This window comes from Gossypium hirsutum, chromosome D04, assembly GCF_007990345.1.
Source record: "Gossypium hirsutum isolate 1008001.06 chromosome D04, Gossypium_hirsutum_v2.1, whole genome shotgun sequence".
Lineage (NCBI taxonomy): Eukaryota > Viridiplantae > Streptophyta > Magnoliopsida > Malvales > Malvaceae > Gossypium > Gossypium hirsutum.
The window spans coordinates 38659774-38731862 of NC_053440.1; the positions used below are offsets into that span (position 1 = coordinate 38659774).

Genomic DNA, 72089 nt, shown 5'->3' on the forward strand with positions numbered 1-72089 from the left:
ATATTTCATGTATATGGTTATGGTTCCTGTTGTTGTTGCATTTGTTTTTATTTCACCGAATATATGTTTTGAGAGAAATTGGAGTCCCTGAATCGAATATCCTTATGTTGCTTAACCGTCATCCTCGAATATTTTTGTAGAATCCGGTTCAACTTAAGGAGATTGTGGAGGAAGTCAAAGGAATGAGAATTAATTAGAAGTGAGTTAGCATAGGCTGCAGCATTAGTATTTTGTAGGATGTGCCATGTTGCCCTTGAAGACCAAAGGAATTACTTTTTGCACGTTCATGTCCCGTTGTCTTGTTTCAGTTCATTAAACAGAGAAACATAGTAAAACTGTTAGCATACATGCTGATTTTTTGCATGGAGTTTTAATTTTTTTTAGAAATTATTTTATTTTTTGGGCTTTTAGCTATTTATTTTCTATTTGGTAAAGTAAATAAGAATTTGTGCTTAACAAGTATTTTTTTTAATTTTAGCTACTTGAATCATTATAATTTGGGTAAGTGTTAAAACAATTGTTGTTATTGTTAATTCTAGAAAGATTTGATATTGAATTGCATAAGCAATTGCTGTTATTGTTCTTGGATTTGTTTAAACAAATATTTTTGTCTCACAATTTATGCCAACAAGTATATACAACAAGCCTAATAACAAAAGCTTTTGGTGTGATTTTCTATTTGGTGAGTTAAAATGAATTTTATAAAGGAAGGTAGCTCAAGTTCAAAAATACTTCTTTTGGACAAAATAAACTATGTCTATTGGAAGATTGAGATGTGAACATTCATCAAGTCTATTGATAAAAGAGCTTGAAAATCATCTATTTAACTAGACGAGAGCCTCCTAAAACAACAAGCTTATATGGGTCACATATTGTAAAATCAAAAGCACAATGTATCACTAAAGAAGATAAGATTGTAAACTTGACATTCATACGAAATTATAGGATTCTTGCACTAGTGATTACTTAGATGGGGTGTTAGATATAATACAATGAATAAATTGTAAGGTGATTAAAATTGAAGGAATAAATTAGAAATATTTTATTAAAAATAAAAATAATTAAATGTGTATATTCATATACAACGCATTAATTAAAAATATTTTTAAAAAATTAAAATTAAAAATATTATTTTAATAATATTACATATAATCAAGTAAACAACTTGATTAAAAAAAATACAATATATTAAAATTAGATCATTAGATATAATCAAGTAAAAAACTTGATTACAAAACAAATATTCATTGTTATTATGATTGATTAAAAAACAACTTGATTAAAAAACAAGTATTTGGTAACATTGTTGATTAAAATTGAAGGAATAAATTATATATTATTATTAAATTATATTTAATAATAATTATTTTAAATTATACAAATTCATATAAGAAAATTTATTAGTTATAATTATTTTAAATTTTATTAAAACATATATTTTAATTAAAATATATTTAATATTAATTATTTCAAATTATATTTTATAGTATCATATATTATGATTTTAGTAAATTCATATAAGAATATTGATTATTAAGAATTTTATTAAATTATATATTTTAATTAAAATATATTTAATAATAATTATGTTAAATTATCTTTTATATATCATATATTATGATTTGAGTAAATTCATATAAGAATATTAATTATTAAGAATTTATTAAATTATATATTTTAATTATAATATATTTAATAATAATTATGTTAAATTATATTTTATAGTATCATATATTATGCTTTGAGTAAATTCATATAAGAATATTGATTATTAAGAATTTTATTAAATTATATATTTTAATTATAATATATTTAATAATAATTATGTTTAAATATGATTAAATTATTTATTATTGATATTAATAATCTTATTAAAATTTAAATAACAATAACAATAATCATTTACCCAAACAAATTTATGCTAAGGGTATTCTAGTCATTTTAGTTTTTTCTATTATGCTATTACACATCTATTCCATTCAACTAAACACAAGAATACTATTACGCCTCTATTTCATTACATTCAACTAACAATTGATTTGCTATTACGCCTCTATTCCATTACACTTCTATTCCATTACGCTTCTATTCTAATAGAGCGAACCAAACGTGCTGTGAATGAATGGGTCCATCAGAAGAGAGCTTCCCAAATACCAATTGTTAAGTCAAATGTTTAGCTTTTTATTATGTCATATAACACTGGTCAATTGGGCTCCCATTAGCAACTAACCCAGAATTCAACTACATTCTTTATAAGGGGTATGTTCTTGACTTCAGCTCCAGCTTTGCAAACTGCAAGGGACACTGCCAGGATGGCGTTTGCACCGAGCTAAGGAAATCAACAGAAAGAAACGTAAGACAATCATCAAATGAAGACGTTAATAAGCCTCTAAAACAAAAGTTTTTTGAAAGACAATAAAAAAGCAATCGGCTAGGTTACCGTTTGTTTGCACCAACCCCACTCATTTTGAGTTCCATCAAGTTGTTGAACCATGAAATTGTCAATAGCAGTCTGCTCAGTTGAGTCCTATAGAAGAACAAAGAAACAGAGAACTTTCAACACTAAGGCCCCATTTACTCATGCATGATTCTATTTATAAGTGAAATAGAATTTATATTATATACTAATAAGTTTTATGGAAGACAAAGAAAATAACAATCAACTGGAGTTATGAAGCCAAGTTAAACGTCAATTTAAACAATCATCAGTTCACGAAACATTATAAACACGAAATCAAGTTAGGGACAAACCTTGCCAATCAATGCAGGTCCGATGATTGTGTTGACATTAGCAACAGCCTACGTATGACAGGAACAAATTGTTAATAAAATAAATTGTTGAAAAAATTGACTGGAATGTAAAAGTAAATTGGCAATGTAATTCACCTTCGATACACCTTTACCAAGGTAATCGGAACCTCCATCTCTCAATTCAAGAGCCTCGTAAATTCCTAATGAAATTAAGTAAATGACATTATGGAGTTGAAAAAAAATCCCTCGCAGTGGACAGAATAAATATCCCAGAAATAAATTAGAAACGTACCTGTGGATGCACCGCTTGGAACTGCGGCTCTAACCTTTTTACCGTTCGATGTTTCCACATCAACCTATCGTTAATTAATAAAAAAATCCCGTTAAAATATATTTAAAAATTCGAAGGATTTATCATTTGAAATGCTCCTGTGGATACTTGACAAATCAATATATATAACACAAAAAACTTTTATAAACTTGAGATTTCAAATAGCATTAATTTTATGCAAACAGGAAAAGTGATTAGAAAAACTTAAGTAGTCGATCGACTCGACTCGTGAAGCCGTAAAATCAAAAAGCAAAAAGATCGAAGAAGATTTCATCGGGAAATGAGTGACATTCATGCTTATACATATACGTATACTGATCGGTGACAAAAAAAAAATAAAAAACTCATAGAAAAAGCAGGAAAATAAAGAGAGAAGATAGGATGAAGAGCCGAACCTCAACCGTTGGATTTCCGCGGCTGTCGAAGATCTGCCTAGCTTTGACGGAGGCGATGGTAACAGCCATGTTTTCCTGGAGAGCTAAAGGGCGAAGAAATGAAATAACGAGAGTGTTCTTTTAAGCCAACACTTAAAAAGAGTGAGGTGTTTGTGTTTATAAATTACATTTTAAAGTTCAGAAGTAGAATTTAAAATAGAAAAGTAATTTGCTCAAATTAAGTATAAATTAAAATTTCATTTTCTATTGATAAAAAATTAATTATATTATCTATAGAAAAATTTTCTCTAGAAATATCATTGGTAGAAAATCATAAATTTGTGTGATAAAAATTTTACACCACCAAGAAAAGAACAGATTAAATAACTTGAAACAAGTCATTGGTTGTTTAAAATTTTAGAAAATAATTTTAGTGAATAACCATTAAAATTATGACAAAATAGCTCTAGATATTGTGAAATTAAATTAGAAAATCCTAATAAAATTATTAGAGTTAAACCAATGATCTATACTAAATAAGATATAGATGAATTTGATATACAAATTAGAGAATTATTAGAAAAATGATTAATATCTAATATCTAATATCACATAATTTTCATTTTTTAATTTTTGATATTCATGAAGAAATTTTTTAGAGAATTCTTCTAAATATCTAATATCACATAATTTGATTTTTGAGAATTTATAACTAGATATACTATCCTGATCTTTTTTTTATGAAAATAGCCACAAAATTCTGTTTTTAGAATAAAAGTTAATCCTTTTAAAAGATCTTTGGGAGCTCCTATCTGGTTGATTAACTGCCCTTTTTTTTCTTTTCTTTTATCAGATTCTTCCCATCTTCTTAGAAATTGTAAAATATCTCATTGAAATGTTCCAACAAAATAGTTTAAAAAAATTTCTTTTGACCACATATTGTTGTTGTTTACAACAATAGTCATAGATTGTGCCTAGTCATCTATGGTTTTTTCATAGTCTGCTATAGGAATATTAGTTAAATCTAAATATATTCCTCCTTAAGCAACATTTCTTTTATTTAAATAATCTATTCTGTATGGAACTGGTTAAGTAGATGATTCTCTTACAGCATGTTTGGTTAGGGGGAATAGGTATGCATTCCCCCCAATTCTACGGGCCCACCACCAAACGGACATTTGGTTGACTGTAATAACATTACAACCTGATTCAGTTCCGCCCCTATTACCCCCATTGGCTGTAATAGCCATTCCCCTCATTCAGCGTCGATTAGGGATTCCATTCTCGTTTCTTATTTTCTATTCCATTTTCTGCCCTCATCAACTTCATCTTCTCAGACGTTTCCCTTCCATATTGCAAGGTAATTTTTTTCCCTTCCATCGATTTCTGCTTTTTCTTCTCGTACATTTCTTTTCTTCTCTTTACGTTTCTTTTCATTTCTCCATTTTATCAAGAACGAAAAATGCTCACACTCTTTTCATGTTTTTCTTTTATTTTATTTTTTGTAAAATCGATTTCGTTTTTCTTTCTGCTATATTTTAATTATTTGTTTATTATTAATCAAAGATTTGCCATTTGCTTTAGCTTTTAGATGTTTGTGAGAAGTAAATAAGAAAGTAAAGGGAAAAATGAATAAGAGCCTAACGAAGAAGCTTGGGGTTATTTCTTTTTGTACAAGAGTTAATACTTAGGGATAATAAACTGACGAAAATACCAGATGTGGGTATATTCAAGAAGCTCTTAGTTTTTGATGTTTCTTTCAATGAAATCACTTCATTACAAGGATTGTCGAAGGCCTCCAGCACAATCAAGGAACTCTATTCCAAAAATGAAGTTACTAATATGGAGGAGATTGACCACTTGCATGAGTTGCAAATCCTTGAACTTGGTTCTAACAGACTACGGGTTAGTTATTAAAATGTTTGCATAATCTTTGTATTAATAACGTTATAAGCATCTATTGTATGTAGCAGGTAGGTGGAAATTTTCTGTTTCATGGCATAAGCTTTTTGTCAATTTTTGTTGCAATATTGAAGTAGGGGGTAAGATTGGTCAGTTATTAGTAATTTCTTGAGCATGGTCTAATTTGTGAATTGCTTTCACTGATCTTGGTATCTTAGGTTGTCGAAACCATTTTTTTGATAAAACGGGGTCGACTTGGGTTTTGAAAAAAGAAAACGAATATGGGAGTCGCCACAAATCTTTTTTGATGAGGTGTGATCGGGTCACCTAGTAAAACGATTTTTTTTAATAAACGATTTGGATTTATTAAAACAATGCTTTTGGTCTACGAAATTCAAAAAAAAAAGGTTCGGGAGTCGGTTATGTACAAGGAAGGATTAGCACCCTCGTAACGCCCAAAAATTGGTACCTAGTTGATTAATTAGTATCTTAATGTCGAGAATCGAAAATTTTGAAGAGATTTAAAATACGATCCTTTGTAAAAACTTATATAAAACAAGTTACCCATTAAGACTCTCTCATTTAGGAGAGAGAAAATGTCACACCCAATAAGTTAGGGCGTGATATTTCACCTCCTCAAAAATGAGCTTGTCCAAAAGACTCGTGCAATAAAATTTAAAAGGATATTCAATTGTTTAAGTCAGATGAAGAAATCGCAGCCCAATACATTAGGGCACAATTTCTCAATATTCTAAACATTGAATATTGCGGGAAAATTACTAAAAAAAGCCCTATTTTTTTAAAATTTACCGAAATGGGCCCGGTATTTTATTATTTACCGGAATGGGCTATTTTCCCCGAAATCGCGTCCACGTCAGCGCGATGTCAGGGGACGTGTCAGAACATCGTGTCCACATTAGCGCGCTTTGTTTACGTGGACACAAATCACGCCTACGAGGACGCGATTTGCTACGTGGATGAACAGTTTATATTTTTTAGCTTGGAAAATTTTGAAAGGCCATAACTTTTCGCTCGGTTGTCCGATTGAGACGATTTTTTTTATTTCGAATAACTTTTCGAGATCTACATACTGACAAACAGCCAAAGGTGGTTTGCTGCAGTTTTCGTTGAAAAAGTTCATTTTTTGCCCCTGAATTTCGATTTTTTCGGTTTAAAATTGAATTTTGAAACATTCAAATCATTATTTTCCTTATTTATTTGAAATAAACACTGGATTTTTTTACAGAATTGTTGTATTATTTTTTCTGATTTGACACGTGTATGGAATAGGTCCGATAAATCGTTAGAACGTAAGTAATATAATTAAGATAGTAACAGTATTTCTATAATATGTTAATTAATTAGTTTAGCTTGGTTGGTTAAGATGCTTGCTCTTTTCCCTTAGTACCTTGGTTCAAATCTGGTTGGTAACAATTTTGAATCTTTTTTGTACTTGTTGCTATTGATGTAATATTGAAGAGTTAATTGATTAAAAAAATAAATACAAGTACAAAAAGATTCAAAATTTATTTTTTCAAAATACCAAAAAAGCCCTATATTTTTAAAATTTATCGAAATGGGCACGGTATTTTATTTTTTTGACCGTTGGGTACTGTTCACGTGCGGGCCGAAATCGCGTCCACGTCAGCACGAGATGCTGACATGGAAGGAAATCGCGCTCCCAAGGACGTGATTTCCTTCCACGTCAGCATCTCGCGCTGACGTGGACGCGATTTCCTGACGCGTACCCTGACATCACGCTGACGTGGACGCGATTTCCTGAAAAAAGAACCATTCCGGTAAATAATTAAAAAATGGGCCCATTTCGGTAATTTTTGAAAAAAAGGGGCTTTTATTGGTAAATTGCCCGAATATTGCCTTTATTATTTTTTAGAAAAATCTTCATCTCGAGAAATCAACATGTCACATCCAATGCGTTAGGACACAACCTATTGAATTCCCGATAATGAGCTTTTTATTTATGTTTTGATTAAAGAGCATTCTCGATTATTTAGATTCAACGAAAGAGTTGGAACCCAATACGTTAGGGCTCAATCCTCTCGAAGATTCCAAATACCTAGTATTGCCCTTATTTTTCAAAATTTTCTCTTTATACGAATTTAGGTAAAAATTATATAATGGAGTAACAATTGTGATAATGTAAATATAAATAGCATGATCAAGAACAACAACAACAATAATAATAATAATAATGAAAAGATAAATAAAAACAAATCAATCATGTATACACAATATCAAGTAAATAAACAAATAAAACCGAAGCATTTAAAGAATATAATAATGATAATAATGGTCATGTGGATAAATAAATAAATAAACATCAAGTAAAGCAATAATAATGACAAAGAAAATAGATAAAAATTATAAAATATAAAAATATATATATGTACATATAAGAAAAATATATATGTATGTGAATTATAAAAAATAAAAAAATATAAATATACATATTTTAATATGTGTATATATATAAGTATGTATATAAAATTATGAAACATAGAAAAAGTATGTGTATATATATTTTTATAAAAATTAAAAAATGTGTACGTATATGTATATATTATAAAACGTATGTATGTATACATGCATATATATATAATTTGAAATTTAAAGGCATAAAAAAATAAATAACAATGATATAAGATTAATGATGTCACATAATAGTATTAATAATATTAAAATAATTAATTTAATAATAAAAAAAATAAAATAACAAATAGAGGATTAAATAGCATCAATAATCGAAGACTGGTGAATTTAAAATAAAGAGTATAAAATAAAAAATATATAAGGTAAAATAAAATGTAAACAAATTTGAAAATAATGAATTTAAAAATGAATAACAAGGGAAAAAGAGATTTGAAATTAACAATATACAAATCAATAAATAAATTATACACAGATCAACAAAATAAGAACAAACCACAGAAAATAAGAACGCAAGAGAGAGAAATTTGAGTGAATACTCTTAAGAATTATTATTACTCCCAAATCTAGTGTTTTACAATGAAGAGAGAGACCTCTATTTATAGTTGAGCCTTCCCAAATCCAACGGTACCGATTAATTACATCAACGGCTAAGATTAAAGGATATCTACAAATTAAATCTCTAATATTACAAAATCATATCTTCTAAGATTGCATATCATATCTTCTAAGATTGCATATCATATCTAAGATTGCATATCCTTGAAGATTATGTTTCCATATGTGTCAAGCTTGTAGATAGACCTTCGACCTTTTCAAGTAATGGGCCATTCTGATCGGGCCAAATGATATAATTTTGGACTAGACTTGGACTCTGTTTTATTATTTTGGGTTTTTTTTGTAAGCCCGGGCTAAATTGGTCTATTACATAGGTGATGGAAAATTTGCAAAATTTTACAAAGTTACAAGAACTGTGGCTAGGAAGAAACCGAATTAAAGTGATCAACCTTTGTGGGCTTAGCTGCATCAAGAAGATTAGCTTGCAAAGTAACCGGTTAACATCTATGATAGGGTTGGAGGTATAACACCTTAAAAAATGTTGGTTCTCGTAAAAAAATTTATGTCATAATATTTGGATGAGGTTTTTCTTTGGATTTTTTGTTTTCAAGGAATGCAATGCCCTAGAAGAAATATACTTGAGCCACAATGGTATTGCAAAAATGGAAGGCCTATCAAAATTGGTCAACCTCCGAGTATTAGATGTTTCATCAAATAAGCTAACATCAGTCGATGATATTCAAAACTTAACAAGGTAATTTTCATTTCTCTCTACGTGTAGGGATCTTATCCTATCATAAGTTGTTGAATAATTTTATATATAGGTTGGAAGACTTGTGGCTCAATGACAACCGAATAGAATCACTTGAGGACATAGCTGAGGGTGTTTCTGGTTCAAGAGAAAAGCTTACTACTATCTACCATGAAAATAATCCATATGTATGGTTTGCAACTTGCAGTATTTAGAGACTATAGTTTTTGTTGGTTTTTGCGATTGCAGCATCCTTACGATCCCAATGTTTTGTTATGGCTAATTGGTTGATTATCTTGATATTTTTGGTTCTCTATCTGGTTTAATTTCGTAGTTGGAACATGATTAATTCTTACTCTGTATGCTACGGAGCTCCTTTTTCTTGTTGTGTTTTCCTGATTTCATATATGTAATCTTTTCTCAATTATGTTTCCAATTTAATATTTGAATGAAGACTATAATTATTGATAGAGTATGTCTTTGGTGCATGTTGTTTTGTGGCATCCATCTAAAGTAGTTTTCTACCTTCCTGGGCAGAGTTTAGTTAAGTCTATATCATCACCCTCCCCTTGGCATATTGCATTCATTTTAGCTATAGAGTTATTTGCACAATTGGTGATTATTGTTTGACATTTCTCAATCTTCTATACTGGCCTAGTAGTCATTCTTCTCTCCTAACCTTTCTCATATGTGATCAACTGTACTGTTTTATTGCAAGCGCAGTCTCCTAACTACAATGCTACCCTGAAACAAATTTTCCCCAATATTCAGCAAATCGATTCTGAGGTATTTGCTTAGAAATTTTGATAGGATCTGGACTATTGTAGTTGAATGTTCATAAATTTGCAATCGTGCATGTAGTATGCTAACGGTAACATCTCCAGCCACTTATTGTCTGGAGCTTGTGAGTTTGCATATGTTGCTAGGGAAAACAGGGTTCTGAAGTGATCCATAATTCTTTGAAGGGGATTAACCATGATATGTTTATTTATTAAATGCAGTGTTGTTAATCATTATTTTGAACATTCTTAATCTCTTGAATTGTTGACCTCTTTTCAACTTTTTAATAATATTTCAAGCTCTCTTGTAAACAATAATGTATGGCTTTCTAGGTTGTGGGTCAGTCCAGAAATTCACATAAGATGCATGGTCATTTGTTAAAGAAGAAATGCAAATCCAAATTTTCATTTATAAATGTTGTACTAACCACATTTTACTCATCATTTCAGTAATGGCTTCCATTTAAGGCACTGTAACAATGTACTAAAATTACTTGTAATTCCAACAATTCATGATGCTCGTAAATGGGTTCATGGTTATATTGCATCTTAAAATTACTGGCCTAGACATTGTCAGCAATGCCAGGAGATATAATCAATATCACACATTGCTCTAGCTCTAAGCAGCACAAAGATGCAAGATGAAGTTCTAGAGAAGTTCATAAACCCCACATTAAATCTCCGCACCTTTTTTAAGTAAGGGCCAGTTCTTTAATGCTTTTGAAAAGTACTGTGAAAAAGTGCTTTTGAGAAATACTTTTGAAAAATTTGAGTGTTTCGTATTGCTGTTAAAAAGTGCTTTTGAAGAATAAAATGTTCATTTTAGACATGATATTATAAAGTAAGAAATATATATGTAAATAATGTTCAAATTAGTTAATATTATGATATTTTAGCAAAAATATAAAAAAATATTTTATTATAACTTATTGTTAATATTTTAATACATAATATTAATTTTAAATATTTCTAAGTAATTAATATTAATTATTTATTAAATTTAATTAGAGTATATAAACTATATTTAAATATTTAAATATAATAATTAAATATTTGTAATTAGATATTAACACAATTGTATTATTTTAAAAATTATTTTTTATTTTTAATTAATGCTTTTAACACATTTGTATTATTTTATTTTAAAATGTATTTGAATATATAACTCATATTAAATATTAACATAACATAGAAAACATAAACCTAACAAATTAAAATATTACATATATTTGGAATAAGGTTTTAAAAAGGGATAATATTTATATACCAAATATAAATACTAAAAATTTTACAATAGTATTTACAATTTAGAGTGAATTGTAAATATCTGAGATTGAGGCAATTATCTCCGTAAAAAATGATCTAGAACTAGGTGCCTCTAGTTCTTCAAACCTTTTGGCATAGAATTGTACTTATATTTTAGAAAGAATACTGAAAGCAAATAGTAAATATATACACCTTCACCTATCAAGATCTATATAAATTTTTGGTGCAAATCTCAGTAAATTCGACAAAAGAAACTAAAAACGGTAAAACACTTGCAATTTGGCATGAGAATCACACAAAGCTGATTGTCGCAAATTAATGAGGCGAATTGAGCCCTTTGAACTACTATATGCTAGCATATTACAGTGGGTAGGGTGAAACTCTGCTGATGTTATAACCTCTGCAATGATAGACATTACAATAACCATTACTTTTGCAAATATATTGAACAGCACCGAACTTGCATATGCTTTAACAAGTGAAAGCAGCAGGCTAAAGTACCAAAATAGAATAGGCTTACCAGTTAGGTCCTCCATGTTTGCAGGCTTTACATTGACAATATTGAAACTTTGATTGCTAATTTCCAAGTTCCAAAGATTTATACGTAGATCATCGGCTGATATAAAAGTTTCTCCATCACTAGGAATTATAAGAGAGACAGAGATAGAGAGACCATCAGTATATCTTCGCTCAAGCTAATATGAAATGCAAAACACTAAAATTGGAAGTGTTTTCAAACATTCACAAACATGCTTGTCACTATTTACTAGTGACATACAAACTGTATACAAGCCAAAAGCTTAAACATCACCATACAGACTTCAAAACAAATTACATAAATAAGAATAACAATAGTGCAAGGACGTGGCGAGCAGACAATTAAACTTCAAGACACGTACTAGATAACTCTGTGATAAGTTTAATACTTCTAGATCCAAATATTCCATGAACTAAACAATCTAATGTTTCAAGGGTTGCATGGGACGAAGCATGCCCGGTTGATATAGGCCATTAACCATGTTCTCACTCAAATGTGAGCTTAAAAAAGAGATGAATATCCATAGCATTTATGTCCTATGGTTCAGAAGTTCTCCAGTTTTCTCAAGATTATGAATCAGCCTTCATTTCTAAAGCATGAATATTCATCTTCATTTCTAAAGATGAATATCCATAGCATTTACTTGTGTACCAATACAAGCTTGCAGCTTGTTCATATCCATACTTAATAATAACAATAATAGTTAAAAAACATATGCTTTCTGGTTATTTAGCATGAAAATCCTAAAAAACAGAGACAAAACTATATGAGTTGCAGAATATTTGACCTGTTCCTTCTTATGCCTTCTTTAACAACCATTGTCCAACTCGACAAGCTCACCATCCTTGAGCTTTTTTCCAATGAATTTGAAGGCCCCATCCTGAAAGACATAGGCCAGCTTTCCAAGTTGGAACAACTGCCGCTTCACATCAACAACTTCACTGGTTATCTGCCACCATCTCTCATGAGCTGCACCAATCTTGTCACTTTGAACTTGCGGGTTAACCATCTAGAAGGAGACCTCTCAGCCTTCAATTTCTCCACCCTACAACACCTTAACACTGTTGATCTTGGCAACAATAACTTTACAAGTACCTTGCCTTTAAGTCTTTATTCTTGCAAGTCATTAACTGCTGTAAGATTGGCTAGTAACCAGCTAGAGGGACAGATATCACCGGCCATACTTACTCTGCGATCTTTATCATTCCTTTCAATTTCTACTAATAAACTAACCAATGTTACCGGGGCAATAAGGATTTTGAAGGAAGTCAAGAACCTTACTACTTTCATCCTCACTAAGAACTTCATGAATGAAGCAATACCCAATGATGAAAATATATATACCTTTGAAAGACTCGGTTTATATATATACTTTTGAAAAACATAAGACCTTTAGCATAATCCTAAATACTCTAACGGGATTTTTCATCATATAAACTATCAAAGTTATGTTACTTGCTAACTTCCAGAGAAACAAAGAAATGGGTAATTTTCTTTTTGACAGAAAGCCCATTTCTGTAATAGAAAAATGGAGTTGAAAAATAAGTTTTAACAACTTCAGTGGTATAGGAAATGATCTTTTTCTTTTGTTAATTTATCAAACATGTGGAATGCAAAATGGAAAGTAAACAAAAAACATTACAAAAAGAAAATGGAACTCCAAAAACACTTAGGAAATTAGATAGCCAAACCACAAACACCAAACAATTAGAACTTAGAAATTTCTTCAAACACCATGCAAACCACACCTAAATCGAGCAAAACATGTTCAAAGGTCCTCCAAGATTTATGTTGACTTTATTTTTCATAAGAAACCCATGTTTTCTCTTCCTCGATGGATTAATCATTGCTTCATTAATTCAAATAAAAAATCAAAAGTCATCTCCAATTTCAATCAAAACATGAACCAAATTTCACACGAAACCAACAAGATAAAAGAGACAATACATAGATATACAAAAAATTTATATCGATCCAAAAAAAAAACACCAGCAAGATTACCATAACGAAGTTTTTACGAGAAGTATGGAGCAACTTTCTTATTTCTTCCCTTAAACTTGTCAAATTTCAAAGAAGCGAGCAACAGGTTTGTGATGTAAATCACTAATCACCTGCAATAGAAAAACAAAATGAATGAATGAATGAGCGAGCAAGAGAGAGAGCGAACGAATGGAAAAAAAGAATAAGCTAATTAAAGAGAAGAAGAAGAAGAAAAGAAGCTCACCGGCGGAAGAGGAACAAAGAACCAGAGGAAAAGAAGCACATGCAAAGAACTTGATATCTGCAAAGAACCAGAGGAAATAACGCTTGGGGGAGAAGACAGGTTAAAAATGGAAATTATTAGCCAAAAGCACTTTTGGCTGAAGAAAAGTTAAATTATTTAACTTCTCCATATGCCAAAAAGGACTTTTCAGATGATGAAAATTTTTCTGGAGTGGATGCTGTTCTTCATTACTTTTAAGAGAAACGGACTTTTTTTTGGCAAAATTCCATCTAAAAAGCAAAGGAGAACGGGGCCTAACTATCAACGAACAGAAAGGGAAATGAGAAGAAGCAACTATCCTCTATAGATTATACTATTTCATGAAATGCAAACAGATGATCATGGGACAAGAAATCGACCAAATATAAAATAAAAGAGAAATATGATTATTTAAAAGTCTACAAGAGAAAATAAACAAGCTACAGAACAATGTATATCAATGTCCTCTTTCGAAATTAATGCGAGATCTATTAGATCCTCCTTCATAGCCATCCCACTTTGTCCATGGCTTTCTTGCCCTTCTTGACCTCTGTCAAGAACTGATCAAAACCGAATGGATCAGCTTCTTCAACTTCCTTTTCAAACTCAACTGGCCTGTCTCTTGGACCACTCTTCTCAGAAGTACCAGCAAACGCCTTGTCAGGTTTAAACCTCTCAGTTTAATTCTTAAATATATGAATACTTATGTTTATGCAAAATTTAAATCTTAAGTTATTTATTACTTTTAACATTTTTTTAATTGTAGAATAATTAATTATTTGTTTCATTAATGATATTTTAGCAATTTAAATATGTATTGCGGTTTAAAAATAATAAAGTAGGTTATATATATTTTTATATTTTTATATATTATAATTTTAGTAAATTCATATAAGAATAATTATATTAAGAATTTTATTAAATTATATATTTTTTATTAAATTATATTTAATAATAATTATGTTAAAATATGATTAAAATATTTATTATTTATATTAATAATCTTATTATAATTTAATAACAATAACAATAATCATCTACCTAAAAAAAATTCTACTAAGGGTATTCTAGTCATTTTATTTTTTTCTTATGCCATTACAACATCATTCCATTCAACCAAACACAAGAATACTATTACAGTTCTATTCCATTCCATTCAATCAAACAATTGAATTACTATTACAGCTCTATTAAATTACACCTCTATTCCATTACAGCGAACCAAACGTGCCCTTAGATTTTCAGTTTTTATTTCATTTGTAGCTATATTTTCTGTTTTATTACCAAAAATTCTAGTTGCATTTTTAAAATTTTCAAAATCTTTATTAAAAGATCTCAGATAATCATCATTTTGAAGATCTGACTCTATCCATCCCTGTAATTCATTTTGAAGATCAGTATCCATAGGTTCTGGTATTTCTATATTTTCGTCTTCATCTGTTGAAGTATTTTCTTTATCAGATTTATAACTTGTAACTTTTAGGTCTTCTAGGGTTATAGAATTATCAGAATTACTAGAACTACTACTGTCTGTAGTGTCACGGTTTAACATATAATGGTAGTTAAATAAAGTAAATAAATCTTTATGTTTTTCATAATGTTTTTCTATTAGTTTTAAATATTCAACTCTTTCATTTTTATCAGAACTCTTAGTGAATTGATACTTCCAATGTTCTATAAGTTGTTTATAGGATTGGAAATCATATTTTGGTTGATGAGTATATTTTCTTTTCTGTTTTTCAGGTTTTTTTTATTTATTTTATTAGTAGAAGATGATTCTTCTGGAGAAGTATATTTTTCCTTAGACAAAGTTAATATTATATTACTATTTCCATAATATAAAGGTCCTAAATCTATCTCTTGTTCTATATTTTTATTAGTAAGAAATTGTTCTAATTTATTATTAACATTAGATAATATTTCTTTAGGTTCGTTGTTCAAATCTAATTTTGTAACCTCTCCTAAATTATTTACTTGTTGTTCTATTTTACTTACTTTGTTATATAATTTATGAAAATATATAGAACTAATATCTATTAAATCTTTACTCAGAGCTGAAATATTATTTTCATTTTTAGTGTCGATATGCATAGTATGATTGCAAATTCTGTCTTTATATAGACAATCTATTTCTTTCATGAATTTTATATGTCTTTGGTACCTAAAACCTTCCGTCATCTTTTTATGTCTTTACTCTCAAAGGCCTTCGAAACTTGATAAGGAGGTGGTTCTAAAAACTGTGGGATAGGCTCTTCCGATGTTTTCTGTGAATGTATTTTTGCTGCCGTTTAGTACTTGTGAAACGCTTTAGCAATTAATGAATGGTTTTGGTGGGGGTGCTAATATGGGAGACATGTTATGGATTCGATAAGCATTTTGGGATCGACTTTGTGTGGCTAAAAAATATGGTGGTATGGACTTTCGTAATCTCTACTATTTTTTAACTTGGCTATGCTGGACAAGCAATGTTGGCGGATTCTTGAGAATCCAAATTCTCTCATGGCTCAGATTGTCAAAGCTAGATACTTCCCGAGGGAGGATTGGTTTATGACTACGTTGGGTACAAATCCCTTATTTGTTTGGCATAGTCTTTGCATGGCTAAGGATTTATTTATAAGGGGTTATCCTTGTAGATTTGGGGATGGTGCATCCATACATGTTTTTTTTTCTAATCCATGACTTACTGATGATTCCACCTATTTTATCGAATCAGGTCCTTTAACAAGCATGTAGGACTTGATTGCCAAAGACCTGCTTGATGTCAATGGCATGGCTTAGGATAAGGACTTTGTTGAGGGATTTATGGGCCAATTGATGTTGCTAGAATTTTGAGAGTACCGGTCAGACCATTTTCAAGGCCAAACAAGCTAATTTGGCATTCTGAATCGCTACACAGTCAGGTCTGGTTATCATTTTGTTTTCAATTTACTGTATCCTTCCCATCAGAACTAGTTTGCAGCCTAAAGTTATGGATTTTCTGTAGAGATGCTTGCATAATCATATTCGGACTTGTTACCGCTTATATGAGAAGGGTTGTTTAGTGCCGATACACTGTGTTCAATGTGGTGAGACGAAGGACTTGGATCACTTTTTATTACACTATTCAGCTACGGTAGGGGTCTAGGCTACTATTGGCATTGCACCTTCGGCGACGATTTTTAAGGGCTCGCTTAGTTTGTTGTTGCAAGCCGGGGACGCGGTTGTATTTCAGGAGGTGGCAGTGCTTCTTTGGGGCCTTTTGTTTTTTCAGAACCAACATGTTTGAAAGGGTGAGCAGGCTTCCCTGCAACATGTTTGAAAGGATAAGATTTCTTATCCTTATATTTCATATTCTATTAAGATAGATTATATATACCAAATTTTGAATAAAATAAAATTGCTTGATTATTTATTTTATTGAAAAAAAATTAATTACTAAATATATTTAGGTAATGTTCTAAATTGGTATTATAAATATACTAAATTATTCAAAAATCTATAGTTATAATTACATTAATAAAATTAATAATTAAATTGTAAAAATATTAATCATAAAAATTATAAAATTACTCGGTTTTAAGTGTATCTCCCCTAAATAAAGAATATTCAGTAAGCAAGCATGCCTTTTAAGTGTATCTCCCCTAAATAAAGAATATTCAGTAAGCAAGCATGCCCTCCAAAACCAATGAAGTCAACTCTATATGAGGACGTATGACAAGAAAATCCAGAGAATTATTTATTTCATTTGGGATGGATGCATGCTTCACCTCTTAAACAATTTCATAATTTTGAGTAGTTTCAACAAAATTCGCATGTTGGATGACGATAATTAATTTTCCAGTTTCATAGCTTCAATTAATTGAGCCATTTTTGTTTGGGTATTTTTGCCAAACCAAAATAACCTTATTTTAATAAATACGTTACACTTAATTTAATGTTGTCAATTGAGTCTTAATTCAATTAGTACGGGTATTGTTGTCAATATAAGAAAATTTAAATTTAAATATACGATAATACATTATGTTCTTATTTATGAGTTGAGGAGCTATAGATAATATTAAATATTATATCAAAAAGAACATGTTAAATTTAATACTAAATAATTAACAACTAATAATAATATATGTTTTGCGATTTTAATATGTTAATCGGATAATGAATTAACAATAATATTTTCTTTTTAGATATTATTGAAAGAATACTTGAAATTCCACGGTGTGATTTGTATATCTTAATTTGTATTACTCACTTCCTATTTTTTATATTGAAAGCTTGATAGCTTGTGTTGTGTGACGACATTTCCCTTTCATTATTTTCATTTTGTAGTTCTTAAAATGGTGTTAAATATTAATCCCACCTCATATATTTGAATTTTGAACTCAAATAATTATTAATAGTGTTCAAAAACTAACGATTGACAAAAAAAATTAATTTTGCTATTAGTATTTGTAGTTTACAAAAGTTAAAAGATTTAATTTTTATATTCTTTAAAATTTAAAAATATAGAAATTAAAAATGATCAAATAAAAGTATAGAAATTAAATCCATAACTTTTATAAAGTACAGAACTAATAACAGTATTTAACAATAAGAAATAACTAACGGCTGGAAATTGTTTTCTTTGAAAATATGTAAGGATTGTCCCTTTCAGGCGTGAAAGAGGATGAGATTATGTTTTTATCGTGTTTTATGTCTTTTTCTTTTATAATTATTTAAAATATTTTAGATTAATATAATAGTGCGATATTTAAATTATTTTTCTATTATATATTTCTATAATATACATAATACATCACTTAAATATATATACCGGATTCATAATGAAGTAGGCAGCAGGGATCTTTTTGTTATTTTACTATTGCCAAAGGGAATAAATAAGGCATATACTTTTATGCTCAATTACAACAGAAAACATTTTTTATTTTTATATATCAAGATAATAGTTGCAAATATTCATGGATTCTACGAAAATGGTAAAAGAATATGGTTTACTATGAATGCATTACATACCTTTTTTTCTATTTTTCTTATAACGTACACAAATTTTATTGAGTTTGACAAATGAGTCAATTCTAAAATTTAATTTAGGCTTCGTTTGTTTGTCAGTAAAATATTTTCCGGAAAATGATTTTTGGAAAATGATTTATTTTTCTGGAAATGATTTACTTTTCTGGTGTTTGAATGAATCTGTGTAAAATATTTTCTATTGTTTGGCAGATTTTCTAAAAATATTTTCCGAAATAGTTATTTTTACATATATATTAATACATTTTTATATATTTTTAAAAATTATTTTTACATATATTGCAATGATTTATTTATAAATAAATAAATTAAATTAAATTAAATATATATATTGCAAGGATTAAAGACTTAACTATTTGATTAGTAGGGTAGTTAGGAATTTGATATATGATATATGATATATGTTAAAATGATTGAAAATCATTGAACTAATTATGAAAAATTCCTCAGTATATTAGAAATTGATAGTACGTTCTATATTTATAGACTTTTACTAACTAACTAACTAACTTATACATAACTGATTCTAACCACTTTGCCAACCACTTTACTTCTCAATTTCTCAACACTCCCCCTCAAGTTGAGGGTTGATATATATCTTTAACCCCCAACTTGGACACTAAATACTCATGCTGTTTAACACCTAGAGCCTTTGTCATTAAATCAACAAGTTGTTCAGTTGTTCCCACATGCTGCATTTGAATCAATCCATCTTTGATTTTATCTCGTACAAAATCACAATCGACCTTTATATGCTTAGTTCGTCAATGAAAAACTGGATTGGCTGCAATCTGTAAAGCTACCTTGCTATCTGAAAATACCACAGACTTAGCTGGTTGATTAAGACTTATTTCTTTTAACAATCCATTCAGCCAAACAACTTCTGCCACTACTACCACCATACTTCTATATTCAGCTTCTACTGATGATCGAGAGACTGTGGTTTGTTTCTCTGACTTCCACGATATAAGAGACTCTCCAAGTTTAATACAAAAACCAGTCACTGATCGCCTAGACATAGGACATGAAGCCCAATCGGAATCACAAAAAGCAACCACTTGTAATTTGCTAGCTGCAGATAACAAAATACCTTGACCAGGACTTTTCCTTATGTATCGTACCACCAAGATAGCAGCTTCCAAATGTGAATTTTTCGGTCTGTGCATAAACTGACTCAAATGTTGAACTGCAAACATTATATCTGGTCCCGTATTGGTCAGGTACAGCAACCTTCCCAAAAGTCTTTGATACACCGTAAAATCTGGAATTAAATCATCTTTATTAGCCACTGCCTGTACAGATTCATCATATTCAACCGATGTAAGCTTTTGATTTTGCTCAAGCGGCTTACTGATTTTGCTTCTCCTAGACCCAGATCTGCTATCAACTCCAAAGCATATTTTCTTTGGTTCAATACAATTCCTTCACTTGACCTCATCACTTCTATTCCCAGAAAATACTTCAGCACTCCTAAATCCTTCATCTTAAAACTCTGATGCAGAATCTTTTTTAGTTCATTGATCATGTCAATACTGCTTCCGGTAATTAACAGATCTTCAACATAAATGATCAAGATAACTATGTTACCCCCACTTCTTTTTGTGAACAACGAATAGTCATATTTGCTTTGTACATAGCCTCCCTGCGTTAACGCCTCAGTGAGTTTTAAATTCCACTGCCGAGAAGCTTGCTTCAGGCCATATAGTAATTTGCATAGACGATATACTCGAGACTCCCCCTGGCTGCGAAAACCATCCGGAAGTTCCATATAGACCTCTTCGAACAAATCCCCTTGTAAAAACGCATTATACACATCCATCTAAAAAAGAGGCCAACCAGAAGATGCTGCCATGCTGATCACAGTTCTAACAGTGACGTGTTTCACCACAGGAGAAAAGGTCTCCTAAAAATCTATACCCGCCTGCTGATTATAGCCTTTCCCAACCAGTCGAGCTTTAAACCTTTCCACCGAGCCATCAGAGTTATACTTGATTTTATAAACCCATTTACACCCAATTGGAACAACACCAGTAGGTAAAGGGACTACCTCCCAAGTACCATTGTCCTCCAAAGCTCGAATCTCCTGTTCCATAGCATTGATCCACCGTGGATCCGAAATGGCCTCCGTATAGGTTCGGGGTTCAACCAAAGATGAAATAAGGGTTGCAAATGACTGAGTATGACTAGGCAAATGTGGGAATGAATAGACATGAGAAATAGGAAACATACCTGTGGTATAAGATGCGGAAGACTGGTTAGAGCAAACGTAATCTTTCATCCAAGTAGGTGGTTTAACAGATCGTGTAGTGTAACGCAGGGGTGTATTAGTACGTGCTATAGGTAGAGAATGGGGGGAAGAAGATACTGACCTACTAGAAGTAGGAATAGTAATAGAAGGTGATGGTTCAAGGTGAAGGAAAACTGAATTATCAGTATCAGGAAAGGGTAAAAATTGTTGATTAGGAAATGCAAAAGGAAATATAGTCTCATGAAAAACAACATCACGGTTAACAAAATTTTTTTTTGATTCAAGACTAAATAACAAGTAACCTTTCTGTACAGGTGAATATCCCATAAAAACAGATGGAACAACCTTATGGGAAAATTTGTCATGGTAGTTTGGAATTGTAGCATAGGCTAAGTAACCAAAAACTTTCAACCGAGAAAAATCAGGGGCAACTTTATGCAAGAGTTCAAAAGGACATTTCCAATTTAAAACAGGGGTAGGTAGACAATTAATTAAAAAACAAGCAGTGAGAATGCATTCACCCCAAAATTTACTAGGCATGTGAGACTGGAATTTTAATGACCGAGCTACTTCTAGCAAATGGCGATGTTTTCGTTCCGCAACTCCATTCTGTTGAGGAGTATAAACACAGGAACTTTGATGAAGAATGCCATTCATATGAAAAAACTCATTGCATTCATTTTTAAAAAATTCAGTCCCATTATCACTACGAACCGTCTTAATTGTGGTTGAAAATTGATTTTTGACTAGGACAAATAATTGTTTGAGAGAAACAATGGCATCACTTTTATTTCGTAACAAGTACACCCATGTCATTCACGAATGATCATCAACGATTGTTAAAAAAAATGATGACCACTATGAGTAGAAACTCGATAGGGTCCCCACAAATCAATATGAACAAGAGAAAAAACCTCACCAACATGGGTCAAACGTACAGGAAAAGGAAGCCTAGTTTGTTTAGCAAGTGGACAAATAGAACATTTTTTTATACTATCAACATCTGAAACTGTGCAAGAAAGATTAGGAACCTTGTTTAGTCATGAAACTAAAGCATGGCCAAATCTGGTATGCCAAAGAAAGGATGAGTCAACAGAAAAAACAACTACAACACTGGGTGAAGCCACACTAGTCTGTCGAAACGGGTCAAGGATGTAAAGACCACCTTGTGCCTTACCAATCCCCCTCATCTTTCCACTGGAGAGATCCTGTATAAGAAAAAATTGGGGGTAAAAAGAAACAACACAATTAAGATCGTTAGTAAGTTTTGAAACAGAAAGAAGATTATAGTGAAAATTGGGAACATAAAGAACTTTGGTTAACTGTAAGGTAGGTAAAATATTACAAGTGCCAACATGGGTAATGGGAACAAAAGAACCATTTGGAAGTCTAACACAAGATGAACCCAATGCACATTCAACTGGAGATTCTAAAGATTGAAGATCAGACAGTATATGGTCAGTAGCACCAGTATCTACAATCCACTTGTGACCAATGTTAATCATACCTGCTAAACTGGCAGCAGCTTCAACAGCAGGTTCCTTATTCAACAAATTCATGATTTGTCGATATTATTCCTATGTAAACATCGGCATTTGTGGACGAGAACCAAGAGAATCCACGCCTTCATTATATGTGCAGGAATAGTAGTAGTAGCAGCATTATTCAGAGCAGAATCTGAGCTAGTATTTCCCTTTCTCTTTGTGAATTTAAAATCTGCAGGATAGCCAACTAATCTATAGAAGTTCTCTCTTTTATGTCCCTTAATCTTACAATGATCACATGTGCCAAAAAAACTCTTCTTCTGTACCATTTGAACCGAAGAAAAAGGAATTGGATCAACTCCAATATTACTAGAATTGTGTTTTCTCTGCGACTGTTCTTGCATAAGCATCGAGTAGGCATGATTAACAGTAGGTAAGTGATCCATTAACAAAATTTGACTACGCACTGCATTATAAGTCTCATTCAAACCCATAAGAAATTGAAATAAATTCTGCTGTGATACTAGAGTAACATTCTATCGGGATTGAATACACCCACAAGAAGATGACGACACCAGTGCATTATACTTATCCCAAAGTAATCTAAGCTTGGTAAAATACGCAGATATGGAGGCAATATCTTGAAGATGAGAAGCAATCTCACGATGCAAGAAGTAAATTCTTGAGCCATCAACTTTGTGAAACCGCTCACTAAGGTTAGTCCAAACAGCTGCTGCACTTGACGCAAACACGATTCCGGCCGAAAGTTCTTTGCTGACAGTATTGAGAATCCAAGATAGTACAATCACATTACACCTTTCCTATTGGTAACCCATTTCTTCTGGCAGTGATTCTTTGGAACAAGTGCCATCCACCAGCCCCAATTTGTTTTTCGCTAATAGTGCAATCTTCATCGTCCGACTCCAGACATTATAATTTTCAACCCCATGTAACTGATGCGATACTAGCAAATTTCCTGGGGTGTCGGATGGATGCAAATACAATGGATGATTAAAATCAATGGTTGATTCAGAGGGATTCATGATGACTCACCGCCTCTGCTATTCGAAAAAACAAAGAACCGACGAACAAGACGCAAGAGAAGATAGGTCGATTTGGTGAAAAAAACCTTAGATTACTAATCCAATTTGGGATTAAGGACCAAATTTGGGCTTCCGGCTTACTTCATAAGCCCAATGGACACTTAACATAAGCAAACAACAACAACCCACTATCTTCCAATTATATCAACAATACAAAATAAAAGCAACCATGGAAAAAACACCAGAATGACCGTAACCAATGACCAGCAAACAGCATTGGAACTATCATCGGAAAAGCAATAATCGCCGGAGCTCTGATACCATGTTAAAATGATTGAAAACCATTGAACTAATTATGAAAAATTCCTCAGTATATTAGAAACTGACAGTACGTTCTATATTTATAGACTTTTACTAACTAACTTATACATAACTGATTCTAACCACTTTGCCAACCACTTTACTTCTCAATATCTCAAAAATATATGACAGATAGAATAGAAGAAAATGACACATTCAGTAATCTTAGCATGGTGTTGATGAATACAAATGAATTTTAATGAATATGAAATCTCAGCATTGGTGCTTGTAGCCTACGACTATGGAACAATTTTATCATTTACTGTGTTCAAATCAAAATGCAAGGGATCATTATTTCCAATTTCAATTCAATAAACCTGATTTTTCATTCCTAAAACCAGCTTTGAACCTAAACTTTACCATCCCTTGCCTATGAGCCATAACCAGTCAAGTGTGACCCCTGCAAATATACCTCCTAGGAGAAACAAAACAAGCAAATTCCCTAGGAGAAACAATTGTCGAGATAATAATGGAGGGGTGATTTAAGGGCTTTGGAATGTTTGGCTGAAATTGGTGGATTTTTAAGGGGTAATTAAGAAATGGCCCTAATTGGTCATTTTGGTACAACCGCAAGGGACCCTTTGCAGTTGTAGCTGCAGTTTTTCTTTCACCACCTGCAAGAATTTGCTGAATGTTATATTTTTAATAAACTGTATGAACTAGATAAATGAATCATTGAATCGTAAATTGGCAGCAAACTTTATTCAAAAAACATTGAAATTCAATTTTATCATTCAAGATTTTGATGTTTGTATATAATACTGTCAATGTACACTTCTTAATTTGAACATCTATGGAACTGTCAAGATCTGCCTACTGAACTTTTTGTATATGAAGAAAGGGTTGGAACTTGGAAGTTGCGAGTCGCTACAAAGACGGAAGGAGCCAAAGATTGAAGAGAATTGAAGAAAGGATAGAAACCACGACATGAAAGCCATAGCTGTAGACAACTGATATCTACTGCATATATTTGACGGGTAATATTGACATTGACCAAGAGACTTGTCACACTAGCAGTTGAGCAAGCCGCGGCAAGTAAGAGAAATGACAAGGCCTGCAATCAGATAAAACACATGTTTTTACATCAAATTATGATAAGGGATAACACCATGGTGATGATATACATAATAAGCCTTGTAACATACCCAGTCTCCAACAATGACAACCAGCAGTACCCTTGGTTGTCGTGGTACTAATGACATACTCCATGGAGTCACTAAACCCATGACTGTCACCAAGTAGCTGCGAAAAAATTTAAAGGAAAATTGGAGTTTGATTTATTACCCAACAATTGGTGAGTAACAATTAAAACACAAACATTATTTTCTATACCATTATATCTAATGAGCAATTGAACATTATAGTTTGTACCTGCAATTGATCGAACAACACTATAGACAAGGCAATTTTTTTATCATTCAATAGCCATACAAGACCACTATCTACTTTTACAATTCACCTTATCTTGATTCACTTGACATCAAGCTTAATCATCCTTGATATTAGCACTTGATGAGCTACTTGACTCCGGCCATTTTGTTAATTGCTTAAGGGTGGGTTGGATGGGCGATTGGGTATGGTGCGGTGTGTTTAGCTTACTTTTTGTCTCACGCTACAGTATCGCTACAATATCTAATCTCACTGCCACCGCTGTTTTTACACTAACTGCAGGTAAACGCACCGCCCATCGAAACCCACCCTAAATTAAGGCTTTTTTTCTTGTACAAATGCTCCCAACATTGTGCATTTTATACACAAAAAAAGACACATTTTTGCATTTCCCTTCACCTAGTGAAAACTTTTAACAGAGGAAAGAGAATAACAAATAATTTCAATCTGAACAGAGTCGAAAATAAGAAGTCCAGAAATCCAGCCTTGGATAACAAATATCATCAGCATATAAGTTATATTCTATGGTCTAGTTCAACAACTAGCCAAGTAACAGGTCATGTACATTGAGAATGGTTTTGATAACTCTAATTGTTGAAAGTCTAAATTTAGTCATCCATAAAAAAAGCAATTGATCTTTGCATATCCCTGAATCAAAATAGACTCTCAGATAACTTTACCCTTTCAATCATTAAATGGCACCTTTCCTTGCAGTTATCCATAAGCAAGAAGCAAGATTTCCTAAAAATGGCTTTTTTTTAAACCTTAAGTCCTTTTGTTTTCATAAAAAAAGAATTCACCTAATTCATTTTCTACCCAAGCCCAAAAGCCCTTCCCTTCAAACAATTTCCATGAAGATACCAGTAGGAACCAGAAGTACGTTTGCTCTCTCCAACATGGTAAAGTTGCTATTTTACATGGCAAAAAAACACACAAAGTATCCAAATCCTTAAAAACCAATCACTAAAATGATCACAATTGTGATAGTTTTTCCCCGGAGGTTCCCAAAGTAACACCAGAACCAGCTATTAAAAGTTGACAACGAATTGAATTCCGAGAAAATATCAGAACCAGTTATACAGTTTTACAACATCAAAAAGTTTGAACATTGTAGTGACATATCATCACAAATATTACAAACAGAAAAAGTTACGAAAATATCATCAACAGAACCATTATTTTTAATGGTCAGCAAGAAATCTTCTGACCCATTCCAACCGCACATCAGAAGGTAAACTAAAGAAAACGAGCAATTGAGTTGGATGATCTGGAATTTTACTCAAAGCTCGATACTGCTCATCCACAGATAAACCTTCTATTTCACATAAGGTTGGATATAAATTTGTATCTTTTTTCTTGAATGATCTAGAATTCTTCTGACTTCTGTTGAACTACCACATCGGAGGCAATACTCCTACTGATTTGTTCGCCAATGGCCCACATGTTTTCCGCCAATAAAGTGACAGCCTCATTAAATGAAGAAGAAATATTATCACTTGCATTAGAATTCTTCTTTTTCTTCTTTGAAGATGAGGAGCCCCCTTGGTTTCTATCTGGTCGCGGCTCCATAGCAGAAACATCCACGTCATCCAAAGAGACATCAGTTTCGCAGTTATAGAATTTGTTTCTTTCTTCATTCATATCTGTAGTAAGTACATCCTGAGCATTTATTTCTTCAATAACATCAGCGGCTGTTTGAGCATCTTTACCAGTCGCTCGATCTCGTGCGTAGATGGTAGTAAGTTGGTCGTAGTAAGGAAAACTACGATGTCTAAATTGACTGGCTTCTTTATGACTCTATAAAAATGAGGAAATCATATTAGTTATAAGTTGAGAATAAATAAGATAATAAAGACTTGAAATAATTCTTACATTTAAATAAGAGTTCCAAACCGCATCTTCAACAACAACGAGCTAGCTATGCTCGTCCCAACCAAAACCGCTATTGTTTTGGCCATTAAGCATGTCATACACGATTAACCAATCCCTTTTCAATACCCTAATCCTCGATTCCATATTAGGACTAGCCTTCAACATTGCATTGGGTAAAGCCTTTTCTAACATTTTTTTCCAACTCGTTTAAATAACCAGCTTTAAACCCTGTATCAGCATTAAAGGTTTCAACATTGTGCAAGTCCCTCATACAGGAAACCAACACTGCATCTTCTTCTGGAACCCATTTCTTTTTGGTTCCTCGAGATGTTTGGGAAGAAACATTTGATTCTGAAGCACCTGACATAATTATCTTAAGAAAAAAACAAATTAAAATTAAGTTTAATATCATGAATCAAAAGGTGAACACTTTATAAAATTAAAATTAAGTTCAATATCATGAATCAAAAGCTCAACACTTTATAAAATTATAACACATGACGAATGAAAATAAATTAAATTATAATTCAACAAGTTTAGTACAATACAAAAAACAATTCAAACACCACCAAAGTTTCACAAACTAGATACATAAAACAACATAAACAAATTAACTCAAACTCATTTTGTCCCTAAACCTAACTAATTTCTAAATGCTTGCCATTCATCGAACATTTGGTTAGCTAGTTCCATCCTCCAAGTAGCCTATGCATCCGATGGATGAATACTTACGATATTCGTTTCATCGTCATCTACCACATTACTAGGTTTAATACTCATATGGGTTCGAATAAAATTATGGAGCAAACAACATGCAATAATGATTCTATTGTGCACCCTTACAGGATAGAATGATGGACTCCTAAGTATTCCCCATCTAAGTTTTAATAACCCAAAGAATCTTTCAATAACATTACGTGCTGAGGCATGTTTCATATTAAAAAATTCTTCCGAAATTCTTGGCTGATAACCCTGACGCCACTCATTCAAATAATATCGTTGTCCTCTAAAAGGTGCAAGAAATCCCTCACAATTTGTGTATCCAACATCAACTAGATAATAACAACCTATAAAAACAAACTTTTTTTTTAAATGATTAATTCACCAAAAAAAGTTTAAACTTTTACAAATTAACTCAAAGTCCTCTAACTTTCCATTTTACCATGAGGAACTTTTAGTCCATGTCTTCTACTAATGGCATCTCAAAGAACCCGTCCATCAGCAACAGAACCTTCCCAAGCAGGAAGAACATAAACAAATTGCATATTAGGTGTACAAACACCTAGCATATTTGTTGCTATGTCACTTTTCGCGTTCGATATCTAGCTTTATCAACTGTTGGAACCCTAATCTTGATGTGGGTTCCATCAAGAGCACCTAAGCAATTCTATATCACATGTTATAAAACCTTGAGTTATGATACTATATTTAAATCTAAATCAACTAAATTATGTACAAGCTATATATAAAACTCAGTCAAATACCTTAAACCATTTCCACCTTGTGTCTGAAGAATTAGCTGTAATTGGCTCTGCCTTTTTAAATAACACATCTTGTAAGCGTATGACAGCATTTAAAACACTATGAAATGATCTGCTAACAGTTTCCCCGGACCTATTAAAGTGATGCTTGATAACTCGATTTTTAAGGTGATGGGAAATGATATGTAAAAATATTGCCAGTTGCTCATCAACAAGCATGTTCCTTGACGACTTCAATCCCCCTAATGTTTCTAACATCTCACATAGTTTAAAAAAGGTAAATTTATTCATCCTAACTTGTTCAATACAGGTCTCGTCACTAGCATATATAAGCCTTTTCACATAATCCCGCTTTGCATAAAAATCTAAAATATAGGACCTAATCCTTGGTCTATAAGTATGTAGGCTATGGCTGACACCCAATGTAAGTAAGAACCAACACACAATTCTACAGATTTGCAACCATATTGTCAATGCAATACCAATTCTTTTACGCCTCACACTTTGTGCAATTAAAGGCAGATGAGCTATTATTGCAAGATCCTTCAAATTGTAGTAAAAGGGTCACATTTCTCCAATACTAATTTCAATAACAGTAAAATAAAATTAAAGAATTTAATTGCCAAAAAACTTACAGTGATTTACAAGACGCTCAATTGTGAGTAGAGGAAACAATCGAACAAGCTAAAGAAGAAGAGGAAGCAATAACACAATATCAAAGAAAAATGAGCAATACATATTTAGATTCTTTACAAAGCAAAAAATTGAAATTAAAACTATCTTCACAAGTAAAAAAATTGAAATTTACTTCTTTATCAATCAACAAGAAAAGAAAAAAAAAAGAATGTGTTTTTCTAGATTTGATTAATTGATGACTGACGTTTAATAATTATTTTTTTTTATAAAATATCCATTTCATTAATATAGTGTGTTAAATATCTTCCTTTAAAAAAATGATTTGTTTGTAGCATTTTACTTTCTTTTTTTAGTGATAATTATAATTTTTGTAATGTTAATTATAATTGTTGTAGCATTTCATTAGTTTTTAGTGTTAATTATAATTATAATGTTTGTAGCATTTGATTAATTTTTAGTGTTAATTATAAGTTTTAGTTTTAATTATAATTTTTAGTGTTAAATTTAATTATAATTGTTGTAGCACTTGATTAATTTTTAGTGTTAATTATAAATTTTAGTGTTAATTATAATTTTTAGTGTTAATTATAATTATAATGTTTGTAGCATTTGATTAAAAAACTTTTTTTAAAATGATTAATTCACCAAAAATAATTTTTGTAGTGTTAATTATAATTTTTTATCAAACAATATAAGTAATATAAAAACATTGTTCAAATATAATTTTTAATCAAAAAAATTTAAGTAATATAAAACATTGTTTGAAGACCAAAATTAAATATAACATAAATTAAAGATATCGAAAATAAAAATAGTTTAATAATATATTAAAAGATTAAAATAGTTTTAAATGAAACATATAAAAAATAAAAACATATTGAAACTAAAATATAACCAAAATGTTCTTGTTTAAAGTAAAAAGATCAAATCTGAAATGTAAATGTAGTTTAACATGTATATATTGTCTTTTCCGTATTACTAGAAAAGAGTAAATGGTATCATCATTGCAGTGGAGATATTTGTTTATGTCCGTTACCTGATACTTGTCTGTCCACCTGCATCAATAAATAATAAGAATGTTATCAACTTTATAAAATTGACATCACTTGTGTTAATATAAAATCATACATGGACAACCGTGGGATACCATCAAGAAACATACAGAAACATACAAAATAGAAACATACAGAGACATACAGAATATAAACATACGGAAACGTAAATTGAATATAAACATACAGAATATAAACATACAGAAACTATTTCCACTTGAAAACTTCAATAACAGCAACATTGGTTATGGCTTAGGTGCATCATATCAACTCTTCTCTTCATCTTCCCAACCATAGTTACAGTATAAAAAAAACAATCTTTTGTTATTAAATGATTTCTAGAATAGCAACACTAAAACAAAACGAATTTTAATCATATTTGCCAAGACAATCCAAACAAGAACCAAATTCCCAAAATTTTTGTTTTAAAACCATTGGAGCTAATGGCATTAGGACAACAAATGAAACTACCAGAAGGTCGGGGCCGTCTTTGCCCCTATTTTATCTTGATTGCGATAGTGCACCACCCAACAATGATAAATGGCAACTTTGTTGACCACCAAGATCAAAAGGAATATACATATATATAGGACTCTTGTAGGAGCCAAAGTGAAACCCTCATCATCATTACACTATCTAATTTCTAAGCCTTCAAAATCCCATTCCTTGGCTGTGAAAGCTTGGATTGAGTGAAGTCTTCTATACTTCACCTTTGCTTCTTTGTTGACAGTTTTCTAAGGTTTTTCACACAAAATAAGTTGCTAGAATAGGTTTCTCGTTGATGAATTAATCAAATAAAAGGTGGATTGGAAAGTAAGAACAAAATTTGTCAGTGGTTTCTCTGCAAAAAATCACTATCCCATTTCACTTTCGACCAGGGTGACCTACTCATATCATTTAACCACGTCATGGTCATACAAATACGAAAACAGCATTATGCAAATAAATGGTATAATTTTGTACGTGAAACATGCACATGCCAAAGGAGATGAGTAAAAGGTTTACAATTCCAAAGATAGGTAAATGACAGCTTTAATATATTGATAGTGCAAAAGGTATTAAGAAATACTATAAAACTGGACCAAAAGAGGGCTGAAAAGACGACAATAATAAAACAATAAAACTGGCCATATGACTAATGTTGCAGCAATTGAAGTAGTGTAGATACCAGCTGATAAGATTACTAAGTAGACATTCACAGAACACAAGGCAAATAACAGCTTTTGATCTCTCTATCTTTCATTTTCTAAAGCTACGAGAATTATATAACTTTTTGAATAATGGAAGCTAGGTTGTCCAGTAACAGTTATATATTAGTTCAATTACAAATTTCATCACAAAATCTTTTCTTTATGATACAATAATAATGCCTGCACAACACTTTAAACAAATAATGGCTTGAGATATTAATTAGACTGATAGAAAGAGATTAAGTTGTCAGTCATAATTCTCACATATAAAAGGATCAATATTTAAGTATATTAGGATGATAAACCAAGTCCTAAACAAGCCATTCGAGGGATTAGAGTAACCTACTAGGGAACTCCAAGAATAGAATGGGTACCATAAGTAATAGTCCAAGTGAAATACAAGTAGGGTATTCAACATTCACCAAAGACATGCCCAAAATAGACAAAACACCAAAAACAAAATGAGGAATGAAGGATTTCTCCATTTCCCTTTTATACCCTGAAAGCCAACCAATTAAAAAATTTTAAAAACAAAAACTTGGCAGAAATAGGTTTATTAGAAGACTATCACCATTATCGGCTGAAATAGAAACATCAACATCAAAATAATTACAAAGATGCAAACAAAGATGCAAACAAACCATCAACAAAGATGCAAACAAAGCTGATGTATGGTTCATGTAATTACAAAGATGCAAGCAAACCTTTGCTGAAATAGAAATGAAGAAGAAGCAGTAATTTGGTATTACCTTAAAAAGTCTTGGGCAATTTCACGAACGAGCCTTTCGAAAGGAAGTTTCTGATGAGGAGTTCAGTACTTTGCTGGTACTGATGGATTTCACTGCATCCAATAGAAACTTTATTTCTTCAATTCGTGTAAACAAGAAGAAAACGTGACTGAAAGGGGAAAAGAAAAGTTCAGCAAAAAAAGTCTCAACCGAAAAGGGGAAAAGAAAATTTGAAAGAGGTGAAAGAAAACGTACCGGGAGATGAAGATGAAGGGCGAATGGATGCTTGATTTGGGGAGGAAGAAATTTGGAGTGAATTTTGGGAAGAAGAGAGGCAGGTTATTTTCGTCTAAAACATAAACTGTGTTGCCTTGAATGGGTATGCAGACCCTCAACCCCTGAATACCTAAACGGTAAGATGAGGGAATGACAATGTAATAGCTATTCAGTGGAATAGAGGAAACGGTGAACCAAACGCATGCAACACTGTAGCGCGCGGAATTGATGCAGAATGGAATAACAATTCTATCCAACCAAACGAGCTCTTAGTTTTGACGCAGAGAACCTTTAACATCGATACCGTCGCACCTTTTGAAAGTTCTAAACTTTGATTTCTTCATATAATTTTGCATGGGAAATACACCACCATGGTTGAGATTTATTCGAGACTTTGAATCATCAATATGGTGATAAATAAAATATAAGACGTTGGAAATGATTAATGAGAGTCAATTTTAGATTTTGCAAGTTTAACATGGAAAGAGATAGAGCATGATATATCCAAGCCTTTGAAGCATCTAGGAAAGATCCATCCCAAACTTAAAAGTATCAATATGGTGAAAGATAACACGAGTGCCAATGAAATCCATCATAAACTCAAAAGCATTAAGGTGGCTAAGGATAACTCAGGCACACCAAAGAAGATCCATCTAAACTTTGAGGTAGAGGATAGCTCAACCCTTTGAAGCATCCCAATGGTGGGAAGATTTGCTTAACCCTGTGGAGCTTCAAGATGATGGGAGATTTGCTCAACCTTTCAGAGCATCTAGATGATGAAAGATAAAGCATGCACCAAACATGATATTAGGATAGATTCACCCAAAATTGCGAAGCATTAAGATGACTAATGATGGAGTGTGTAGTGAACTTGCCAACTAAGTAGCAATTACTTGGATGTCATTGTATCATGATCCAAAGTGGGTTTGTTGTCCAACCCAGGATAGAGGTCAACTTTTGAGGTTTGCCTTAGGACTTTAGCTCATCGACTTTGTTTTCCAGGGTAGATTTATTTCCCAACTTGAGGTGGAAGTCTAGCTTTGAAAACTCATGTACTTTGAAATTTGGATTTTTCTTTGTGGTGGTGATCTGCATACCCTTGTTTTTTAAGGATCAAATCATGTCATAGTTCAAATTTTTTGGATGTGTAGTTCAATTTCGTATTCAATAGTGAAACAATAGTTTAAACTTGTGATTAACAACATCATTTCTTTTAATGAACATTTTAGGCTTGTACTTAACATCATATTTTGGATTAACAATAAGCATCATATTTATGAACAGTGCCTAGACATTTGACTGAAGTCCAATCATGAGCTAATCAAACACTTCTTGAGAAGATGGCTAATCAAGTGTTGGTATTTGTAATAGCTGAGATAATCTACTTGATTAGCTTCTTCATGTCACTTTATTATTGTCAAGAGAATCAAATTAACTTTTAAAAATTCTTCAAGTATGCTTGGAACATCAACATCAAAGAAATAATACTTTTTATTTATTTATTTTCCCTTTAGTGTGACTTTTGGTTTACCTTTAACTTGAGAAAAAATGTCTTTTATATTCATAATCGTAGACTAATCTATACCTTCATTATTAACTAAACTTTTGCCTCTATCGTGAACTACCTGCTCAAAAGGTTTTTAATGAGCTTGAATAACGAATTCCTCAAAGGACATCGACTTAATGCCTTGGAGAATGTGGCACAAGCTCCACTTCATTCTTTGTATGCACTTGTTGATAGTAGAGGACTTCAATACTTTTTCCTTGTATTTGAGGAAGGATTTTAAAATTATTTGATATTTGTAAAGTTAATAATTAAAAAATAATTAAAAATAATAGTATTGTTCCAACTATTATTTTTTTTATTTAATTATTTAATTTTTGGTTAACTTATATTGATTATACTAAAAATTTTATCACACATGTATGTGTGTGAAAACCACATATTTAGAATATATGTGTGTGTTTAAAAATAACATACAATAAATAATAAAACATAAGGTTAGAGAATAATAATACATATGGAATGGTTAATTTATATGAAAATGCTGAAAAAAATTTAAAAAAACTAGGTTGATTTTCTTAAAATTTACAGATCTATGCTGATTTTGGAGAGAGAATGGAAAACTTGTCCTACAGGGTACGTTTTTACTGCGACATTAGTGAAAACGCGCCCTGCAGGACGCATTTTCCTTTAATGATACTATTCAAACGGTAACTTTTCCGATGACTAGTAGGGTTTAACAACCATAAAAATTCCTATATAAACCCCTTTAACACTCATTTTTTTCACCCAAATACTCCATACTCATTCTTTTTTCCTAAATTCTCAATCTTCAATCTTCAATCTTCAATATTCAATCCCCAATTTCAAATTTTATATTTTCAATCTTCAAATTTAAATTTTCAATTTCGAATTTTTAATCCTTAATCCTCAAATATTTTTTTAAATTATTTTTTTGAATTTTATTCTCTTCGATTTTATTCTTTTCGTATAAATTTTAAATGACAAATCAACTTATTCATTTGGATGACAAACATATCTTCAGTGTTCAATTACAAATGCTAAGTAAATTTATTAAATTATTTAAATTTAAATAGTTAATTATTATGCTGTTTAGATTATTATTTTTTTATGTTTATATACTTAGCTCGAAGATCGAATTTTGGAGATGTACATAAACAACTTAAGCAAAGGTGCACCAGAGGTCGTTCATGGACACTTACAAGATGTAGGCTTTTTAAACGTAGCTCGCATGCTTGAGGGGAATAAATTAGATCCCCCACTCATTAGTGCTTTGATAGAGAGATGGAGACCGGAGACGAACACGTTCCATCTCCCTTACGACCAGTGTACAATTACACTCGAGGATGTCAATTTACAACTCAGTCTACTGGTCGATGGGGATGTCATTACTGGACCAGTTGTTACTGTCGATTGGACTGCAACACGTGAGCAATTGCTAGGAAAGGTGTTAAACAAGTTTAGGGATAGTTGGATCAAGATGAGATGCTTGGAGGACAACATCCAAACCATGGAGGCTTCAGTGAGCGACGTCGAAAAAGAACAATTCACATGCGCATTCATCTTAAGCTTGATCGGGGGTGTTCTAATGCCAAATAAATCTCGTAATCTTAAGGTGACTACTACTACTAGCTGACTTCAAGGAATTGGGACGACTTAGTTGGGGATCAGTGGTGCTGGCAACATTGTATTGAGAAATGTGTCGAGTCATGATACTAGATAAAGCCAAAATCAACGGTTGCATGCTCATTCTCCAATCGTGGGCATGGTATCAACTACCATTTTTACGCCTCTGAGTGGAACTCCCTTACGAATTCCAACTCGTCATATGGTAAAATTCATTCCACAATATCATTACCATTTTTATTTTTAATTGATGCAATTTTGAAATAACATATCATTTAAGTAGGTGGAACAACCCCGCGAGAACACAGCGGTATACCAACCGAGCTCGAGGATATCCAAATAGCTCTAGATCAAGAAACCAAAGAGGAGGTTAGTTTATGAATTTCAATTTTATATAATATGTATTCTAGCACTTGGAAATCAAATATTATGCATGTATGAACAATTATAAATTCATAATGTAGTTTGTATGGATGCCATATGCGGATTTGAGGATTCAAGAATGTGTCTCGATCAAAATTTTGGTGAATTGCAACATCTGGCATGTCAAAGTGCCATTGGTTGTTTTTGAAATGGTTGAGATGTACAAATCTAATTGAGTCATGCGATAGTTCAGGTGTACGCAACGTATTTTGCAGCCACCCTAGGAGCTCGATGACCTGCACAAAATCAACTTGCGGAGGAGACTCAAGGAAGATTGGTATTCCTTCCACGAGAAGTATATTAAAATGTGGGAGCGTAGGTACGATTTCTTGCCAACACAGGAACCATTTCTCACACCGGAGTTGATAACGTCTCCGAATTACATGGGTTGGTTCAGTCATTAAGTACAAGTCGTATCTACTGTGGGATTCAGAGAGGAGAAGGCAAACTCACCATAGGAGGTCAAGACAATGGCCTATCAATCATAGGTCGGGAGATGAAGACACAGTAGGATCGGCATCTGCTCTATTTGCATCAAAAAACCCGATTACCGTGCAACGTCCTGGTCAATGTGGTTCATTTATTTTTACTTTTAACCCAATTGTTTTGTTACAACAATCACAACACCCACGCTTATTCCCTGCATCATCACCTTTAGATCTGATTTATTTTACACAACCACCACAACACGCACAATATTTCATGTATCAACACATTCAGCACCAATTTATTTTACACAAGTACCACAACACCACCCATCATTCCTTGTATCAACACTTTTTCCAAGGATATATTATGCATGATTGCCACCCATTGTGCCATATTACATGTCGATCTCGCCAACAACACAGACACAGTAAGTATCGCCTTCAGTTTTCACCTTCTATCCACAGGCGGGCCAGACGACACCATATAGTGGCCTATCGATAATGTCGTAAACACCCCCAACATCGTTGTTCTACCGAGGTGGGCCATCCTTGCAATCTCCAACTCAGTCTAGATGGGATCCATGATAGGCGGCTAGGACATGATCGGGTTCAACCATGGAGGAATGAGACGAAGTTAGCAATCAACCCCGACATCCACGTCAAGGTGAAGCCAAAGTCAACGAGCAGCTGCCAAACCAAATAGCGTGACAAAACCCTAGACATCCATACGCCCACCCGATTGTGGCATACATTTAGGGTGCCAATGATTATGTTATTTTGTAATTTTATAATTTTTTATATAATTTGTTTTAAATACGAAATGTACACTTATTTACAATGTGCGAAACAAATTTACTAAATTTGTTTGATTTGCATGCAATCATGTTGTGAGATTAAAATTTATAATTTGAGTTGAATTTTACAATTCGAATAACTCGAATAAAATATTTTATATGTAAAATTATAGAAATTTTAAATACATTCTAAAAAATTCAAAAAATTATATAAAAAAGTAAAAAAATTAAAAAAACTATCTAGAAGAATAATTTTGGGGACCTAACTAAGTTAATTAATGATTCAAGTTTATCATACTAAAGTTTTTTTTATTATGATTTTGCTTTGGAAAATTTTTCAAATATATATGGTTTCAAATTTATGTGCTCTAACATGGAATTATTTATATTAACACAAGATTTTAACTTTACATGTTTAATTTTTTAATTTAACTCAAACACTTTCACTCGATTCGATCCGATCCGATTTAAGTCGACTCGAATTTCATTTCACTTGACTCAATTCAGTAAAATTCAAGTCGAGTTAGGATGGTAAAATAGGACTCATAAAATCGATTAACTCAATTTTTTTCACTCGATTTGATCATGTTAGGATGATAAATTAGGACATATGCAATTTCTACATTTTTCTCGATCAAGTTAATCCCAAGAATACTAAGTTGTAGGGGCTCAGAAGTAATCAAGTTGAAATGGCCAGAGAGAAAACGCTCCCTGCATGGGGCATTTTCATCTGACATGGCAGTGAAAACGCTTCCGACAGGATGTATTTTCGAGCCACATGTCTGACATGTCAGAGGAAAACGCCCCTGTAGGAAGCATTTCCATTGGCATGTCAGATGAAAACAGCCCTTGCAAGGAGCGTTTTCTTTCTGGCCATTTCAACCACCCCAGCTTGATTGCTTTTGAGCCCTGCAACCCGGGATTTTCGGGACAACTTTTTTCCCTTTATACCTCGTCCATCCCCTATATAAACGCCCATTCTTCATCCTCCTATTCACCAGATCTCAATCTCCTCTAAATTGTTTTTTTTCTTCTTCTTGTGTGTTGAAATTTTTTGGTTTAAAGATTTATTTGTCTCTCACTTTGAGGGAGACGTAGTCATAATTTTAAGTTGTGTTTACGTTCATGCTGATGTTATGGGACTCGATAACCTACAAATTTCACCTACTGTGTGAGTATGACACTATCACTTGAGAAACTGAGACCGCTTTGCAACTTGAGGTCCAAGTTGAAGGTGATTATATCGTTTCGAGTTAAAGTGAAACTAAGGTTTCAAGTTTACAAAGGTTATGTTTTTAAGGGATTACGTGTAACAGCCTGTTTTCAGTGATATCAGAATAGTAGTTTTGGGACCACGAATTTAACGAGTAAATTATTATTTTATTTTTATTTTTATTTTAATTTCTATGGTATATTAGTAAGGTTGTATAAAAATTTCGTTAAGAAATTTGGACGTTTGCATGCTTAATTAAGTGAAAAGGACTAAATCGTAAAAGGTGCAAAAGTAGAGTTCCATAAGTTGAAGGTGTCAAATTGCTATGAATTTTTAAAATTAGTGGACTTAAGTGGTAATTAGACCATTATTATTAGTAGTGGACAAATATAGGCATGAGATAGATGTTTTAATTAGTTTAAGTAAAGGTTAATTAAATAATTTGATAAATAAATAAAGTAAAATATGTAAAAGACAAGGTATCATCTTCTTCAAGGGATTTTACCACTAAAAATTAGAGGAGAGAAAGGCCATAGCTAGGGTTATTGGTTCAACAACTTTTAATGCTTGCATGTAAGTGAAATTTATCCTGTTTTTAATGATTTTTATATTTTCGGGATTGTTGTAGCTTAATCTAGCTAGCCCAAGGACTAATTTGCAAAATTTTTAAAGGTTTAGAGTTTTACCATGAACATGTTTTCATGTTTCTTGAAGTTTAATGAAAGATTATGGGTCCTTATTGTTAAATAAACAAGTTTTGTAAAGGGATTTTTTATGAAAATGTCATTTAGAGACTTATTTGTAAAAGTAATGAAATATGATGGTAAATTTGTGAAATACTAATTTGTATGGGTTGCTAGTAGTCTTTAGTGAATTCGGTTGTATGAAATGTGAATGAAATTGCTTAAATCTTATTTTACGAGCTTGAGGACTAAATTTTGAAAAGTTAAAATGTTAGGGGTAAAATTATAATTATGCATAAATATGGATTATGGATTGAATTGAATGTTTGAGATTGACTGAAACACTTAATTGAGTATAATTATTTATTTACATCAAGATAAATCTCAACCGGATCTAAATCGAGGAAAGGCGAAAATCACGGATTAGCTCGATCGTATTTCTACACTCTAGTTGTTAATGTAAGTTCATAATATTTCAATATGTAATTGAATTTCTATTTGTATATTTTATATTATAGTTATGAAATTAAACATTTATAATTAATTATACCTTGAATTGCACATACGTGCCCCTGTTTGTACTTTGGTACCCCTGAATTGCACATACATGCCCCTGTTTGTACTTCCGTACCCCTGAATAGCACATACGTGCCCCTGTTTACACTCTGACTTCAAATCAAGTAAAATATGAGTTGTAGTAAATCGTTGTTAAGTTAAAATATATGCTATGTTCTTACTAAGCTCTATAAGTTTAAATGTTTTTGTGTATTGTTTTGTAGATCGTTATTGCTGACTTTTGGACGGATAGAATCTTTGGCTCACACTATCTATCGATGTTGGTAGTTCTTGTTCTCCTTTCGGTTATGGCATGTATATGTGGCTATATAGGTTGTTATGGTACATTAGGAAAAAAATACTAAACTAAGATGTTAGGTACTTTATTAAGAGTGTAAATAGGTATCTTCTTAGTACAATTAGAATGGTATGGAATTGATCACTTGTGATTTGTTTTGGCTTGTGAATGAATGAAGTGCTATGCTAGAAATATATCAAAATTTACTTGTTTTAGTTGTTGATGTTGGATATAATTGTGGTGTCTATGAATGACACATTGGTTGGTTGTTTTAGGGCATTAGTATGGTATGCCATGTTGTGTTGCTTGTGGTCTCAATTCTGATATGCTTGAAGATGATATTGAATTAGTTGTGTATGTTTTAAGTGTGGTAATGCACATGTTTAGGTAAGGTAGTTTGATTGTGATTGAGTTGCTTATATGGCATATTTGTTGAATGGATTTTGGTATTTTGAATTGTCATTTAAATTCATGTTTTGGTATGTTTTGATTGCCTTGGTTAAGGTTGCAAATGGCTTGTAGGTATATTCTTGAAATGGGTGAAGGAAATTATTTTGGCCAATTTCTTGTCCACACGGCATAAGACACGGGTGTGTGTCTCAGCTGTGTGTCACACACGGCCATGGGACACGGCCATGTGTCCTCTGTAGGTTTTAAGGTTGCAAGTCAAGCAGTTACACGGCCTAGCACATGGCCTGCACACGGGCGTATGAGGCCATTTCGAAAGTTACACGGCCTGGCACACGGGCGTGTGGCTTGGCCGTTGACCCAAGTCAGAGAGTTACATAGGCACAGACACAAGCTGGGACACGACCGTGTATCCCTATTTCGATTGTTACGCGGCCTGAGACACGGGCATGTGTCTCAGTCGTGTGAGTCACATGGCCTGGCCACACAGCCGTGTGACCCCTGTAGTTTAAAATTTCTAACTTTTTCCTCAATGTTCCAATTGTTTCCGATTTCGTCCGGAATCATTTCTAAAGTGTTTCTAAGGCATCGAGGGCTCAATTAAAGGACGAATTGCATGTATATGAATGAATTATGCCGTGTTTAATTCAAGGTTTGGAAATGTATGTTTTATGTCACATTTGTTTTTGTAATGCTCCGTAATCCTATTCCGGCAATGGGTATGGGTTAGGGGTGTTACATTACACATAAATGAGGTCATAATTGACAGTGCTAATGCAAGCACGACAACGAGGCTTCTCGTTAGAAGAGCATGTTTCATAAAACTAAAACATAGGTATGAGGAAGGAAAACATAAGGGGCCTTCTAGTATAATCGAGTTATTCGTGTTGTCTACCACCACCGAAGATGGTGACCTTGTTAGTATAACCTGTTACACCCTAATGTTGTCACAACTTATAATAATAGGGTCACCGCCTTCGGTGGTGGTGGATAAGATGCATTACATGATTATACTGAAAAGCCACTACGTTTATTTTCCTCGTATTTATATTTGAGTTTTATTAAGCATCCTCTTTTGATAAGAAACTCGTTATCGTGCCCACATAATCACTGTCAACTACGACCCCATTTTATGCTAATCCCTTGACAGCATAACCTTTATAAACTTGAAGCGCTAGTTACATTTCAACCCTAGATCGTATAATCACCGTCAACTGGGACCTTGAGTTACAACAAGAACTGTCTTCCCAGGAGATGACTCCATACTCACATGGCAGATGAAATTTGTGGGTCACCCAGCTCCACGACACAACCTTAAATTCAAACATTCCTTAAAACTATAGCCATATCTACTTAAATTAATTTTTTTCTGCATATATACTTAATTTAACCCATGTGCAACATGTAAGAAATTAAAATAAAGAAATTTAGTTTAAGTTGTGACACCAACTGAATTAATGACATTGTTAATATATGTGAAATAATTTATGTAATAAAATTAAAATGTTGAAATATTATAATATAGATTTGGGAAAAGTGGTAAAAAATATTTTATAAATATTCGCGACTTAAGTTTGAATCTTAACATTTTAATTTTTATAGGTTTTTTAAATAAGAAAAAGATAAAAATATCCTTGTAATAATATAACTTATTTAAAAAATATATGATTATTTTAGTAATTTCCTTAATTGAATTGGTGTGAAGTTGACTCGTGACACCAACTCAGTCATGCACTTAAACAATAGTATAAATATATACAAACAATGTAGGTGAAATAATTTATGTAATAAAATTAAAATGTATAAAAATATAAAAATATAGCTTTAGTTGGAGTGGTAAGAAATGTATTTTAGATGTGGGTATCATGAGTTCAAATTTTATCATTTGTAATTTTTTATTGTTCTTTAAATAAGAAAAAAAGTAACATGGTAATAATATAACTTATTTAAAATATATAATGTTATTTTAGTAATTTCCTTGATTGAGTTGATGTCATAGTGTCGAGTTGACTTGTGATACCATCTTAATTACATATTTAAATAATAGTAGGTATAGATATATACAAACAATGTAGGTGAAACAATTGGTATAATAAAATTAAATTATATAAAAAAATTGAAATATAGCTTTGAGTGAAGTTGTAAATTTTTTTCTTTTTATAGATGCTGGTGACATGAGTTTACTAGTGTAGATTAAATCATGAAACCAATTCAATCATACATTTAAATAATAGTATAGATAATAAACATAATTTTATTAGTTTATCCTATCAAAATAAATTTATATATTCATTTTACGTATTTAATCATTAAATAATTTTTTTATAATTTAACAATAAAAAAAATTAGAAAAACTAACATTGGTGATAAAAGTTGCATTGGAAGAACAAAAACTGCATCGGTGATAAACGTCTACTCTGGAAGCGGCAAGGGTAAATGGAAAAAAGGAGTTGTAGTGCATTCAAAACAACTCTAATCTCAGTCTGGTTACCTTCCAAAGGGATTATTGGTCCAATTTGGATCTTTAAACACACCTCAACAGAGCTAATTGGGCATCCAAAGGAGCTTTTAAGCTGATCGATTCGGTCGTAGATTTGAAGAATTGAAGTTAACATAACCTCTCCTATTATTGATGCGCAAGAGCGCACTTGGGCCCTGACTACTTTGGATATGGGCAGTTGGGCAATCTAAGCTTTCAACACCTCGTACAGTGTTTTTTTTTGTAAAATATAAAAATGGAAGAAAATAATTCTTCAATGGGTTCAATTACCATGAGAGGCTGTACAACTTGACTTGGACCAATTTCAGATTGAACAGTGCGCTGGAGCATTCTCAATTAGATTTGTCTATGGACTGTGGTAAATCTGGCCTGACTGGATTAGGCTTAAGGTGCAGAAATTTTCATCTTGGACTTGTCCAATCTATCACGAAATCAATTTAAAATAATAAAAATTTAAATATAATTATAAAATATTTTATTTAGTATTTTAGAAAACCAAATCTTTACTATCCAAAATAATTATTAAATATTTTATCTAGATTAATCTTGGACATGATTTTTAAAATAAGGGTAAACTACACAATTAGTCACTAAACTATAGGTAAGTTTTTGTTTTTGTCACTTAACTAAAAAAATTACAATTTGGTCACTGAACTATTCAAAAATTTTCATGTAAGTCACTGGGTTGTTAAAATCAAAGCTATTTGATTTTCACTGTTCACTTTGCTTGCACCGATCGAAAGCTCTCTTTTTCTTTCTCTTCTACAATTTAGTTTTTTTTTTACAAAACAACTTTGGACGTCATAAGTCTTCGAACCAAAATTCAAACAACATTTTTCTCCCATCTTCAACATTGACCTTCAGATCGACTTGGATTTAAGGTATGTTCTTCTACTCATTGATGGGTACTGATCCACAGTACCAATTGTCAAATAGTCACTTGGAGCTCACTTGGCATAACTTAAAAAAAAAAAAAACTCAACAGCCCATTGACTAATATAGAAACCTTTGAATAGTTTGGTGATTTAATTGAAAACTTTCGAATAGTTTAGTGATAATTTGTAACTTTATTTAGTTAAGTGGCCAAAATGAAAACCTACCTATAGTTTAGTGACGAATGATGTAGTTTACCCTTAAACTAATTATTAAAAATTTATTTGTTTTTGAGATTTTTTAATATTTTAAATATATTTTTCCACATCAACACGCTGTACATGTGGCACACCACATGTTAATGCTTGATTGCTTTGCCAACCATGTCAACACTTATCAGTAGAAATGGATGAAATTTTTAACAAAAGGACTAGTTTGCTCTTTGATCTAACGTACATGGATTAATTTGCCTATTTTTTGAGTAAAGGGGAAAAATGCAATGTGACTCCTAGTATAGGGGCCTCCATGATACTTTTACCTAATCCTACTCATCATTTATTTCCACATCATTTAGATAATCTTTTCTTGAAAAAAAAAGCCAAATCATTACTTAACAACACATATGGATGGAACTTTAACCGGAAGAATCAATATGTATTTTTCTAACGTATAGGGGCTAATTTATTTTTTTGGGTATAAAGGGCAAAATGCAATTTTCTCCTAGTATACAGACCTCTATGGTACTTTTACCTAATGTGATATTAGCACATCTTTTCTTATTTCAAAGTTCTATAATTATCAAATATTTTATAATAAAAAATAACCTAATAAGTTTACAAATATTTATACTTAGTATTTAAAGTCTTGACTGTATTGCTATCATGAGTCAGCTGAACACTATGGTTATGAAAATTACTAAAACATCTATCTGTATTTAAAATAAATTATATTATTCAATGGTAGTTTAACCTTTTTAATTTTAAAAAAATAATGTTAGCAAAAAGGGCATTGCTAAGAGTAGAAACAACACAAAGTAATTGGTGCCTAAATTGGTGGGCACTTATCTAGGCACTAAATGAGAAAGCAACAAAATACATAGAACACATGAAGATAATTATATAGTTTGGTTACCTTACGTATGCGAAGCCTAACTCAATGAAGTATGTACTTTCTTCAACAATTACAATGTGAACTTACTCAATCACATTGTAATAACCCGATTTTCAGTGGTACCGAGAAATGCAATTTTGGAACCTAATTTCCGTAAATAAAATAAAAATATATTAAAGATTGGTCTAGAAATTTTTTCGAATTAATAGTGAATTAAGACTCAGGGACTAAATTGTAAAAGTCCAATATCTATAGATTTTTAATTGACAAAAAGCTTGGGGATTATGTAGCACCCTAACCCCATTTTCGTTGCCAAATTAAGGTTACAGAGTGTTACTGCATAAAACAAAACCTTTGAATTCAAAACAAAACAAATAATTCAACTTAAGCATAAACTCCATTTTTTAAATTCAATCATAGCAAACATACATATTTGGGCCTTAAATCGGGCTTTCAAGGCCTTAAAAACAATTTACGGGCCAAAACGAAACAAATCAAAAATTTTAGGCAAAACATGAAAGTGGTGACACAGAGGTCACACGACCGTGTGACATAACCTAGACCGTGTGGATATTTGAAGGAGGGACACATGGCCGTGTCCTATCTCGTGTGTCCGCCTGTGTATACATTCGAAATAGGGCCACAAGGCCGTGTCGTAGACCGTGTACCTATTCAAAATTGGGTCACACGGCCGTGTCACCAGGCCGTGTAACTATCTGATGCCGTGTGGTTCAACTAGCACTTAAAATATAAAAGACACATGCCTGCGTGGGTTGGCCATGTGTGGCATACGGCCGTGTGACAGCCCGTGTCCTAGGCCGTGTTTAGCATAATTTGCCTCTAAAACAAGCCATTTTAAACACCATTTCTTAACTTTCAAGCCATACCATCTATAGCTACTTTCACATGCTTAAAATCACATTCAAAACACCAACAACATGCCAAACATTCATCCATCCTATGTCTAACCAATATGCCATTCAAAGGCAACACATTTCACACACTAATTTAGTCCTATTCACCATCTCAAAGTCCTAATTTGAACCTATGCCAACCATTTTGAATAATCATTCCAAAACATGTCATCATTTATCAACATTAACCACAACAAGCTTGGCACCACTCAAAACAAGCCAAATCACTTGAATAACTTTTAACCTATTACATGTAATTTATAACCATTTCTACTTTAACCAAAGACTACCAAAAGGATTAAGGGATAGTGTGATTGTGCTCCAACACAATTTCAATCGATTAAGCTTTCCGATGACCTAAAAAACGTAGAAAACAAATACGTAAGCAACTAGTGCTTAGTAAACTCGTATTTGGAACTTGGACTTACTGAACATAAATGATTAAACATTAAAACATTGCTCATTTAAAATTATACATACTTTTCCTTCCAATTCACAACACATCACAAGGTTAATAGGTGTATTAAAAAACATATCCAATCAATGAAACATGATACATATCAATATAACATTCAATACATAATTTCCCAATCTTTTAATCAATTTGTTTCCTTTTCATTTCATATTCATATACCATCATTTTCCATTCCATTTTTCCATAACACAGTTCTTTCGTATACGCATCCATTCATTAAAACATAAATTGTCTGGTGAATAAAATGAAATAACATCAAATACTTGGAAAATACTCATATAACCATTTAATTCTTTAAACACCACAAACATAATTAGTTAACATATTTATAGAAAAATGAAACATATAATCACACCAAGGCACAATATTCATTTCAAACTATACTAGTTTAAACATTCATCTATCAAAAATATATCACAAATCCCACATGGTGAGTATTAATCCTTTTCTTATCTCATCAACTCCTTCGCATTTAATAACATTTACATTTCTTACTATCATAATGCATTTCCACAATTTAACATTTCCACAAAAATTACAAAATTACCCCTAACATTTTACCCTTTTTACAATTTAGTCCCTAAACCTAAAATTCTAAAATTAACAAAATTTTACAATTTTCCATTCTAATCGAATTTATTCACAAACTAGGTAGTCCATATTCATTGAAATTTCACAAAAATTTCATGTAAGTTTATAACATTTTAAGAAATTAGTCCTTTAACTAAAAACTATAAAAAATCACTTTACAAAATAGTCATAATCAACAACCAACACTTCAAATTCATCACTTAAAATCAAGAATAAAAAAAATTCATCAATGGAAAAATCCAAATTCTTTAACAGTTTCAAAAATGGATGTATGGAATAGCTGGACTTAGTTGTTAAGATCTCAAAAATGTAAAAATTACAAGAAATAATTGAGAAAACCACTTACATGCAATGTTTTATTCATGGCCGGATGTTTAGCTTGACAATGGTGTTTTCACTCTTCCATTTTTTAGTGGTTCTAGCATTTGGGAAGATGATAGTATTTTATTTTATTTTTACTCAAGTTTTATTTTACTTTTAACATATATTTTAATATTATAATTAAAATATTTTTACTTAAAAATTCTTACACCAACCACCACTATCTTTTAAAAGTGGAAAATTTCCATATTAACACTTGCAATAATAACATTTAATCCATTTAGCACAAAAAGCCTAATAATGGCTTACTTTTGCAACCTTTATAATTTAATCCTTTTTACTCAATTAACTATCAAATCACTAAAATTTATAGACCAAACTTTGATACACCTAAATAATCATTCTGTAAATATTTAATAAAAATATTTACGAGCTCAATTTATAGAAACGAGGTCCCAACACCTCATTTTTGAAAACCGCTAAACTTTCGAAACAAACCACTTGTCTTATCTATTTATTCATAAACTAAAATTTGTCAAATTCAAAATTTAATATAAAAATATAATTGACTCATATAAATTAATTAATAATTATTACGAACTTACTTGTCGAATTTGTGGTCCCAAAACTACTAATTTTGACACTACTGAAAAACGGGCAGCCACAGATTAAAATAGAAATTAACCAAAGGTAAAAAATGGTAAATAAACCATTTTTCAATAAGAATTAGTGGATGATGATGACATTTCCACTAAATAAGTTTAGAGATTAACATAAATTAATTAAGTTATGTTTAAGTTAGTTAAACTAAATTAATTAAACATTAATCCTACTATATTTGTTAAATTAGTGGTGATAAAGTCATCTTGTTCATCTACCCACCATTTTTGTCCAAAAAGGGAGAAGAGAAACTAAGAAATTTCTAAAACTTTTAGCCATTATTTGGTAAGCAAATTTAAGTCCTTTTACTTGTAATTTTTATGGATTTAAGGTCATAACAGCTTGATTTAGCTAGCCCATGTACCAATTTTTAAAACTGTTACAGTTTTAGAAAATTTTCATTGTTAATTTCTTGAAGAATTAGGCTTAAAATTGATAGATTTTAAGCTTAGATTATCGAAAGGACTAGATTGTAAAGTTAATTTAGCTTGTTTGTCAACTTTGTTACATTAGGGACCAAATTGAATAAATGTAAAACTTTTCATGAAATTATAATAGAAATAGAAAGTATAAGGTCTCTAATTTGAATATATGAAATTAGATTTTAATCAGAAATTAGGAATTGAAAGTTATAACTATCTCGAGTTCAGAGACTAAATTGAATAAAATGAAACATTTGAGGGAAATCGAAAAGTACATTTTTATAGAATCATGCATATCATAGCATATTATGAAAATGTTTGGTATTGGTTGGTGTTTTAAAGTAATTTTTTAGATCAAGAATTGGATAGAAGTGATTTAATCAAGAAAAGCTAAAATTGTTGATTAGTCCTTGAAGAATCAACTAGTTTTTGTTGTTTCGAATAGGTAAGTTCACTTGGAGATTTCTAACTCATTTTCTGTGATTTACACATATATACTTGCATTGAACTTGATATATGTATATATGTATATGTATGTTTGAGTATATAATGATATATAGTAGTTTGACACATATGGGTAGTATGGATCGAATTGAAACATGTGAACAACTACAGGGTACAAATGTATGTAAGTGGTTGATTTCAAGACGTGTAAATGAAAAATGTGATCATGTAAATGGATTCTGTCACACCCTAGAATTGGAAAATCTAATTGAGCGTGAGATAATGTATGTTAATTCTATTTTGGTGCATTATGATAGCATGATCCACCTTTCAACTGGTTGGTTGGTGAGATAGAGATTTTACACATACTAACAAAGAAACCGCCTGTTGTCGGTACCTAAGGATTTAATTTTAGGGTGTTTTCAAAAGAAGAAACACTTCGCTCGAGAATGAGTACACCTAAGGAATAGTATGCCTCATTTGTATAAATAATGTTCAAATGGATCTTGTATCATTTTAGTTGGAAGTTATTGAGGTTCTACAACAACGGAAGCAAATATCAAAGTAAAGAGTAAAGTAGAAAAATGTATGAAATATTGCTGTTACACTAAAACAAGCCAACTAAACACATCATCAGAGCGACATGGTTAGCCATTTCTAAACAAGAGTAAATTGGATTGATTTGATCCTCCCCATGACTAGTCAAAAATAAGGTAAACCTTTGCCAGACTTTCTTTTACCTACCTTGGATTTGGTAGGAAATCAGGGGGACCGATAGTATATTTATGAGAGCAGTATGTTTTAGATGGTTTTTCTTTCTACTTAATGATCAAGTTCTTCTTTCTAACCTCAACATTCTCTTCGTTAAGATCAAACTAAGATCTCGTTTAATTAATGGATGATTTAACTTTCTGGTAAGTCTTATAGCCTTATATGTTACAATTGTTGATGGGTAAGGATGTTAAAAAGGTGTAGGAACAATAGGGTATGAGTAAAAAACCCTACATAAGGGTCGTATGTAATTGAAATGTTAGTAAAATGTCTATAATGAGGATTCTAATGGAAATTTTATAATCTTTTAAGAAGTTATTACTACTGGTTGGGAGCAAACATTTGAAATGGAAGCTTCAGGACGAGGTTAAGGTGAGTCTCTGGACTCGACTTCTACACGTTATGTTATCATGATTCTTGTTTGATCGTCGTACACTTAGATAAGCATGTCTTCTTGAGAAGCTTTAGTATGTATACATGTTCATGTGTTATATGTGAAGCATTTGTATGTATGATTTGACCTGTACGATGTTTTGCATGGCAACGATGATGTGTGGTAAGAGTGTATGGTAATTTGTGTGTTTGGAAGTAAGATCTGGTTAAGAGAGGGTGTGAATTTGTATAAATTTGTTCATTAGGTCATTTGAGTGATGCATGAAAACATATATTGGCGTTAAGAGGGTTAGAACGGAGTGTGGAAAAACATGGGGTATGACAATAGACTCGGCAGTGGTGCTTTGATGATGCCCGTTGGGACTATAAACATGAGGAAAGGCCAGTGTGGTAATTATGTGAAAAGACTATGGCCATGGCATATTCTGGAAATGGTGTATAAGCCGCAATTATCTACTAGGGTTTCTACGTGTACTTAGGGTGATGATGGGCAAACATCAAGAAATCTGAGTTTAGACAAATCCATATCATCAAACATGACACTATCTGGGAAACCTTTGTGGCTAATCTTCTGAAAATCCTTTGTGGCTAATATTGTGAAAAGCCCTTGTTGTGTATTATCTAGGAACCATTGTGGCTAATCTTGTGAAAAACCTTTGTCACATATTATTTGGGAAGCCTTTGTAGCTAATTTTTTGAAAAGCATTTGTGCCATATTATCTGATAATCCTTTGTGACTAATCTTGTGAAAAGCCCTTGTGGCATATTATCTAGGAAACCTTTGTGGCTAATCTTTTAAGAATCCTTTGTGGAGAAGTATAAGAAAAGTCCTTGTAGCATATTATATAGAAAGACTATATGATGAATTTTGTAGTGCCTAAATGGCAAGTGGTTAGAACTCCTTTACCATGAAATCTGGGTAGTCTTGAAATTAGATTCTGAGAGAGTTCTCAACATTGTATCTGACTGAGGATTCCACCTTAGTAATCCACTAAGATGGTGAGCTTGTCGTATTCGAAGGTAAGGTGGTGTAAGAGTCCGCCAAATTTGAGAATTTTCAAGTTATGTATCAAAGCTATCTAGAATTTTATCAGATGATCAAAACCTTATATTCATCTGAGTAAGTACGGGTTAATGTGAAGATATGGTGTGAACGGCGTTTGATAGCGCAAGAGTTAACATAAGAATCAGTTAACATTTGTACCAATATAAATATAATTTTGATGAGTATATCTCACTACTATCTTTTAAGAGGTTTTGTAATAGGATTTGATATATGTTGTGAGTTTGTGATCCACCGATCAGGTGGTCCGTCTTTAAAGTGTAGAGGCTAGTGTATAGTTTACTGCCGGCCAGAGATCCGAAAGGTTTCAACCAAGGTTTAAAAGGAAATCCAGGTTCTCGAATTGGAGGATTTCTTTAGTGATGTTAAAAAGGTAAAATTGTTGAGACTTATTAAGTTCCATTGGACTTATGGGTGTTTAATTGTAATGCAAGTTCTTGGGTTGATCTAGTCCGTTAGAAGAGACCAAGCCAGGAATGCACCAAAATGGTGAGTTGTAGTCCGATATTATGCATATAAGAGGAACATTGTTAGGAATATGTTTTCAATTGGTGAACAGTATTATAGCCATGATTGAGTCTGTTGTGATAAAAATTTAAGTTGTAATGTTTTATGCTAGTATTTGAGAAGTTGTTGTACTTAATAAATGTTTCAGTCAAAATCAATTAACTAAGAAATAAAGAGATATATAAGTGGAATGTTCAGTAGAGTCTTCGTCAGTTCTAGAGAATTGTTTGTAAGTATTGTGACATCCTGTATTAAGATTTGGTAAATCAGATTGGGTATAGCGTGTTACAAGTTAATTGGTATTAGAGTTTTCGATTTAGCCGATCGTCTGGAAGTTAAGTGAGAGTCAGCCTTATATGCATAATATGATAGACCTGGCTTAGTCCCTCAGATAAGTTAAAGACTTTTTTGTGGAGTATACTTTGGTATACTATTAGAATTGGGGTAAGTGAGACTGTTGGGAAAGAAAAAAATAATTTCATTGATAAGATAAGAAAAATCTTACAACCCGAACAAAGAAATTGAAAAGAAGAAAAGAAGAAAATTTTTAGTTTCCTTCATCGACTCGTTAGTCGGTTGGTTCTATGGGGGCCTCTTCTGTATGAGGGCTTTCTCTAGGGACTTCTTCCAGATTAGTCGAATCTTCTAAGTCCTCATCTTCTACTTCTAGCCCAGTAGGAATGAAGAAGTCGACTGATTGCTTCCATTCTATTTTGAACTTTTCCTAGTCTTTTCCCTTAGGATTGTAAACGTTGAAGTTCAAGGAACCAGGGGTTACCTTTTGTAGACAGTTGAAATTCACCTGGCTCAAATTGAGAGGACCTACAACAATTTGGGCGTGGACGACTAGGTTGGATCGTAGCTTGGGCAAGGCCTTTACCAGGTTTTTCTTTGTGTCCTATTGTTACTTAGAGTTTCCTCGTTGGATTGGCGTAGGCATTTCAACTCAAAATAGTGACATTGTTCTTGGGATTTGAGTTTCTCCTCCTAAGAGGACTCTCTGGCTTTTAGCTATTTGATATCATCCTCCATCTGTCTGGCCCAATTTTCTAAACTTACATATTTGGTCTTTCAGGCAAAGACATAAGAGGCAATATCTTTAATTTGGCTGAAGGCTACCTCATGAGGTTAGCCTAGTTGAGCTAAGGACTATTCTCCAAAACATATAGTTTCTTCCAAGCCCGCCAATTTGATGTTGTTTTGCTTACAAGTCTCATGAAAAGCCCAACTCATAAGCATGTATTCAACTGCTTAAACTTGGGAGGGCCTTTCTAGTATAGAGAGTGGGGATAATTGAGGATCTGAAGAAATAGATGAGAGGAAGGCCTCTTTCACCTGTTGAGGCAAGTTGTTGTTTTGTTGCTGTTGAATGGCGACTAGAAAGAAGGGATGTTGCCCTAACCTTAAGTGATTCTGCAAGGGGAAAAGTCTATCTTCTTCATCAAATGAAGCATCATTGTGTAAGGAACCTAGAGAAATATTTGGCTAGCTTGGGTGTATTGCTTCTGGTGGGATTTCAACTGCAGGAGGATCAACGATGCGGATCGGAGAGTCTATAGAGTTGGCAGACTCTACTGGATGGGCAGTAGTAGGAGGAAGGGTAGGAACATGAGGAGTGTTGGCTCTCTAAGAAGTAGGCCTTTTCTTAAGTCTACACTAAGTCAGTTATGAGTCTACACTAAGGAGTAGGTGCTTCCCTCCACCCCTGGCCACTTTTGAGTTCTCTTACCAGCTGCTGTTCTGGATGGGGCAGTAGTAACACCTTAATTCTAGTGAACCTCATCTAATAAAGCTAAGACGTCCATATTGGCTGCTGGAGCGGGCATAAAGGTATAAGAACTAGAAGTAGACACTATAGCATCAATATGAGAATTAACTTGACTGAGAGGAGTGGAAGATGTACCATGACAAATGATATTCTAATGGCATAGACGCAGTACATAATAGTCGTAGAAAAAGAAGGGAGGCTCCCTCATCATCCCCACTAGAATTCGTACTAGATCCTCATTGAAATTGTGGGGCCAAACTACTTCAGTAGAAGGAATAATTTGAGAATCCACCCATAATAGAAGGTTATTAGCTTGGAAGCCATTGGAACTTAGTCCTTGTAGATAGTATTGCAACCCCTGAGTTAATAGGCTTCCTAAAGTAGGACCAATAGGTGGGAAATCCAAACCCAATTTCGAGCTTACTTGTGTCCCTCACAAACGTTTCTTTCCTAAGATGTAGGTTTGAGATGCAATCTTGGATTATGGGCTTAAAACCTTAATGCGTACCAAAATAGGGATTTCCAATCGAGGCATCCTGTCTTTTAGTTTTTAACTGATAAATCTTTTGAAATATGCCAAGCATTAGTGAGTCACGGTGCATACAAAAGTCAATGAAGAACGCTTTAGTGTCCATTAGAAAGGGTAAAGAGTTGCCTCGGTGCAATACCATATTCGTTGAGAACTGAGCAAAAAAGTGGGTGTAGACGAAGGTGGAAGCCAACTTCGAGCAGAAAAAGGGGAAGAATAAATCCCATGGCATTGTGACTCAATTGACACCCCTTCGGATTATTTGGAAGTCGAAAGTGTAGTTCTTTCTAAGGATGCCTCGGGCCCTTCAGTATCGAATAAATTCTTCATTGGTGTTGTGACATTCGTACATAGGAGCGAGTGCATGTCGAGTATTACTGGAACCTTTAGGTCCAACCTTGACAGCGTTTCCAAGGTTGTTGTTTCCACTACTTTGGGAACAACCACCATGGCTTCTTCCACATGTGATTTTTCTGAACATTTTGAATAATAAGAGAAAAAGAGAAAGGGGATTACCTTTGAAGAAAATGTGAATCGAAGACGAAAAGAAGCGAGAGAGTTGAAAGAAATTGAAATTAGGGCTCCAAATTGATACAATAATGTATTTTCAAATTACTGAACAATAAATATTTATAAAGAACCAAACATTCGTGAAAAGTTTTAAATTTGAAGCGAACTGTTTAAATTCTTTAACCATAACTCAACACTTTTCAAGGTTGGGGTTACGGGACGTTTGAAAACTCGAGAGTCCCTGCCAATTATTGCCCACGAGCCTAGAATTTGCCATCGAGACTAACTGCCTACATTAATACCTGTAATAATCTTTAGAGTGTCTACCATTGATTAGCAATCTATTGTGACTACGTTTGGGTTTTTTGCTGAGCAATATAATATGTTTGATCTAGGAAGTTGGTCACGCATCATTGGTAATGGTGTTGCTAGGATGATGGAAAAGAAATTTTGAGGATGGAATTTTCTTCAAGGAAGGGAGGGTTGTCACACCCCAGAATTGACGAATCTAATTGAGAGTGAGATAATGCATGCTAATTTATTTTGGTGCACTATGATAGCGTAATCCGTGACTCAGCTGGTTGCTTGGTGAGATAGAGTTTTGGCATATACTAATAACGAATCCGCTTGTTGGAGTACTTAAGGATTTAATTTCAGGGTGACTTCAAATGAAGAAAGACTTTGCTCAAGAATGAGTACACCTAAAGAACAACACACCCAATTTGCATAAAGACTGCTCAAGTGGATTTTCTATTATCCTTAGTTAGGCATTATTGAGATTCTGCAGCAACAAAAGTAAACATCAGAGTAAAGAGTAGAGTAGACAGATATATGAAAGATTGCTTACACTGAAACAAGCCAACTAAACACATAATCACAATGATATGGTTGACCACTTCTTTACAAGAGTCAATTGGATTGATTTGAGCCTCCCCATGACTAGTCAATAATAAGGTAAACCTTCGCCCAACTTTCTTTTAGCTACTCTGGATTTGGTAGGAAACCAGAGGAGGGACTGAGAGTATATTTATGAGAGGGGGATGTTTTAGATGGTTTTTCTTTCTGCTTAATGGTTAGGTTCTTTCTAAACTCAACATTTTCTTTATTAAGATCGACCTAAGATTTTGTTTAATCAATGGATGATTCAAATTTTTAGTAAGTCTTATAACCCTATATGGTACAATTGTTGATGGTTAAGGATGTTAAAAAGGTGTAAGAATAGTAGGGTATGAGTGGAAAATAATACATGAGGGTCACATGTGATTGAAATGTTAGAAAAATGTATGTAAGGGGGATTCTAATGGAAATTTTATAATCTTTTAAGTAGTTGTTGCTGGTTTTGGACGAACATTGAAATAGAAGCTCCAGACCGAGGTTAAGGTGAGTCCTGGACCCGACTTCTACACGTTATGTTATCATGATTCTTGTTTGGTCGTCGTATTTACATAAGCATGTTTTCTTGAGAAGCTATAGTATGTATACATGTTTGTGTGTTATCTATGAAGCATCTGTATGTATGGTTTTTCGTGTATGATATGTTGCATGGTAATGATAATGTGTGGTAAGTGTATATAGGAATTTATGTGTTTGGAAGTAAGATCTGGTTAAAAGGGGGAATGAATCTTTGTAAATTTGTTCATTAGGTCATTTGAGTGATGCATGAAAACATATGTTGGCGTTAAGGGGGTTCAGAAGGAGTGTCGGGAAAACACAGGAAATGTGGAAACCTCAGGAAATGTGAGTTTAAGCAAATCCATATCGTCAAACACGACAGTATCTTGGAAGTTTTTGTGGCTAATCTTGTGAAAAGCCTTTGTGGCGTATTATCTAAGAAGCCTGTATGGCTAATCTTGTGAAAAACACTTGTGGTGTATTATCTTGTGAAAAGACTTTGTGGCGTATTATTTGGGAAGCCTTTGTGGCTACTCTTGTGAAAATCTCTAGTGGCGTATTATCTGTGAAGCCTTTGTCGCGAAGTATTAGAAAAGTCCTTGTGGCATATTATATGGAAAGATTGTATGATGAATTTCATAACATCTAAATGGCGAGTGGTTAGGCTGCCTTTACCATAAAATCTGGGTATGGCTTGGAATTAGATTCTGAAAGAGTTTTAAACATTGTGTCCGACTGAGGAATCTATATTAGTAATCCACTAGGATGATGAGCTTGTCGTATTTGGAGGTATGGTGGTGTAAGAGCCCGCCAAACAAGAGAATTTTCACACTATGTATCAAAGCTATCTAGAATTCTACTGGGTTATCAAAACCTTACATTCATCCAAGTAAGTATGAGTTAATGTGAAGATACAGTGTGAACAACGTTTGATAGCCGCAAGAGTTAACATAAGAATCAGTCAAGGTTTGTACCCACATAAATATCATTCTCAGGAGTATATCTCACTACTATCTTTTAAGAGGCTTTGTAATAGGATTTGATATATGGTGTGAGTTTGTGATATGCCAATCAAATGGTCTATCTTTAAAGTGTAAAGATTGGTGTATAGTTTACCATCGACAGAAATTCGAAAGGTTTAAGCAAAGGTCTAAAAGGAAGTTAAGGTTCACCTGACAGTGAAGAGTCAAGTAAAGAAGACTCATCTGAAAGTGAAGATTTGGGGCATAGAGTAGATTGTATGATGGTATCTTGTTTCTTGCCTCTTCTAGTGCATGTCCTTAAATTAGGCTTATCCAAAAACCGTCCACTAGTCTTCTCTTAAACCAAAGTCTCTGTTGGAACTAAATTCTCCCTTGGAAGAGTAATAGAATAAGTTTTCATCTCTTCATTTTCAATAACCTCCCCTTGAAGAGATGGTTGTGGTAAAGAAAACTAGGGTTCATCCTCACGAAATGTTACATCTATACTTACATAATACTTTCTAGAAGGTAGATGATAACATTTGTAACCCTTCTATATAGGAGAGTATCCAATGAAAACAAATTTAACTGCTTGAGGATCTAGTTTGCTCCCATGTCGAAGATGGACAAGCAAACACAACCAAAGACTTTTAAAATCAAGGACCCAAAGAGGCTCTGATTAATGAGATAAGTAGCAACAAAAATCGCACCCCCTGGTAAGGCTTTGAGAGGTTCATAGTAAACATAAGTGATCTAGCAACCTCCAAAAGATGCCGATTTTTTATTTCAGAAACACTATTCTGAGCATTTGTACCAGGACAACTGGTCTGATGCAAAGTCCCATATGATTCTAAATAATTATTAAAGTTATAAACGATTGCAAAATCCTATATAATTATAAATAATCATTAAATTTATACCCAGTTCCATTATCAATTCGCAAAATCTTAACCTTAGCATCAAACTGAGTAGTATTCAACTTATGAAAAGAATGGAAAAATTATAAAAAAAATTTTAGACTTCAATAAAAAAAACCCTTGTCATTGGAGTGCAACAGTCAATAAATGTAACAAATCAACGATTACTAGATAAAGAAGTAAAGCGAGTAGGGCCTTAAACTTCAAAATGAATAATTTCAAAAGGAGCAGTACTTCTTTTATTACGTAAAGGATAACTATTTCTTGTATGCTTAGAAAACTCAGATGCATCACAAAATCAAGAGTCTAACTTAGTTCTTAAAAATAAAGTAGGAAACATCTTGGAAAGAGTAGTAAATAATGGATGTCCTGATCTTTTATGCCACTAAATTATCTCCTGATTGACATCTTTATTGTCACCAAATAAGGCTTGAGACATACTGGACAATCGATTCAGAAGATATAAGCCATCACATAATCTGCCATTGTCAATCATCTTCGTTGTCTGGAGGTCATGAAAGACACAATGATCGGGAAAGAATATAAGTTTACAATTTAAGGCTTTAGTGGTAGTACTAACAGATAAAAGGCTAACCAAGAATTTAGGGACATGGAGGATAGAGGATAAAGTGATATCGGGAGTAAAAACAATAGAACTTGTTCTAGGGACGAAGGTAAGGGAGCCATCGACTATTCGCACACTATCTTTAGATGGACAAGTAGTATAGTTAAATAAGCTTTTGTTTGACCCTATCATATGTCTATTTGCACTAGAACCAATTATCCATGATTCATAAGTAGGTGGAGAATTTAAAATAGTGCCTAATTTTACATGATTAGACTTAGCACCTGAGGTAGAGTCCAATTGAGACAAGAGACGTCGAAGATGTTGAATCTCATCTGAGGTAAAACTCCCAGAAGAAGTGGACTTGTCCTTTATTGTCATAGAGCTTGAAAATTTTTCCTTAGAACGAGAATTACCCCCTCACTTTCCATCACGACTTCGAGCAAGGCAACCATGTAACTTCCAACACGAATCTTTAATGTGCCGAGGCTTACCATAGTAGTAACACATTAAGTGATCTTTCAAACTTAACACCCAATAGACCATCCTGGTTAGTAATTAGGCCAACGTTTTCAATACGTGGATTATAGAGCATAACAACACGATGATTCTCCTCCTGTTGTACATAAGAGTATACCTTATAGAGAGAAGGGAATAGAGTCTTGCCAAGAACTTGAACCCGAATCTAATCATACTTAGTATTCAACCCAACCAAGAAATAAAAAAATTTGCTCCTTTTCCACAATCTTCTGAAAATTTTTGGCATCACCGATACAAGTTGCTTGAAAATCTTAATAATAATCTAGTTCCTGCCGCAACCCACTCAATTCAGCAAAATATTGAGAATTCGTTAGCTTCCCCTGTTTTGTACCATAGACCTTATTACGAATCTAAAAAATTTGTGCATAATTCCCAACACAAGAGTAGGTGAGAGTAGCAACATTCTAAATCTTTTCTGCAGTATCAAGTAACAAATAAGTTTTGGAAATATGGGGTTGCATAGAGTTGATAAGCCATGCCATAACAAGAGAGTTTGCTGAATCCCACTAACTAAAAGTTGAATCAATGAGTTCAGGTTTCAACATGTTATTGATGATGTATCCTTGCAAGCCAGAAGCCTTGATAAACAACAAGCAGGACCTTGACCAAGCAAGGTAATTATGTCCAGCAAGCTTAACAGGACTAATTTGCAACGAGGGATTATTGGTTGGAATCACGAGCTTCTTCTCCTTAGACATAATGCTAAAAAAACAACTAATACCCTTCAAAAAATCTTCTTGGAAAATTAAAACAAAGAACACCCAAAAAGAACATAAAAGAGGTCCCACACAAAACAAAACTTATCCAAAATACACCACCAATCACAGAATAATGATTGGGAGGGTGTAGAGAGCACAACGTCAGCGTTAGAAAAAACACGGTGGCAACAGGTCAAGGCTACGGGTGGCGCGTGAGGCCCACGCACGAGTCTTCTGGTCACCGCATTCTAAGATTTTGCCAGTGAGTGGATGCTGACTCCAATGGTAGGGGCGATGAGAGAGAAAATAAGGATAGGGTGGAAAGTACCAATCTAGTGTTTCTAGGGTTTTTTTAACAAACTTTGAAAATAAAAAAAATTATCCCACAAATCGAGTCAAAAAATTGATACCATGATGAAATTAGAGATGAATACTCTAATGTATTGAGAAAAAAACTAACTAAAAAGTATGTATTTCTTAGAAATATGTACTATTATATATACACGAAGCATTGAATTAATTAAAGAAAGAATATCTTTAATTAAAATCTCTAAAAATCAACTTTAATCTCTAAAGATTTAGCTATTCAATGTTGTCAAATAAATCAAAGATTCTCAACACATGTCCTTAGTCTAATTAAAAATTAGAAAATAGATTGAAAGACTAATATGTCGTATATCAAGTCCAATTAGGTAGATGCCTTGTTTTGGGCAACAGAGTAGATGACTTCTAGAAGATAGAGACATAGATATGACTGACTAGACTGACAGTATATCAAACTAGACCCAAGAAGAATAGATCTTGAATCCATTTATGGATTTATGTACTTGTGACGTTCTAAGTGTGGCATACCTTAATCCTGAGTGGATGACGAACTATGTATGGATGGCTAGTATTCTTTGATGTAAGTAAAAGCCTAAGTTCAAATAGATAAGGAATAGAAAAATGGTGCATTGGGTATAAAACTTCTACAGTATATAGTGTCATTTACAACAGTAGAATTCATAGTTCGAGATATAGGTAAATGATATCTTATCACTGGCATTACTTGATAGATGAAAAGTAAACATGACCATGGGTTGTTCGTCTTTGTGAAGAATAACTTGATTATTATTTGATAGTAATTGATTTTTCATGAAGGAAGATTTAATGTTTACCATGAGATAAAATAGGATCATATCAAGAGAGTGGATTTATCCCAAATAGATTAAGGATATCCTATGAGGGTTACACACTTATGACAAGGTCATTGGACGAGCACTGATCGAATTGCTTTCGTAATGGTATGACATTATAGAGAGCTCAGACACAATACTATAGTGGAATGACTTTGTGACTAAATGAGTTTATAATTAATAGAAAAAAAGTCGAAACTTAATTATAAATCATTTGAAGTCTAATCTCATATGTGCAATCGATCCCTCTGCTAGCTCATTGAAACTAGAAACGAATTGCTTGTTGAATTGAATGAAGTGAAATAGATAGAAATGGTAATGTTAGAGAAATAGTAAACATTTGTAAACAAATGTGATTTTCTCTAAATGGAAATAACATAAAAATTAATTTGTGCTTTTTTGAATTATTATTTAATTAATTAAATAATTGAAGCTCTAAAATGAAAATAAATTAATTGGTCATAGTGAATCCATTGACTGTAGAAATATTAAAATATATTTTTAATAGATTCTTTTACAATAAAATGTCATGATTTTAACCAAATTAGAATTGGATTGAGAAAATTATTTAAATAGAAAATTAATTTATGACATTTATTTTGAAAAATAGAAAAACAAGTATTGAGTTCAATTGAATTACAAAGTACTGGGTTAAAAGACCATGAAGTACTTATAATTGGATCCAATATGGGAGTGGCCCAAAAGCCTCTCATGATGATACATAGGATGACAAACCCTAGTTTATTTAACTTGGGTTGCCGCCCCCTAATGCTAGTTAGACGAGAATTTAGTTTTTCTATTGAAATAGACTTCTACTAATTCAACAAGGGTTTCACTTCTCCTTATAAATAAATGGCACAAGTAGGGCTAAATTGTAACATCCTGATTCTGGGCCTAGTCGGAACAGTGGTTTCGAGACCACAAATCTGACGAGGGAAAATATAATTATTATTATATTTTTATGGTCTACAACTTCACAGAAAAATTTCGTGAAAATTTCGTTTGAAAATTTCGACGTTTGGGCACTCAATTTAATCAAAAGGACTAAATTGTAAAAAGTGCAAAAGTTGGGTTCTATATGTTAGAGGTGTCCAATTGCTATGAAACTTTAAATTGGAGGTCCTTATGTGGTAATTAGACCATTAATTAATTGATGGAAAAACATGGAAATAGAATTAGTGAAATAGATTTTTTTAAGTAAGGGCATTTTAGTCATTTGGCAATAAAAAGAAATAAAATGGGAAAAAGATGGAAAAATGGTGTCATCTTCTCCATAGTTGCTGCCAAATTTTAAAGGACACCATAGCTAGGGTTTCTTTGCTCTTTCAAGCTCATAGTAAGTGCATCCTAGCCCCGTTTTTAATGATCTTTGTATTTTTGAGATCCTCGGAGCTCAATTTAGCTATTTCTACCATTAATTCATGTTAGGGTTCATATTTGGAAAAATAACCATAGGTGAAATGTGTTTATTTGCTTTGTTATAGTAGAATATGAAGCTAGGATTTATGTTAAATAACTTTTGCTAAGCGATTTTAAGTGAAAACGGGTAAATCGACAAAATCGGTAAAAATATTTAATGTTCATAAGTACATGTTAGAGTGAGAATTTGATGTTTCTATAGAAGGAAAAAGTGTTCAGCTTGTTGTAAAACATAAGAATAAGGAGTGAAATTTAATTTTCGAGTTTGGGGAAAAAATGTAATTATGCAAAAGTTTAAGGACAAAATCGTAATTTTGACAAAACTTTAGTCGAAGCTTGTTCTAATAAATGTGAATGTTAAACAAGCTCAATTGGCTGTTATAGATCAAGAAAGATGAGAAGTCAACCTTAATCAGGGAAAAGATAAGATTGGGGATTAAATTTCAAAATCTTTACATTTTGTATCGAGGTAAGTTGTATGTAATTAATACATTGTTATAATTATTTTTGTTATATTTTGTGACAATATATGCGAAAGGGTTGGATATGAAATAGTTATATTAAAGTTAGAAATTTGAAATTTATAGTTGATTTGTTTAAAATCAGCTTAGTTTATGGATATACCAACTGCAAGTAATGGTTGAAGTGATTCAAATCGAATTATTAAATTGGTTATGGAGTTGAGTGGAAAGATTGATATTATAATGTGCTATGGAGAAATAATAATTATTGGAAAGTAAGAATCTTTGTGGATTTTTCGGAATGGTAAAGATTTGAATAAGGTATCAATGAACACGTGTGTAGTACTGTGTGAAGGCTACTACGTGTATCGATAAATAATGGTCACATGTGTAGTACTAAGTGAAGGCAACAATGTGTACCGAGAAGCTTCGGTCACGTGTGTAGTACTATGTGAAGGCTACTACGTGAATCGATAAATGATGGTCACATGTGTAGTACTAAGTGAAGGCTACTGTCTGTACCGAAAAGTTTTGGTCACGTGTGTAGTACTATGTGAAGGCTACTATATGAACCGTAAAACTTGATCACGTGTGTAGTACTATGTGAAGGCTACTACATGAACCGTAAAACTTGATCACGTGTGTACTACTACGTGAAGGCTACTACGTGTATCGAATGATAAAAGTAACATGGGTAGTACTGTGTGAAAAACCTCAAATATTTTTTGTTATACCGGCATTATCAATGAGATATGAGTATGTGATTGGAACGTGATAAGTTGTGAAAGAGTGACTGAAGTGATGAAGTCTTGTATTGTGTTATAAAATAAATGGTTATAGTGCTATGCGAATGAAGGATGTTGGAATAGAGTATATTTGGACAGTGACAATGATGTTATTTTGAAAAAACACCAAAAATTTATAAAAATTGAGTTAGTGGTTAAATAAGAAATGAAATTAAAGCTTAATGAGTCTAATTTCACATAAAATAGAAAGAATGGCCAAAGGAGTTATATATTTTGAGATATCAGAATTTAAGTGAGACAAGGTCTGAATGATTTTGAAATCCTGTGTTCTGACTTTGGAAAATCACTAAAAATTTTACAAAAATAATTATGTTTTTGAATTTACAGTCTTAAATTTATTATTGAATATATTTTCAAAAGAAATAATTGGTAACATCATTTGAACTCTGTACTAAGAGATAACTAACTTTTAGTGAAGAGAGGTCAGAAGTGTCAAGCAGTGAAATAGGGGAAACTTTTGAGAATAAAATGTACTAATTGGCTGAACCAAAAATTCTGAAAATTTTATTGTAAGAAAGTATATGAGCCTTGTTTCTATAAAATTTTACAGATCTTAATTTGGAGTTTCGTAACTCCAGATAAAAATAAATTAGTGATTGTGACGTAGAGAAATAGTTTGCTTGAAATTGAATAGATAATAGATTTATGTGTGATAAAAATTATATTATATATGGTATCATGCTAGAAATTTATTTATCAATTACATACATACTTACTAACCTATAAGCTTACTCTTCTTTATTTTTCCCTTGTTTTATAGTGATATTAATTAGCTCGGGAATTGGACGGGGTCAGAACATCATCCACACTATCATCATCATCTTTTGGGTATTTTGCAACCAATACTTTGAGAAATGGCATGTATAGATGACTTAATGTAATGTCGTATAAATTTATATATATATGTATAAAATATTATTTGGTTTAAAATGTTGGTGTATATTAATTGATAAATTGTTTCCTTAAACTATTAACAAAGTAATTATAATGTTGTGGAGGGATAAATTGTGTCTGAAAATATAATTGTATTTGGTTGAAATATTAAAGTTGTTTGAAATTGTGTTTCGAGAATTTGCAGGAGGAATTGAATGTTTATGAAAAGGAATTATGTCAAAATTTTGTAAAAAAAATATTTCAGATCATTTGATAACACTTTTTACTTTGTTTCGATGATGAATACGGGTAAGAGGTGTTACATTTTAGTGGTATCATAGCTATAGTTTAGCCGATTTTTGGATTAGTATAATGTGTGTAAAAGTCTATCTATACATGCAATAAAGATATTGTGATAGTGTGATGATTTTTGACAATTTAAAATTTTGTTTTATATAATAAATGGATCCTAACCGAAGTGTAGTAGATGATGTTGAGAGTAACGCGCCGGCTCCCGCGCAAGGGACCGCGCTTGAAGAAAGTAGACATGAGACGCATAGTCAGTATGTGGCTCAGGAAGCCTTCTTTCATATGATGAATAATTGGTGTACAGAATTTGTTCGTGCAAATCTGAATGTTCAACCTCCTCCACCCCCTCCTATTCCTCAATCGATTCCCGTAGCTCCACAAAATGTTGACTTGGTAAGATCAAGTAAATCTCCCGTTGACAAAATCTGAAAGCATGGGGTAAATATTTCAAGGCTAATATAGATGATGATCCACAGAAGGCGAAGTTTTGGCTCGAAAATTCCATTCGGGTATTTGATGAATTATCTTGTACTCTCGAAGAATGTTTAAAGTGTACAATATTTTTGTTAAAAGACTCAGCGTATCGTTGGTGGAAAACATTGGTATCTGTGGTTCTGAAAGAAAGGGTTACATGGGACTTCTTCCAGTATCAATTCAGAAAAAAATAAATAAGCCAACGGTTCATCGATAAAAAACGCAAGGAATTTCTCGAGTTGAAGCAGGGCCGAATGTCTGTGGTAGAGTATGAAAGAGAGTTTGTTAGATTGAGTAAATATGCCCAAGAATCTGTACCCACAGAAGCTGCTATGCGTAAAAGGTTTGAAGATGGTTTAAATGAAGACATTAGGATATTTGTTGGAATGTTGGAACTGAAGGAATTTGTGGTATTGGTTGATTGAGCTTGTAAGGTTGAAGAATTGAATAAAGAAAAGAGAAAAGTTGCGATGGAGGCTCGAGTTATAAGAAAGCGGCCCATGAGTAAACCATTTCAAACTCAGTCAAAGAATTCTAAAGAGATGAATCCTCGAGTGACTACTTCAACTGGATATCCATGTCGAGACCGGGGAAAATTGTATTTGGGTCCCGAAGCTCAAGCTACGTCAGTATCAAGTGTGGGTAGTATGAAGCCTAGTAAACCAGAGTGTCAGCATTGTGGTGGGCAACATCATGGTGAATGTTGGTTAATTAGCCGAGCTTGTTGTTCTCGACAAAATTATATTAAAGATTTCCCTGAGAAAATTGAAGAAGAAAAATTTCAGAATGTTAGATCGAGTGATACTGTCAGCAGAGGTAGACCACCGAGAAACACCGAAACTAGAGATAGTGGTAAAAGTGTAATGAAGGGTACAGCTGCAAGATCAGAACCTCAAACACCTACCAGAGTTTATGCCATACGTGCTCGTGAGGATGCATAATCTCCCGATGTGATTACTGGTACATTCTCTCTCTGTGATATTGATGTTGTTGCTTTGATTGACCCTGGGTCTACTCATTCATATGTATGTGTGAATTTAGTATCTAATAAAAATTTTCCTGCTGAAAAGAATGAATTTGTGGTAAAAGTATCAAACCCTTTAGGAAAATATGTTTTAGTCGATAAGGTTTGCAAGAATTGTCCTTTGATGATTCAAAGTCGCTGTTTCCCAGCTAATTTGATGTTGTTACCATTTCATGAGTTCGATGTTATTTTTGGGATGGATTGGTTGATATTGCATGATGCCAAGGTAAATTGTAGGCAGAAAATCCTTGAATTGAAGTGTGAAAATGGTGGAATTCTTCGGGTTGAAGTAGAGGAGCCGAATAAATTACCTATGGTGATCTCGTTCATGTCTGTTCAGAAGTACATGAGAAAAGGATGTGAAGCTTATCTTGCTTATGTGTTGAATACTGGTATAACTGGGTTAAAGCTTGAATTAGTGCCGGTAGTCTGAGAATTTCCAAACGTATTTCCAGAGGATCTGCCTGGGTTACCTCCGATTAGAGAAGTTGAGTTTGCTATTGACTTGTTACCTAGTATTGCACCGATTTCTATTGCTTCGTATTGGATGGCTCTGACTGAATTGAAAGAATTAAAAGCTCAATTGCAAGAATTGACGGATAAAGGATTTGTGAGACCGAGTTTTTCTCCCTGGGGTGCTCCTGTATTATTTGTGAAGAAGAAAGACGGCTCTATGAGACTTTGTATTGATTATCGTCAGCTCAACGAAGTGACTATAAAGAACAAGTGTCCCTTGCTGAGAATTGATGATTTGTTTGACCAACTAAAAGGAGCAACAATGTTTTCAAAGATTGATCTGAGATTCGGTTACTATCAGTTGAGAGCTAGGGAGTCTGATGTGCCAAAGACTGCTTTCAGAACGAGGTATGGACACTACGAATTTTCGGTAATGCCTTTTGGTTTAACTAATGCTCCGGCTATTTTGATGGATTTGGTAAACCAAATTTTTCGGCCGTATCTGGATAAGTTCGTGGTGGTGTTCATAGATGATATTTTAATTTATTCTTGGGATGAATCCTAACATGCCAAACATTTGAGAACTGTGTTGTTGATTCTGAGAGAGAAGAAATTGTATACTAAATTCAACAAAAGTGAGTTTTGGCTTCGTGAGGTCGGATTCTTGGGACATATAGTTTCAAGTGAGGGTATTCGGGTTGATCCAAGCAAAATCTCAGCAATTGTTGATTGGGAACCACCAAAGAATGTGTCCGAAGTTAGAAGCTTTCTAGGCTTAGCCAGGTATTACAGACGTTTTGTCAAGGGATTCTCGATGATTTCTTCTCCTATGACTAAGTTACTGCAAAATAATGTCATGTTTGAATGAACCGATAAATGTCAACAAAGTTTTGAGAAACTGAAGGCATTATTGTCTGAGGCGCCAGTGTTGGTACAACCTGAGTTAGGGAAGAAGTTTATAATTTACAGTGATGCATCGTTGAATGGTCTGGGGTGTGTGTTAATGCAAGAGGGCAAAGTAATAGCTTATACTTCGAGACAGCAGAAACCGCATGAGAAAAATTATCTGACGCGTGATTTGGAATTGGCTGCCATTGTTTTTGCTTTAAAAATTTGGCGTCATTATTTGTACGGTGAGAAATGCCGAATCTTCACTGATCATAAAAGTTTGAAGTATTTAATGAATCAAAAAGACCTGAACTTACGACAACAAAGGTGGCTCGAACTAATAAAAGACTATGAGCTAGTGATTGACTATCACCCCGGGAAAGCTAATGTGGTTGCTGATGCCTTGAGCAGAAAGTATTTATTTGCCTTGAGAGCTATGAGTACGAGATTAACTTTATCTGATGATGGTTCAATTTTGGCTGAATTGAGGGCTAGACCGTTATTTCTTCAGCAAATTCCGGAAGCCCAAAAGAATGACAATGCATTACAAGCTAGGAGAGCTCAGTGTGAATCATGTGTTGATTCAGATATTCGAATTAGATCAGATGATTGTCTGATGTTCCGAGATAGAATATGTGTACTGAAAATGATGAGTTGATTCAGACCATTTTATGTGAGGCACACAATGGTGATTTGTCAGTTGATCCAGGTAGTATGAAAATGTATAATGATTTGAAAAAATTGTATTGGTGGCCGTGCATGAAAAAGGATATCTCAGAATTTGTATCAAAGTGTTTAATTTGCCAACAAGTGAAAGCTGAGCATCAAGTACCATCGGGTTTACTTCAACCAGTAATGATTCCAAAATGGAAATGGGACAGCATCACGATGGATTTTGTGATGGGAAGCAAGATGCTATTTGGGTAATCATTGATAGATTGACAAAGTCGGCTCATTTTATGCCGGTACACATTGATTACTCACTTGACAAGTTGGTGGAGTTATATGTTGCTAAAATTGTGAGATTGCACGGGGTGCCTAAATTCATTATATCAGATAGAGATCCGAGGTTCACTTCGAGGTTTTGGATAAAGTTCCAAGAGGCCCTGGGTACAAAATTGAAATTTAGTACTGCATTCCATTCGAAAACTGACAGGCAATCTGAAAGAGTGATTCAAGTTCTTGAAGACATGCTCCGGTGTTGTATTTTAGAATTTGAAGGCAGTTGGGAAAAATATCTACCATTAGTTGAATTCGCTTACAACAATAGCTATTAGTCGAGTATACGAATGGCACCGTACGAAGCATTATATGGACGTAAGTGTAGAACACCTTTGTATTGGACAGAGCTCAGTGAGAACCAGATTCACGGAGTTGACTTGGTGAAAGAAACTGAAGAAAAGGTTAAAGTAATTCGTGATTGTTTAAAGGCTACTTCAGATCGAAAAAAGTCATATGCGGATTTAAAGAGAAAAGAAATTGAGATTCAAGTGGGTGATAAAGTGTTTTCAAAAGTATCTCTATGGAAGAAGATTTTGAGATTTGGCCGTAAAGGCAAATTGAGTCCGCGTTTTATTGGACCATATGAAGTTATTGAAAGGATTAAACCCGTAGCTTATCAGTTAGCCTTGCCAGCAGAGTTGGAAAGAATACATAATGTATTTCATGTATTGATGTTGCGACGCTATCATTCGGATCCTTCACATATAGTTTCTTCTACAGAGATTGAAATTCGACCAGATATGACTTATGAGGAGGAACCGATAAAAATTTTGGCTCGACAGGTCAAACAATTAAGGAATAAGAGTGTAGCTTTAGTAAAAGTGTTGTGGCAAAAACATGGAATGGAAGAAGCTACGTGGGAACCGGAGGAAGTTATGAGGAATAAGAGTGTAGCTTTAGTAAAAGATTTTTGAGGACGAAAATCCCTAAATGGGGGAGAATTGTAATAGCCCGATTCTAGGCCTAGTCAGAATAGTGGTTTCGAGACCACAGATCCGACGAGGGAAATATAATTATTATTATATTTTTATGGTCTACAATTTCACGGAAAAATTTCGTGAAAATTCTGTTCGAAAATTTCGACGTTTGGGCACTCAGTTTAGTCAAAAGGACTAAATTGTAAAAAGTGAAAAAGTTGGGTTCTATATGTTAGAGGTGGCCAATTTCTATGAAACTTTAAATTGGAGGTCCTTATGTGATAATTAGACCATTAGTTAATTGATGGACAAAAATGGGCATAGAATTAGTGAAATAGATTTTTTTAAGTAAGGGCATTTTAGTCATTTGGTAATAAAAAGAAATAAAATGGGAAAAAGATGGAAAAATGGTGTCATCTTCTCCATAGTTGCTGCCGAATTTTAAAAGACACCATAGCTAGGGTTTATTTGCTTTTTCAAGCTCATAGTAAGTGCATCCTAGCCATGTTTTTAATGTTCTTCGCATTTTTGAGATACTCGGAGCTCGGTTTAGCTATTTCTACCATTAATTCATGTTAGGGTTCATATTTGGAAAAGTAACCATAGGTGAAATGTGTTTATTTTTCTTTTTTATGGTAGAATATGAAGCTAGGAATTATGTTAAATAACTTTTGTTAAGCGATTTTAAGTGAAAACTGGTAAATCGATAAAATCGGTAAAAATATTTAATGTTCATAAGTACACGTTAGAGTGAGAGTTTGATATTTCCATAGAAAGAAAAAGTGTTCAGCATGTTGTAAAACATAAGAATAAGGAGTGAAATTTAATTTTCGAGCTTGGGGACAAAAATGTAATTATGCAAAAGTTTAAGGACAAAATCGTAATTTTGACAAAACTTGAGTCAAAGCTTGTTCTAATAAATGTGAATGTTAAACAAGCTCAATTGGTTGTTATAGATCAAGAAAGACGAGAAGTCAACCTTAATCGGGGAAAAGAGAAGATGGGGATTAAATTCGAAAATGTTTACATTTTGTATCGAGGTAAGTTGTATGTAATTAATACATTGTTAAAATTATTTTTGTTATATTTTGTGACAATATATGCGAAAGGGTTGGATATGAAATAGTTATATTAAAGTTAGAAATTTGAAATTGATAGTTGATTTGTTTAAAATCAGCTTGGTTTATGGATATACCAACTGCAAGTAATGGTTGAAGTGATTTAAATCGAATTATTAAATTGGTTATGGAGTTGAGTGGAAAGATTGATATTATAATGTGATATGGGGAAATTGTAAATTAGTGGAAAGTAAGAATCTTTTTGGAACTGTCAGAATGGTAAAGATTTGAATAAGGTATCGATGAACACGTGTGTAGTATTGTGTGAAGGCTACTACGTGAATCGATAAATGATGGTCACATGTGTAGTACTAAGTGAAGGCTACTATGTGTACCGAAAAGCTTTGGTCACGTGTGTAGTGCTATGTGAAGGCTACTATGTGAACCGTAAAACTTGATCACTTGTGTAGTACTATGTGAAGGCTACTACGTGAACCGTAAAACTTGATCACGTGTGTACTACTATGTGAAGGCTACTACGCGTATCGAATGATAAAAGTAACATGGGTAGTACTGTATGAAAAACCCCAAATATTTGTTGTTATACTAGCATGTTCAATGAGATATGAGTATGTGATTGGAACGTGATAAGTTGCGAAAGAGTGAATGAAGTGATGAAGTCTTGTATTGTGTTATAAAATAAATGGTTATAGTGCTATACGAATGAGGGATGTTGGAATAGAATAGATTTGGACAGTGATAGTGATGTTAGATTGAAAAATCACAAAACAATTATAGAAATTGATTTAGTGGTTGAATAGGACATGAAATTAAAGCTTAATGAGTCTACTTTCACATAAAATAGAAAGAATGGCCAAAGGAGTTATATAGTTTGAGATATTGGAATTTTAGTGAGACAAGGTCTGAATGATTTCGAAATCTTGTGTTCTAACTTTGGAAAATCACTAAAAATTTTACAAAAATAATTATGTTTTGAAATTTATATTCTTAAATTTCTTATTGAATATATTTTCAAAAGAAATAAGTGGGAACATCATTTGAACTCTGTACTAAGAGATAATTGACTTTTAATGAAGAGAGGTTAGAAGTGCCAAGCAGTCAAATAGGGGAATCTTTTGAGAATAAAATGTACTAATTGGCTGAACCAAAAATTCTGTAAATTTTATGGTAAAAAGGTGTGTGAGTCTAGTTTTAGGAAAAAATTACAGATCTTAAGTTGGAGTTCCGTAGCTCCGGATAAATATAATTTAGTAATTGTGATGCAAAGAAACAATTTGCTGGAAATTGAATAGATAATAGATTTATGTGTGATAAAAATTATATTATATATGGTATCATGCTAGAAATTTATTTATCAATTACATACATACTTACTAAGCTATAAGCTTATTCTTCTTTATTTTTCCCTTGTTTTATAGTGATATTAATCAGCTCGGGAATTGGATGGGGTCAGAACATCATCCACACTATCATTATCATCTTTTAGGTATTTTGCAACCAATACTTTGAAAATGGCATGTATAGATGACTTAATGTAATGTCGTATAAATTTTTATATATATGTATAAAATATTGTTTGGTTTAAAATGTTGGTGTATATTAATTGATAAATTGTTTCCTAACTA

The 72089-nt window shown here is 32.7% G+C and overlaps 5 protein-coding genes and 3 long non-coding RNA genes across 11 annotated transcripts in view; 4 read left to right on the top strand and 4 right to left on the bottom strand.

The window, feature by feature from the left end:
* The window catches only part of LOC107921147 (uncharacterized), a 3096-nt gene extending 2545 nt beyond the window's left edge, over positions 1-551 (top strand). For both annotated transcript variants that reach the window (XR_001690954.2, XR_001690955.2), the window contains one exon: positions 141-551. This is a non-coding gene — a long non-coding RNA (uncharacterized lncRNA). The remainder of the gene's footprint in view (positions 1-140) is intronic.
* Positions 552-1836: 1285 nt separating this feature from the next.
* LOC107921811 (enolase) lies at positions 1837-3631 on the bottom strand. Its single transcript, XM_016851654.2, has 6 exons — positions 3478-3631; positions 3044-3107; positions 2887-2951; positions 2752-2799; positions 2441-2527; positions 1837-2329 (listed from the first exon to the last, which is right to left on the bottom strand). The coding sequence occupies exons 1-6, from the start codon at positions 3544-3546 to the stop codon at positions 2219-2221; spliced, it is 444 nt and encodes a 147-aa protein (XP_016707143.1). The 5' UTR covers positions 3547-3631; the 3' UTR covers positions 1837-2218.
* Positions 3632-4552: 921 nt separating this feature from the next.
* On the top strand, positions 4553-9968 carry LOC107921585 (protein phosphatase 1 regulatory inhibitor subunit PPP1R7 homolog). Its single transcript, XM_041091416.1, has 7 exons — positions 4553-4575; positions 4670-4816; positions 5109-5361; positions 8739-8885; positions 8976-9118; positions 9189-9312; positions 9839-9968. The coding sequence occupies exons 1-7, from the start codon at positions 4553-4555 to the stop codon at positions 9911-9913; spliced, it is 912 nt and encodes a 303-aa protein (XP_040947350.1). The 3' UTR covers positions 9914-9968.
* Positions 9969-11252: 1284 nt separating this feature from the next.
* LOC107922539 (serine/threonine protein phosphatase 2A 55 kDa regulatory subunit B alpha isoform) lies at positions 11253-14655 on the bottom strand. The gene is made up of 5 exons (XM_016852624.2): positions 13923-14655; positions 13700-13809; positions 12486-12743; positions 11681-11799; positions 11253-11560 (listed from the first exon to the last, which is right to left on the bottom strand). Exons 3-5 carry the CDS (start codon positions 12587-12589, stop codon positions 11415-11417), a joined length of 369 nt encoding a protein of 122 aa, XP_016708113.2. The 5' UTR covers positions 12590-12743; positions 13700-13809; positions 13923-14655; the 3' UTR covers positions 11253-11414.
* Positions 14656-16088: 1433 nt separating this feature from the next.
* On the top strand, positions 16089-17327 carry LOC121216181 (uncharacterized). 2 transcript variants are annotated; one of them, XR_005912256.1, is made up of 3 exons: positions 16089-16500; positions 16654-16840; positions 16924-17327. It is a non-coding gene; the product is annotated as an uncharacterized lncRNA (long non-coding RNA). The 2 variants fall into 2 exon arrangements; XR_005912255.1 differs by having other exon boundaries at positions 16108-16500; positions 16654-17327.
* A 2381-nt stretch (positions 17328-19708) lies between these two features.
* LOC121202920 (uncharacterized mitochondrial protein AtMg00810-like) lies at positions 19709-20140 on the bottom strand. The gene has a single exon (XM_041091417.1). The coding sequence runs from the start codon at positions 20138-20140 to the stop codon at positions 19709-19711; it is 432 nt and encodes a 143-aa protein (XP_040947351.1).
* A 6246-nt stretch (positions 20141-26386) lies between these two features.
* On the bottom strand, positions 26387-33160 carry LOC107921380 (uncharacterized). Of its 2 annotated transcripts, none has more exons than XR_001691044.2 (6): positions 32683-33160; positions 32449-32540; positions 30494-30512; positions 29457-29505; positions 27341-27713; positions 26387-27265 (listed from the first exon to the last, which is right to left on the bottom strand). It is a non-coding gene; the product is annotated as an uncharacterized lncRNA (long non-coding RNA). The 2 variants fall into 2 exon arrangements; XR_001691045.2 differs by having other exon boundaries at positions 32449-32596; positions 32683-33134.
* A 2215-nt stretch (positions 33161-35375) lies between these two features.
* On the top strand, positions 35376-35864 carry LOC107921584 (serine/threonine-protein phosphatase 7 long form homolog). The gene has a single exon (XM_016851416.1). The coding sequence runs from the start codon at positions 35376-35378 to the stop codon at positions 35862-35864; it is 489 nt and encodes a 162-aa protein (XP_016706905.1).
* The last annotated feature ends 36225 nt before the right edge of the window (positions 35865-72089 follow it).

Coding starts and splice junctions, on each gene's coding strand:
- LOC107921585 (XM_041091416.1), top strand. CDS start 4,553: ATGATTCTCTTACAGCATGTTTG. Junction 4,817..5,108: donor TTTCCCTTCCATATTGCAAG/GTAATTTTTTTC, acceptor CTAACGAAGAAG/CTTGGGGTTATTTCTTTTTG. Junction 8,886..8,975: donor CATCTATGATAGGGTTGGAG/GTATAACACCTT, acceptor TTTGTTTTCAAG/GAATGCAATGCCCTAGAAGA.
- LOC107921811 (XM_016851654.2), bottom strand. CDS start 3,546: ATGGCTGTTACCATCGCCTCCGTCAAAGCTAGGCAGATCTTCGACAGC. Junction 2,800..2,886: donor TTGGTAAAGGTGTATCGAAG/GTGAATTACATT, acceptor TGTCATACGTAG/GCTGTTGCTAATGTCAACAC. Junction 2,330..2,440: donor GGGGTTGGTGCAAACAAACG/GTAACCTAGCCG, acceptor TGATTTCCTTAG/CTCGGTGCAAACGCCATCCT.
- LOC107922539 (XM_016852624.2), bottom strand. CDS start 12,589: ATGTCTTTCAGGATGGGGCCTTCAAATTCATTGGAAAAAAGCTCAAGG. Junction 11,800..12,485: donor GAAGGCATAAGAAGGAACAG/GTCAAATATTCT, acceptor TATAATTCCTAG/TGATGGAGAAACTTTTATAT. Junction 11,561..11,680: donor AAACATGGAGGACCTAACTG/GTAAGCCTATTC, acceptor CTATCATTGCAG/AGGTTATAACATCAGCAGAG.
- LOC107921584 (XM_016851416.1), top strand. CDS start 35,376: ATGTACATAAACAACTTAAGCAAAGGTGCACCAGAGGTCGTTCATGGA.
- LOC121202920 (XM_041091417.1), bottom strand. CDS start 20,140: ATGTTTGCAGTTCAACATTTGAGTCAGTTTATGCACAGACCGAAAAAT.